This window comes from Lampetra planeri, chromosome 5 (genome assembly GCF_965212315.1).
Source record: "Lampetra planeri chromosome 5, kcLamPlan1.2.h2, whole genome shotgun sequence".
Lineage (NCBI taxonomy): Eukaryota > Metazoa > Chordata > Hyperoartia > Petromyzontiformes > Petromyzontidae > Lampetra > Lampetra planeri.
The window spans coordinates 13,249,194-13,320,595 of NC_136111.1; the positions used below are offsets into that span (position 1 = coordinate 13,249,194).

At 47.5% G+C, this 71,402-nt stretch overlaps 3 protein-coding genes and 1 long non-coding RNA gene across 17 annotated transcripts in view; 2 read left to right on the forward strand and 2 right to left on the reverse strand.

Annotated features, from left to right (window-relative positions):
* Positions 1–1,889: 1,889 nt before the first annotated feature.
* On the reverse strand, positions 1,890–37,103 carry LOC144718908 (uncharacterized). 12 transcript variants are annotated; one of them, XM_078594506.1, is made up of 27 exons: positions 36,980–37,101; positions 35,586–35,666; positions 34,759–34,976; positions 32,848–32,967; positions 32,587–32,709; positions 31,897–32,016; positions 31,113–31,208; positions 30,484–30,585; positions 30,120–30,233; positions 29,268–29,511; positions 28,609–28,724; positions 27,497–27,590; positions 26,010–26,101; positions 24,800–24,872; positions 23,598–23,749; positions 22,848–22,953; positions 20,980–21,051; positions 19,925–20,055; positions 12,696–12,805; positions 12,183–12,351; positions 11,557–11,661; positions 10,838–10,960; positions 10,311–10,580; positions 7,477–8,715; positions 6,198–6,301; positions 4,557–4,725; positions 1,890–4,284 (listed from the first exon to the last, which is right to left on the reverse strand). In XM_078594506.1, exons 3-27 carry the CDS (start codon positions 34,921–34,923, stop codon positions 4,138–4,140), a joined length of 4,356 nt encoding a protein of 1,451 aa, XP_078450632.1. In that variant the 5' UTR covers positions 34,924–34,976; positions 35,586–35,666; positions 36,980–37,101; the 3' UTR covers positions 1,890–4,137. The 12 variants fall into 12 exon arrangements, 11 of the variants coding, with proteins under 11 accessions (XP_078450632.1, XP_078450629.1, XP_078450635.1 ...); XM_078594503.1 differs by having other exon boundaries at positions 34,759–34,943; positions 36,589–37,101; XM_078594509.1 differs by having other exon boundaries at positions 32,848–32,964; positions 36,589–37,101.
* A 224-nt stretch (positions 37,104–37,327) lies between these two features.
* MRPS22 (mitochondrial ribosomal protein S22) lies at positions 37,328–47,893 on the forward strand. 3 transcript variants are annotated; one of them, XM_078594516.1, is made up of 8 exons: positions 37,328–37,585; positions 39,891–40,039; positions 41,020–41,184; positions 42,500–42,643; positions 43,962–44,045; positions 45,633–45,778; positions 46,346–46,454; positions 47,497–47,893. In XM_078594516.1, the coding sequence occupies exons 2-8, from the start codon at positions 39,944–39,946 to the stop codon at positions 47,593–47,595; spliced, it is 843 nt and encodes a 280-aa protein (XP_078450642.1). In that variant the 5' UTR covers positions 37,328–37,585; positions 39,891–39,943; the 3' UTR covers positions 47,596–47,893. The 3 variants fall into 3 exon arrangements, with proteins under 3 accessions (XP_078450642.1, XP_078450640.1, XP_078450641.1); XM_078594514.1 differs by lacking the exon at positions 37,328–37,585 and adding an exon at positions 39,062–39,215; XM_078594515.1 differs by lacking the exon at positions 37,328–37,585 and adding an exon at positions 39,409–39,439.
* Positions 47,894–51,250: 3,357 nt separating this feature from the next.
* Positions 51,251–55,680, forward strand: LOC144718912 (uncharacterized). The gene is made up of 3 exons (XR_013585494.1): positions 51,251–51,517; positions 52,365–52,497; positions 55,303–55,680. It is a non-coding gene; the product is annotated as an uncharacterized LOC144718912 (long non-coding RNA).
* Positions 55,681–61,744: 6,064 nt separating this feature from the next.
* LOC144718913 (ATP-sensitive inward rectifier potassium channel 10-like) overlaps positions 61,745–71,402 on the reverse strand; it is a 9,983-nt gene continuing 325 nt past the window's right edge. Inside the window, exons 1-5 of the mRNA XM_078594517.1 lie at positions 70,989–71,402; positions 68,996–69,685; positions 67,441–67,959; positions 65,682–65,792; positions 61,745–64,038 (exon numbers count right to left, since the gene is read on the reverse strand). The exon at positions 70,989–71,402 is cut by the window's right edge and continues 325 nt beyond it. Of these exons, the coding sequence (XP_078450643.1) occupies positions 63,835–64,038; positions 65,682–65,792; positions 67,441–67,959; positions 68,996–69,685; positions 70,989–71,027 (1,563 nt within the window). The 5' untranslated portion in view covers positions 71,028–71,402 and the 3' untranslated portion in view covers positions 61,745–63,834. The remainder of the gene's footprint in view (positions 64,039–65,681; positions 65,793–67,440; positions 67,960–68,995; positions 69,686–70,988) is intronic.

Below are 71,402 nucleotides of genomic sequence, written 5' to 3' on the forward strand. Positions count from 1 at the left end.
CCTAACCGACCTTAATAGGTGCTTAATTGTCAAATGCCAATGAGCTGTGCGCAGCTCGGTAGAGTGTAATGAATTCTTGACCCGCGGGTGACTGCCGAGTCCGCACGCAAGACCGCGATTACGTCCCGATGTGTCCACGTAATTGCCCCGTGTAATTAGGGGAAATGGCCTTCAAATCGAATCAAAATAAAATCAGTCGATAAAACAGACCACAGAGTCGTCAACAAGGAAACCAGACGCACAATGGAACAGGACAACATTTGGACCACGTGGGGGTTTTTTTTCCCTCTAATACTTTCACCCACCTCATCCTCACACAAGCGCAATCTCGCATCCTCTTCTCTCCATCTACGTCACCTCCTCACGCATCTTACGAGGGCTCCAAGTCACGGCCCGTGAATTAATTAACTCGGTAACCACGATCCACGCGGTTTCGCTGTTATCAGCATCATGGAGGAAACGCGACAACGGGCGTGCTGTACTGCCAGGGTAAATATTCATATAATCAGATTAAATATCCCTTGCTGTACACGGCACAGACTGGACAACATTGCTTATACTCTCAGTAGCTGTTCACAAATTATTGAGGTTATATTTCCATCGCTGGAGACTCCGACGAAATCCTTCCAAAATCACAAGTGCTTCCCACTTGCACATTAATTTAGCAGATGCCACCCTTGCTGTTTTCATTTTATGGCAGCCCAGCGCACTCTGACCCCACTCCACGATATCTAGAGGTTGTCATGGACAGAAGTCTGACCTTCCAGCCCCACGTAAAACATATTTGTGAAAAGACCAAATCAAGAATCGCCCCGCTACCGAAACTTCTAGGAACGAACTGGGGCGACTCAGCCGATGTGTTGTGAACTGCCACCCTCTCGCTGATCTACTTGAGGGCCAGTCGCTGCACTCCAGCCTGGTCCGGGAGTTCGTACACAACATTTTTTGATTCACAATTATGTAACGTAATGCGCATCAATCAGAGCACTGAAACCGACACCAACTCCCTTGGCTCCATCTTCTGGCGAACATTCTGCCACCAAATATCCACAGACATTCACATTATACCTCGCTGCTGACTCAAGTCCCGATCCCTCTTCTGGGATCGTGTTGGCACCATTCTAGAATCTCACCCAAATCTGGAAGAATGCTGGCAAACAGTGAAACATCGAGGATGTCCAGAATAAACAACTCGAGTGAGACCAAATGATCAACCTTCCGCGCTTTGACATTCTCCGAAGACACTGGCATTATCATCAACCGCATCAGAACATTAACAGGCCCGATGCAGGCACTTCCTTCACAAATGGAAAATTAAAGACAAGTCACAGTGTGACCGTGGCCATGCAACCCAAATTATGGACCGTATCGTAAAACCAGTCGTCTGCACTCATCCAATGGTGGAATAGCGAAACGACACAAACTCTTATGAATCCCTTTCCTGGCTAGCAGACCTCGACATGAGCATTTAGCTTCCGAACATATTGCTTGCATACACTGTAAAATAGGGCGAAGGAAAGAAGACACCAGAGGACGTCCATCACGGGGACCTGGCGTGAAATTAAATCATGCTTGAGACCCGTGCAGGATGGCGATGGCTTGGGGAGGTCTTCATCCAGGAGTGGTGAGTTTACCATGGCAGATGATGATCACCAAGCGGCTTTTTCTTTTAGGGAAAACCCTCCCCCTGCACAACTTCAGAGGTGTGCCATTACTGCTGGTCCTCGCTCCTCTTTCAGGAAATACATTTTCTTTATGTAATATTCACTTTGTTGAAAGACACTTATGTTAATCTCCTACCAATGTAATCGTCAGCACAATGTGAATGCACTTGTGTTTGGTTGGCGCACATGTCGTTCATGTCATCAGAGACACACGTCAAAACCTGCTTCATCGCAGCTGGATCATTTAATTGCACTTGATTACACACACATCTCCATGTAAAATAAAGTGAAAAACAATTTCAATGTATATCTAAAATAAATATTTCAGTATGAGCATTAACAAAAACAATTGTCTAAAAAATATTCAAGTAGTCATTTGCAGTTGCATACTTTTATGGTGGTTGTGAACACTTTGAGCGCAAGGGATTTGGTATTTTATGAAATATTACAACACCATTTTTTAAATGTTCTCCACCCTCGCCACTCTCCCAAATGTGCAGTGTCTTACAGCAGGGCCAGCTGTAATTGTCATGCACGGTAAATTGTGGCATTAGCAGGGGGTGGGGGGGGGTAACGATTCACCTCCCTCGCGATTCAGTAATTGTGGCACGATTTGGGTTTACAATGAAATTCAATAAAAAAAAATATATAAAATACATCGCTGTGAATTAACTGGCCACTGGTGGACGCATGGGTCACAAGCACATTACAAACACCACACCTACAAAAAACATCTGATTTTTACACACGTGGGTTTGATGCATGCACCATCGGCTTAACACAAATATCAATATTCACCAACGAATTGACACATCGTCACACCCCTACTGCCAATCCCGTGCTACACACGCCACTGCTACACTACACATGGCTGTGGCCCTTATAAAATCAAGGTTAAATTATTCACACCGTTTAAATATTACTTTGTTACACACACACAGAGCTTGCTTAATGCCCTGTGCTTAAATTACACAGAATGGTTTTATATCAACAGAGATCATTTAATGTGCCTCAAGTCCTGAGTCATTTGCATAATTGTTGCGTACAATTTTGAAGTCAGTTTTTTTTTGGAAATTTTCTTCGTCCATTCTTCTGTCCGAGTTGCGCCACCGCAGTTTTTATGCAAGAGAATTGTCATGAAAAACGCAACGGTTAAATTGAAAATAGGCCCATGGCTAATTACACCAGCGCTACTCTATAACATATAAATAATCATTTAAGAACACTTGTCACACAAGCAGCACACGGGCCATGTACAGTAAATACAAGTTAGTGGGATTCCACACTCCATAATAAAACTACTGCCCTGCTCACTCTTATTTATTCGACGAGCCAAACTTTCTTAAATTTGGCTTCATCGTCAATGACTATCAGTATTAAGATATAATTTAACGCGAAGGCTGGCTTAATATCCAGTGTACTGTAGCGTTAGAGTGCAGGCATGTCAGTGGAAATATCCACATTTCAAGCTCATTTGGCCAGCTTTGTTAATACCCTTAAATAAAGAGCAAGATAGTCTTTGACTGTAACCATTAGAGGCCAGTTAATTCTCACTCGTTTGGGTGAAGTTGCCTCCTGCTACAAAAACGAGTAAACTTTGCGCACAGTAGAACTTGCGGTCATACTGCTGACAGAGATGCCAATGGGGGGTCTAGATTGATAAAATATCTGCTGGCAGTTTGATCGTCCTAAAGTCTGAAACGTCTCTTAATATTTTTCAGAATTGTCAATAATTTTCAACGTGAATTTTTGGTGCCATTTCTCAACAATGAGTGTTTGTTATCTCACTTGTTCAAACAGCTGTATTATTATACTCCCCCAAAACATTTATATTCAAGAAATCCACAACTCAGCATGTAATGCATACGATTTATAAAAACTCACATCCTATGTACATCATCTTCTAAAGCCCCTGAAGAAAAATGTTATACCCTAACCCTAACTTTAGACTTTAGTGCATCGTTGGGGTATAAGTATCCTCCTGACCACAACAGCTGGTTTGTTAACCATTAAAATCGCTATGAATGACGAGATGCGATCTCCCTAGTATGCAGGAGGTCGTGGGTTTGATCCTCACCCTGACACCTGTATATATGGAGTTTGCATGTTCTCCCCGTGGTTGTGTGGATTTTTCTCTGGGTCTTCCAGTTTTTTCCTCCACATTTAGAAACATGCCTTTTGATTATTTGCCTGATATAAATTTCCACATGATAAGCCACTTTGTTGAGCTATCATTTGTGGTCTGGCTGCTTCTGAAAAAGGGCTTAATAGCTCAGTAGGCCTTTTCTGGTAAATAAAATAGTTTAATGTGACATTAACCTTCGCTTGAAAGGCATTGCCCCTTTTCCGTAGAGAACTCGGTCCGTCGCTCTGCCGTTTTCTTCCTGTAACGAATGGGCTTCACACTGCCTGTGCACTGCAAAGTCAATTTCCGCGAATCTTTCTGAGGGCGGCGGCGGCGGCAGTGAGAGCATCACCAAACAAGGAGGTAGACGAGCAGGAGGTGCATGGTGAGGAGGTAGAGAGCGGCGACAAAGCTCTTGCGGGAGTGAGTGTGGGCTGCGCAGTAGCGAGCTCTTCCGCGTAGCCAGTGCCGCACACAGAACCCCACTCGCCGGACCTGAGGGATTCAAGCACGGAGAGAGCGCGTGTTGGCACCTTCCAGTAGGATACATCACGAGATGGGATGATAGTCGAGGAACACGATGGAATGGCCACCAATGGACAGGATGTGCTAAGGTTACAACCGCGATGATGGAGCAGTGAGATCAAGTGGATGAGTAAGATGGATTGTGACATCACAGGCCGCGAGGGATGGCAATGACATCGGTAGGCCTTCATCCAGCAGTGGAAAGATAGTGGCTGATGCTGATGGTGACAATGATGCCCTACCTGCCGGGTCAGTAGGTGGTGCCGTGGGTCATAAACCAGCGATTCTGCCTCATCTCCCCATTGCCCGCGCTCTCCAATGCAGCCATCACCATCGTCTGCATCACCTCCTTCCCAGTCAACTACCACAGTGTGCTGGTCTGCGGAGGAAAGTCCAAACACCCCTGCACTCCTGAAGAAGAAAAAAAAGAGAAAGTGATGAAAATATGGAACAGTTGTCGTATTAAGAGACTGATCTTAGGACTGTGGAGTTTCCCCAATAGTTTAAGGTCTCAAATTAAATGGAGCACTGCCTTACACCCACTTGAGCAGGGAGATTCTGTAAGTGATCCAAGAAATATGCCGTGAGTCAATATTCATTCATGAAGGATGTAATAATTTCAACTTGTAACGCACACAGTATTTGCTCGCTCTTGGGAGATAATTACTCGGAGTCACGAGGAACCACAGACATGCAGAACAGGCAAGTTTGCAGTGAGCCGGCACCAATTTCCCCCAAAGCTCTGCGGTCCTCTATATATGAAGGTGTTCTCAGTCAACTAACGAGTATTTACATGTGGGAGGAAACCGGAGCACCTTGAGCAAACTCACATGTGTGAGGAGGGTAACACTCAAAATGCCATACAGAAGGAACAAATGGAGTCCACATTTGTTGTACCACCTTATCCTGGCGAGCCAACGTATGGCACCTCGATAACCATGGGAAAGGATATTCGCAACATTTGAACAATCCACCAACCCTCGCCTCCAGTGCTGACTTACAGGTGTACACCACCAACGCCTGGTGGATGCTTAGCTAATGCATTTAAGGGTTTTTTTTGCACCAAGCAAACCAGAAAACCTATGCGTTTAAGAACGTCACTCTAAGACCCAGAAAGACGGGATTACAAACCTACGTGCGAGCATGCCATCTCCTGGTAACCTCGCAGCCCAGCTGGATTGGAAACGTTTCCAGTCTACATGATCTAGCAACCAAATTGCTGACTTGTTAACTTCGTCTCACAATGTCATGACAGCACTCTTTACTGACCACACTCATTTAGTCGCATACTTTCTAAGACACTCTGCTGTCCAACACGATCAAAACATCACTCTCAATCATTCCTGACTTGAACGCAATTTTTTTTAGGCCAACAGAAACATCTGTCGTTTTTTACTCGGGGGGGGGGGGGGGGGGGAAACCTCTCCAATGAATGCTTTAACCATGTAACTGGGCCATTACACAGTCTTTACTTTTTTCCCCTGCACTGGCCATACAGAGGCTGGTGTTACATCTGTTTTTCAGCTCCTTTATTTTAATTCAGCTTTGCCCTTCAAGGGCAGATGGCCCAACAGGACAGCAGGCATTCTTTGGACTCACTCACACTGTACCTTTTCCAATGTTCCCATAATTTACCTCGATTCAAGAAACACTTTCATCTTTGTCTACTCTCCGTTGATAGCTGCTTTGCATTTTAGGCCTTTGGGCTTATGCCCAGCAACCGCGATACAAAATTCATCACCACTCCAGTTAACACTTAGCAATTAATAATTTCATCCCCTAGTTAGAACAATGGAGATGATAACAATGGTGAGGTGCTTACGGTCTATTCTTATTGATACTACCTGTGCTTTACAAAGGTGTGTACGTGTAAAGAAACTTACCTGGCTTCTCCAAGGCGATGGAGGCCAGGCGAAGGCTCGGATGGCAGAGAAGGCTTGTGGCGAGGAGCTCCAGGAGGGCCGACATCTTCATATTGACCTTCCCCCTGACACAAAGGCACGAGACAAAATGCTGCATTAAGTTGTACAGACTAAAGGGGCAAGTGCTGTTAGTGAGCACCTATTAAGGCTATATGACTTCACAACCTTGGAAGGTTTTGGCAGTTCCACATCTTTGTCTCCCCAGCGTTGATTTTTACATACTGCATCACATACTCAATTGAGGCTGAGTCGACCCAGAGATCAGATTAGGTTCAAACACAAACTTACCACTTCAATTGGGCATAACTAGGAATAGAACCAAAGTCACCAGATGTAATGGTCGACACACATACCGACACACACATACTTTTATCAGACAATATCAAGCATTGCCAGATGATGCAGATATCAACAAATCACACATATATAAAGAAAGCTATAAACATGCACACATATATAATAAAATATATTCACACATCCAGCTATAACCAGCTACATACATAAACACACACACATATACGCAGCCCTTTTTCAATCCACTGCAGATTGAGGGCCTCACTATGCCTGTGGGTCACAGGAGTTGTTTTGATCATACTTCACCATGCTGGTCAGTGTGGGTTGGTGAAGAGGGGCCCAGGATTGCTTCAGATATCACTCCCCACTAATGTTACCTGTAGTTAGGAATCAAATTAGATCATCAGGTTGATAGTGCAGTGCACAAACCACTGCACAACCGCTCAATCCAAACACAAACATATTTTAGAATACATAGACACAACCAGGTACGCACATACATTTGTCAAGCATACTTTCCTACACATACAGTTTGAATCATGTACACAAATAAACACAAAAGGACATTTGTTCACATGCATACATACGCATCATGGATGATTTTTGGATAAAATATATAGATCTTCGAATATTGACCGAAAATGTTTGCATCTTTTTTGGATTTACATTGTGTTATTTATTTATGTATGTTTGAGCTGAAGACAGTGACATCCTTTGATACCATGTGACATTGTTTTGGCTGCAAAATGGCACTCGTGAAGACATGTTCATGATGTCACTTCTTTTTCCAAAATAAACCGGAATAAACATTATTTTGGATCGTCCAAAATTCCATATCTAGGCCTGATTTTTTTTACGTCTCAGATTCATCCCAAAAGCGAGAGTTCATCCCGAACACAGACGAAAATATGTACACTAAAACAGACATTTGTACAGACATGCAAACCTGGGAGCACGGCCGATTGGCAAGCAGCGCAAGCTGCTGCTGCAGGGCCAGCGCGTGCACTCTCAGCTGCTCGTAACGGCCTTGTGCCTCCTGCAGGTTGTGTTGCAGACCTTGCACCTGAGCCCCCAGGGCCGCGCGTTCTCCATCGCCATCCTCCGCCTGCCGCGCCAGCGCCGCACGCAACACGGCCCTCTCCGCCTCCTCCCTGCGTCTCTCAGCGGTCGTCAGCGAACTCGACACCTGTGCCTCTTGATCTCTGATCATGCTCTCCTTGGCTGCCAAGCGAGACTGGAGCTGGGATGCTCTTGCAAGTGCCGCTTTGCGCTGCAAGGATGCGGTGTCGGTAAGCTCCCTCAGCTCGGTGTCTTTCTGCGCAAGGGCTGCTGCACTGATCTCAGCATTCAGCAGAAGTGTAGATATTTTGCGGTCCTTTTCTTGATGCAGTGCATGCAGGGTCGCTATCTCTCGATCCCGGTCTTGACATTTCACATTCAGCATCTTGATTTCTTGTTCTTTGTGCCTCCATTCCAAATGCAACTTTGCAATGTCTTTCTCCTTGTCTTGACGCTGCGTATTCAGTATCGCGATTTCTCGCGCCTTGTCCTGGTGCCGAGTGCTTAATGTCACCATCTCTTGCTTCAGTGATGTCATCTCTCGTTCCGTGTCCTGAAGTTGCACATTTAGTGTTGCGATCTCTCGTTTCTGGTCCTCACCTTTTGCTTTTAGTCCCGCAATCTTTAGTTCCGTATTCTGGCCTTCCGCATTTATCATGGCAATCACTCGCTCACTGTCTTTGTGTTTTGTGTGCATTGCCACAATCTCACGCTCTTTGTCTTCACGTTCTGCTTTTAGCATCACGAGTTCTTGCTCCTTGGTCCTGTGTTCCGTTTTTAGCTTCACGATTTCTCGCTCCATATCTAGCTGCTCTACATCTCGCGATGCAATCATTCGCTCGTTTTCCTCCCATTTCAATCTTAACGTCATGATCTCTTGCTCCATGTCCTGGTGCTTCATGTGCATCATCACAATCTCTTCCTCTTTGTCCTGGTGCTTGGCTTGGAGTATCCCGATATCTTGCTCCTTGAATGCACACTCCGTTTTTAACATCGAAATCTCTCGCTCTTTTGCCAGGTATTCTGTTTGCATCGTCACCATCTCCCGTTCCTTTTCCTGGAGAGTGGCCGATGTCTTTTGCAGCTGATCGTAGGTCTTTCTGCCCCTTTCCACCTCCACCGCCACCTGCAATTGTTGTGTCGTCATCATTCACAGCTTTTGTTCAGTTTGTATTCGATTTCATGACATACTATTGTACATTATAATTGTACGATTAACTAAGTGCTTACCATCTACTCCTATCACCAATGCATAATCCAACTTCTATCTTACCGATAACACCACCTTTAATTCTCATCCTAGATCTAACTCTACCTCTCACCGAATCCCTACCCAATTGTTGTGTTCCAATGAACAATTACATTTGGGCTGACCCAGCCAAGCAAAGTGTAGAGCCAACTTTGCCTGGGCTGTGGAGCTCGCTTTTCCAACGGGGCCACCCAATCTTAGCCGAGACACTGTCAGAAACAATCAGAATATCCCAGGGTAAACAGGAAAGGGACCCACATATCAGTGACGTAGGTCAGCATCAATGCTGGTAGCTTGAGACAGTGTATGCTAACCTAAGCACACATTTAACCATGTTTAAAAATCAATTATCTTTGGTCGTGGATGAGAGAGAAAGGGGTTTGGGGAGATGAAGAGGGGGTACAAGGTCATGCAGCCACATATCACAGCTGATACGGATTGCTCATTTTACCCATAGCCCTAACTATGGTCCAAACTCCACCCCTGAATCAATCATCACTCCTAAATGTGTCTTTAACCTTAACTATACCCCCCTTAACCTACTGCCGTCCCTAACAATACCAATAACCCTATAACCTACCTCTTATCCTTGCTGCTACCACAAGATTTCCCATAATTCTGAACCTAGTCTTACCCCTTACAATATCTCAACCCCTAAACTTACTCCTAACACTTATCGCTGTAGCCTTATCCCTAACATTACCCCAAAAGTCAGTGAGCTTGTATTTATAAGAGCAGAACTTAGAGGTCGGGCTTCAACACTGCAACAATGACATCATCTCTCAGAGGTACATATGTTGAACTTCTTTGACACTGCACATAGCCAACCGTGCTAATCGGACGTGCAAAGTTATGCCAAAAGTACAGTCGCTTGGACGGCACTGGCCATGGTGAGCGTTTGATATGAACTTTATCTTATCTTAATGGAACTTATATGGCGTTTTAACCAAGGCGCTTTACAAATAATTAACGGTACACATATGAATGTAATGGTGGAGATGAGGTGATTGAAATAGATGAGAGAAAGCAATGGGGAAATCTGTGATGCGTTAATTAGGCGAAAGTGAAATCGATGACAGTAGGTGATGATGCATGGATTAAACGAATAGGGAATGAATAATAGTCGTATAATGAGACTACTGTATTAAGAAGGAACAGTAACGGAGGTGGTTATGAGTGGGAGATTAAGGGGTCATGGGGTGAGCAAGGGGAAATAAGTGAGTTTTGAGTGATGAGCGGAAACTAGTGAGCAAAGGCGAGTGTTTAATGCGGAGCGGAAGTTTGTTTCAGTGAAGGGGGGCAAAAAGAGAAAAAAGCGAAAGTGTGATTGAGCACAAGGAGAAACACACAAACAGCAAAGATTGAGACCGCAGAGGGCGAGAAGGCACGTAGAAATATACAAGAGTGGCAAGATACAGTGGGGCAACACCATGAATGGATTTGTAGACCCAATCATTTGCCATGTCGCTCACCTTTCCCTCTAGACGTATGCCCTCTGCCTTGGCCTTGCTTGCCTCCTCCACGGCTGCTGCCAGCATCTCCCTGGTTTCTCCCAGTTGGCGCTCAAGGCCAGCGCTCGTCGCATCCCAGAGGAGCCGTTTGGCCTGGGAGTGGCGGGTGTGGGCGAGTGGGCGGGATTCTGGGAATCGATCGATTCGCTCCGATGGCTCCGTCACATCGCCCTGGCAAGTGAACGCCTCTGCCTCGGCCTCTTGCAGGCGGTCGGCCTCACGCTCACGCTCCTAAACAGTGGAGTGGAAATGATGTCAGCAGCAACAACAGCAACCACCACCGCATAAGAAGCTACAATTACAGCAACAAAAGCAGCAACATCTGCAGCATGACGGTGTAGTGTGGTGTAGTGTGGTGCAGCGTGGTTCATGATGGTGTCGTGTGGCTAATGATTGGTACAAGGTGGTGTGTGGTCTGGTTAATCATGGTTAATCATGGTTCAGCATGGCTCATGATGGTGCAAGGTGATGCAGGGTGATGCATGTGCCTGTAGCGTGGCAATGAGATGGGCTCGCTCCTCCATGAATGAGAGGTTGAGTCGCTCCAGTTCCTCAGCCAGATGCTCCGATTCTGCACGCGCACTGTTCTCCTGCTCCTCGAGTAGCTGAAGCTGCAGAACAAACATGATCATCAACGTTGCTATCATCATCAGCAGCAGCAACAATACCACCACCATCAGTGGTAGTAACAGCAGCACCAGCATTAGCTAAAACATCATCATTCTCATGATCATCTTCAACAGCCTCAGCATTAATACAAGCATTATGACACTCGCGCGCTGCATCCATTCATCACCATCATTCGTATCACATTCATCATGTTCAACGCTCTTATCATTATCATTATGACTCGTAGCAACAGCAGCATCAGCACTGGCATCATAATCATTAGTAGGATCACTGTCAGCACCAACCACAGTCGTCTTCATCATTATATGTATGAAAAGTTCCTCCACCATCCCATGCAGTATGACACTGCCACCACTATGATGACCAGCAGCACCAATGGTGCATCGTGGTTGGCATAGGCCCTGGTGCCACAAAATAAATTGGACCACCTGTCGAGATTCCCCTGTCTTGGTAGCCCAGTGCCGAGGCACCTCCAAGCCCGTGGGCCTTGGTGCAGTTACACTGCCTGCACGCTTGATGGCTAGGCCACAGAGCTGCACTGGCAGCGCCACTTCCACCATCAGGCTCTGTCGGGCACCTTAGTTGTTTTCAACGCCAGCTGCTTGTTGCAGTCGTCCACAGCCACCCGCAGCTCGGAGCACTCTGCCTCGCTGGCGCTCCTCTTCACCGCCGCTTCCTGCAGCTGCACACGGTGACAGCAACAACATCGATCGCATCATCAGCACCACCAGCTACAGCTTCACCAGTAGCAATATAAGCAGCCGCAGTACCATCAACAGCATCAATCATATCAATGCCACAAACATCACTGGTAGTAATATCACCAAAACCATGAACGCCAGTGTAACAATCAACAGCAGGACCATCACTCGCTCCGAGTTCCAAATGAATATTTATTCATCTCGTGAGGTGATGCCAACATCATAAATGGAATGTAATTGTGCATAAAAACAAGCACCTCATCCTTCACACAGGGAAGCACACAAACTCATTCTCAAAACAACTTTCCAACTAAAACCAGCAAAAAATAAGGAGCCAGCCTGCGTGATTCTAAAGTGTCACGAAGCAAAGTTTATGCAGGGGTAATGAATGCAGCTCACGTGCAGTAGTGAGATGGTTTGTTGCTTTGCGAGACGGTTAGACGGTGACGGCCAATGATGATGATAGGGATGTCATTTTTGAAACCGCTGATCTCACTATTACCTGTGTCTGGGCTGTACTCAACTTGGCGGAGAGCGTGGAGAGGGTGGCGACTGCCTCGGCGAGCGAAGCCTCCGTGGCCTGAAACCGAGCCGCATGGGCAGACTCAGAGTTCAGGGCACGCTCCTTCTCCTGCAGGGCCCCCTCAAGGCGAGCGTTCTCCTCCACCAGTCTGGGGTGTGCAAAATGCCAGCGAGGAATGGGCAAGTGAGCGACAGTATTGGGGGCAAGTACTGTTATATAGCACCTATTAAGGCAGGTACAGCCCACAAGGGGATGGTGAGACCAGCTCCAAATGTGATGCAGTGTGCTATTCACTACCCAGAAACTTCCCCACGCAGAAACTTCCCCGAGCAGACTCACAAACACACACTCGCACTGAGTAGCAAGCACTCATGTACACATACACACAAAGACAAAGCGAATGCAGTTAACAAGTACCTATTAAGGCAGACTGTGACCACACTGGCTACACACACAGAAAAGGATCACGTGCGGGGGAGCATGTGTGCGTACACTGAGATGCGGTCGCACAGGTTGCTCATGGCGGAATGGTGGCTCTCTTCGTCTTGGCTCTTCTCGTTCTGCAGCTGGCTCAGCTGGCTCTTCAAAAGCTCGACCTCCGCCTGGGCCGAAAAACCGTCGTGATACGGCACAGCACATCAAGGCAAAGTAAGACACAGACATGACTGCAATTAGTAACTGATCGATCATGCACTTAGCCACCGATGGCTTGGTGTTGTTTGTTGATGACTTTGTGATGTCAGCTGATGGCTGTGATATTTGTTGATGGCTGTGTGATATTTTTTGTATGACTGCTGGTCCACTGTGTGATGTCTGCTGGTGGCTGTGTGACGTCCGCTGGTGACTGTGTGATGTTAGCCGATGGCTGCATGTGAAGTACCGGTGAAGACGCTGGACACCCAGGTTGAGGCACACGTATATTTATTTCAGCTTATCGGTACAGGACAACACTAGAGGGGGTAGCGGCCCCCTCACCCGGATAACTGGGGATACCCCCTAGCTAATCTCACCTATCCCCAAGTCCTCCTCTAACGAGCTAGGGGAGGCTAACTGGCCCGACACTGGTGAGTCGGGCTACGGTCTCCGGAGTCCCAGGGTCTAACCCTGGTTCACGGAACCACGCCTCTGGCTCGCTCCCCTGCAGCCCTGACAAGGGCGGCGTCGAGGGGAGTCCAGGGCTCTAGCTAGAGGATCTTCACTCTTCCTCCTTCGTTCCCAGACTGAGCCCCGAGCTCTCTTTGTCCTCCCCCTTTATACCCCCCAACAGGATCACAACCCCCCAGGCTGCCTGATGCGGACGTCGCTGCGGGCACCCCCCCCGTGTACTCCCGTAACTCCGCCCACTGTGTTTGTTACCCATTGGATCGTATGCACTTACAGCCCTCCCGTAACAGCCCTACATCACCCCCCCCATTACAGCTCGCAGCCGTCCCGGCTGCAACAATTCCAAATAAAGGAACAATTACCCCTCGACCCCGTGTGTGCCTCATTTTTTCAACAAAATGCAAATAGAAGAACAACAACAAGAACAACAACCATACCCCCGAAGGGAATGTCCGACGCACCCCCCCCCCGCATAAATACGAAATCCGTAAGCACGTATGTACAACTAGCCAGGAACTCCCCCATCACACACAGCACACCCACGACACACAACGCACCCACAACACACACACCGCGCCCACACAACACAACACACTCAGTGTGCAAGGAGCACACCACCGACGCAGCATACAGTAACCATGACACGTGAAGGAAAATAAATTTTTTTTTCTTTTTCTTCCTGCTGTATATTATAAGAGTCTGCGCATTTTAGCGCGCGTCCTTGCCGCAGGCCCGTCACACGGGGCAACCCCGGACGGCGGACCATCCGGTGGCGGCTGTCCCATGCGAGGTGAGGTCGCGATTGAAGTCGCGCGACTGTCGGCATCACCTGTGGGGGTTCCAGGGCGTGAGCCCGTCATTCCCGGTGCACCTGTGGGTGGGACAGCCGGCAACACATCAGGCGAGAGCAGCGACGGACCCTCCGAGTCGGTCGACCCCCCACATGCTTGGCCTCGCGTGCGTGGCGTGGACCCCCGCACCGCAACAAACGGCTTCAGCCTAGAGGGGTGTACAAACCACCGGCGCCTCCCCCATTGGATTCGAACGCACTGAGGCCTCAAAACCTCAATAACCTCGACGGGGCCCCGCCACGGGCGTACGAGTTTAGAGGAGGTCGCGAGTGGTACCTGGGGACAGTGCAGCCATGCCCTGTCCCCCGGCTTCCACTGCAGCACGTGCGCGCGAGCCAGTCTGAGGCGCTCGTTCGCCTTCTGACGCCTGTCAGAATTTAGCCTCGCCGCATCCCGCGCCTCAGTCAGTTTGTCAAGGTTAAATTTAACGTGATCGTCCAATTTAGATTTGCCCAGCGGCACGGGGATCTGCAACTGTGCCCGAACAGGTGGGTCGGGTTCGCGGCCATACATAAGAAAGAAAGGTGAAAACCCCGTCGCAGCATGGGGAGCCAATCTGTACGCCGCTAGAACCCCTTGAATTTGTAAGTCCCAATCAGCCTGTGAGTCCGAAACTTGCTGCGACAACATAGACGTGATGGTGCGATGCAGACGCTCGACCATCCCGTCCGTTTGCGGGTGATAGGGGGAGGTTCGAATTTTTTTCGTTCCCAGGAGATCACAGACTTGTTTTAGGAGTTTCCCCGAAAAATTTCTACCCTGGTCGGTCAACAACCGCTCCGGGGCACCTTTGTCCATGACATAACCTTGGACAAAGGCGTCGACGATGGCTGCTGCCGACTGATTCGCCAGGGGCCAGGCCATAGGCCAGCGCGTAAAATATTCGACCCCAGTAAGCAAATATTTATTTCCCCTGGAGGTGGCGGGGAATGGCCCCAGAATATCCAGTGCGACCAGTTCATTTATTCTGGAGACCTGGATGGATTGTAAGGGCGGGTTCGACTCCCGTGCCGGTGGTTTGCGCTGCGCACACTGAGGGCATGCCGCCAACAGATCAGCGACATCCCTTGTCATACCCGGCCAAAAAAAATTCAGCTGAAGCAAGGCGAGTGTTTTCTGGGTACCTAGGTGGAGGAGGCGCTCATGAGCAGCCCACACCACCTTACCTCGTAGGCCAGAAGGGACCACCAGCCGGTGACGCTGGGATTTCCCGTCCCAATGCATAAGCAAGCCCGCATGGGTTTCCCATGCGTCGGCATGACCCGTCACACGCCCCCTCTCCCCGGCGCGACGACGCAACGCGAGGAGGGAGGCATCCTCCAACTGGAGGCGCCCCCATTCATCAACGGGCAATCCAAGCAGGGAATCTCTCCCCTGTTCGGCGATATCAATGGGGACTACCGTTTCATCGTCGGCGGCCGCCGCCAGGACCGGAACCATCACGTCCCCCACTGGCTTGCAACGCCCCGACCCCAGGAGACATGCGCATTCGGAGGCGGTTGGCATCCGTGACAGAGCGTCAGCGTTGGTGTGGCGAACGCCCTTACGATAAGTGGTTTCAAAACTGAAATCCTGGAGGACCTCCAGCCATCGGGACAATTGTCCCGATGGCTGTTGAACCTTCAGGGCGTACTGCAGTGCCGCATGATCTGTGCGGACGGTGAAATGCCGACCGTACAGATATGGGCGATACTGTTGGATGAAATAGACAATTGCCAACAGTTCCCTACGGGTGACACAATATCTTTGCTCCGTTGGAGACAACACCCGACTGCCGTACGCGACCACCCGTTCCACGCCGTCAACCACCTGGGAAAGCACGCCTCCAATACCCGTGTTGCTCGCGTCGGTGTCGAGCAAAAACGGCCTCGAAAAATCTGGGTAAATCAAGGGAGGAGCCTTCACCAGCGCGTCCCGAAGGGAGCAGAAAGCAGCTTCCTCATCCTGACCCCAGTGGAACCGAACCCCTTTAGATGTTAACGCGTGTAGGGGTTTGGCAATTGTTGCAAAATTAGCGACGAAGCGTCGGTAATATGATGCGAAGCCAATAAAACTCCTGACCTCTCCCACCGAGGTGGGAGTCGGCCAGGAGCTGACACACTGCGTTTTGGCGGGATCGGTAGCAATACCCGAGCGCCCTACGATGTGCCCTAAATAACGCACCGACTCGCGTAACAAATGGCATTTTTGGGGCTTAAATTTCAAATTAGCAGCCCGCATCTTTAGGAAAACCGCCCGCAACCTCTGGAGATGTTCATCAAAAGTTTTACCAAAGACAATAACGTCATCCAAATAAATCAGGCACGATTCCCATTGCAATCCAGCCAAAACCAATTCCATCAATCGCTGGAAAGTTGCCGGCGCTGAGTGTAAGCCCATCGGCAACCGGTTGAATTGGAACAGGCCGTGCGGTGTACGGAAAGCAGTTTTAGGTTTAGAATCATCGTCCAGAGGAAGCTGCCAGAATCCCGAAAGTAAATCTAGTGTGGAGAAGAATCGCGCTCCCGCCAAAGCGTCCAGCGATTCGTCCATCCGTGGGAGCGGGTATGCGTCGGCAACCGAAATTTTATTAAGGCGCCGAAAATCCACGCAAAACCGCAACGAGCCGTCCTGCTTTTTAACCAGGACGATCGGCGCTCCCCACGGGCTGGTGGAGGGAGAAATGATGTCGGCGGCTAACATGTCATCAACAGCCGATTTGACATGGTCCTTTTCGGCGGGACTTAACCGAAACGGATTTTGGCGAATTGGCGCGCTGTCACCCGTGTCAATATGGTGACGCAGCAGGTGAGTGCAACCCAAATCATATTTATCACGACTGAAAACGTCGGAAAATTCCCTCAGTAGCGTTCTAAGCTGTTGGCGCTCTGAATTTGTCAGGTCCGTCGATCCCGCACAAAGCGCGTCGATCCACCCTTCATCGCTGTCCGAATGTGGGAGCATCCGGGAAGCAGTGCCAACGTGGTTCGCGACAGGTTCCTCGCAGGGCACTGGCGTCGCGTGAGCGAGCACCGTCCCTTGAGGAACCACCACCGTCTGCGATCCCACATTTAGGACCGCGATGAAAGGGTCCCCGTCCCCTCTTACGACGGTCTGGGCCGGAATCAAATGAGGCCCATTAACCCCGGCCCTAGACGGTCCCAGCAAAACACCCTGATCCCCTATGCCCTTAGCGAAGGGCTTACGAAGTTTCAGAGGCACTAGCATTTGAGCTCCCGGCGGCACACGAACAGTTTCAACGACGAACGCCGGTACCGTCGCGAACGCCGACCGAGCCGCCGCAGGGGATGGCAGGAACGCCATGCGCCGCCCCGATGGAAGCTCAATGCATCCTTGGTCGATCAAAATACGAATGGGCATTTTACCTAAGAAATCCGTCCCCAGCAGGCACGGAACCGCCAGCGAGGAGGAAACGAAAATCGGCCCCGACAATTTGATGTCCCCAATAGAAATTTGCGCTCGAATCTGTCCCATGATGCCGAGAGAGCCCCCGTTAGCGGCATAGAATGGGACGTTAACCGGCAGTAAAGGCCGGCTTTGTACGGGCAGAATATTGTAAATTAATTCCGAAATGATTGTCGCCGATGCCCCCGTATCGACCAAGATGCGTACTTCTACCCCGTCAATGTGTCCGACTACGGCCGACGACCCTGACGACGCGGCTACCACGCGATGGGCCAACACGGACCACTGTTTGGGCTCGATTTGAGTCCCCGCAGTGATCCGCGTTGGCCCCACGCAACGCGACATCGGCCCCCCGTTTGTTGTGGTGCGAGAGCGTGCAACGGGTAGGTGCTTTGGCCAAACATGTGTGGTGCCGCGACTCGCCGGGTCATGTTGCTGGAGCTTGGGAGGAGGAGGCCCGGCGTCCCGTCGAGCCGTCGTCCCGCGCTGTCGAGGAGAGCGGCACCCCGAGGCGACGTGGCCCCGGACGCCGCAGTTGAAACACCGCGGGAGCCCCGGTGGAGACGACGGGCGGTTGAAACGGCTTGACCCGTCCCGGGCCGACCGTACTTCTTGCGCCTGTTGCCGTCGATGGTCGACGGCGAAGAGCTCCTCCGTCGGAAGGGTGGCTGCAGCCACCGCACGCCCTGCCGATGCCCTGCTGGCTTTCCGCCGCAGGGACAGAAGGTTGGCGTGAAGGAGGCGCGCCGCCTGAAGAGAGGTCATCTCGGCGTCCTCCTGTGCGACGACAGCGATGTCCAGGTCGTCTGCCAGGAGGAGTATTTTCTCCGTGACCATCGCGTCCACGCCATCGTCGTCCATACGGGGAAAAGCCGTCTTAGCCAGCGCTAGGAGGCTCGTCCTGTATGCCAGGGGCGACTCCTTCTCACCCCGCTTGCGCTCGTAGAACCGCTCTCTGCATTCCGCTGAAGGTCCATAGACCCCGGCCAGCAGCTGTAGTGCCTTCGGCAGAGTAGACCGCTTCTCTTTCGGCGCCGATGTGAGGGCGGCGAGCGCGTCTGCGTCGAGGAGCGCCGGCAGCGCGCAGAGGGCTTCATCGTCGGACCACCTTGCCATTTCTTGGTGGGCGATGAAGCGTCGCTGGAAGCCGCCCCAGTCGCCCTCTGCACCAACAAATTCTTTCAGCGGAGGCAGCCGTTGTTGTAGCGCAGCGTTCGCCTTGGACGTCTGTAGGCTGCTATCCCCGGGACTCGGCTGTGCGTCGGCGCGAATGGCAGATGGAATCGCCTGTCGCGGATGTGATGACGCTCCCTCCGCTGGAGATGACGCAGCTGTCCCAGCGAGAGCGGTGTCGGACCCAAGGTTGAGCCCGGCCACGCCCTCCGCAGCTGCCGTGACGATGGCGGGAAATTCAAAGTTTGAGTTTTCAGAAATGGCGGGAAGGCGCTCAGGTTGACGACTCCCCTCGCCCCGTGGTGGACCACCAGCCCCCAGCCGCGTGATGTTTTCCAGCGTGGCGGCAGCGGCGTACAGTAGCTCCGCCAGTCTCTCGTGAGCCAGCCGTAGCGCGTCTGGCTGCGGCCCCTCTTCATGCCGATGCCCCGGTAGGAAGGCGTCGGCCCCCGGCTGCGCCATGTCTTGGTGAGCCGCCTCGGGCTCAACGACTTCAGCAGTGTCCTCCTCCGGTACTCTGGCTCGAGCTGTCTGACGTGTTTCCATGTCCGTAGTACTTCTGACACCAGATGAAGTACCGGTGAAGACGCTGGACACCCAGGTTGAGGCACACGTATATTTATTTCAGCTTATCGGTACAGGACAACACTAGAGGGGGTAGCGGCCCCCTCACCCGGATAACTGGGGATACCCCCTAGCTAATCTCACCTATCCCCAAGTCCTCCTCTAACGAGCTAGGGGAGGCTAACTGGCCCGACACTGGTGAGTCGGGCTACGGTCTCCGGAGTCCCAGGGTCTAACCCTGGTTCACGGAACCACGCCTCTGGCTCGCTCCCCTGCAGCCCTGACAAGGGCGGCGTCGAGGGGAGTCCAGGGCTCTAGCTAGAGGATCTTCACTCTTCCTCCTTCGTTCCCAGACTGAGCCCCGAGCTCTCTTTGTCCTCCCCCTTTATACCCCCCAACAGGATCACAACCCCCCAGGCTGCCTGATGCGGACGTCGCTGCGGGCACCCCCCCCGTGTACTCCCGTAACTCCGCCCACTGTGTTTGTTACCCATTGGATCGTATGCACTTACAGCCCTCCCGTAACAGCCCTACACATGTTTATTGATGGCTGTTCTTTGCGCAGACACTGGTGGATGAACGGGGCGTGTGGTCGAATGGAGGGGCGGAGGCGGAGTCGAGCACCTGCAGTCCGTTGGTACGGACTTGTAGGCTTTGCCGTGTGTCCATCTCCTCAAGCTGCTCCTCCAGCTCCTGGATCTGCTGCTGTAGTTGGTTTCTCTCCAGCTCAAGGTCTCCTACCACGGAGCGAAGACCTGGGGAGTGGTGCCACTCGGCATTAATGTTGCAACATGCTGTGAGCCAGCACCAATTACATCCACTGTGAAGTACGCGTGATTGCGGGTTCTGGTGGGTTATTAAGCAGGTCATACCGGGCATTGTTTTTAAGCAAAGACAGGGGAGGCAGCAAACACAAGCATTAATCACGGATTTGTTCAAATCGGCATAAAGGCATTTTAAAGAGAACCACACAATTCCAAGTTAATCTGATTTATGGCAACTTGTGGTTTTTGTCTTGCATCACTTTGAATTTTCAAATTGTGTCTTATTCCATCAATGTGAAGTTTGAGGAGAGAGATGTTTTTTTCACTCAACGAAATCCGTTCAGTAACTCCCTTCCTGAACAACGTTGTTTTTGGCTTTTAAGAATTTCAGGATTATATGTCAGTCTTGTGATAAAGATCTTGGCCTATAGAAAGTGACTCAGATATGAGGCATCAAATGCTATATACACAAGATCAGCAAAGGCCAAAGACTTTAATCTCAATAGCAAACATTTCATGAAGCTAATAATATGGTGATTTCACCCAACAATAAAATATACTACCTGTCAAAGTCATTAAGCCACACGGCATCATGAGATAATACACACAATGCTGTGTAGCCTAAACCTTTTTTTTTCTTTAATGGCCAATCCATACCTTGCAAGGACAACACATTGGTCAACAGTCCACTCACTGTGTCCACTGATATGTGGTGTGTTTTGGCCTTGCAAACTATTATGTATTTTATTTTTTCCCGTGGCTGGTGCGGATCTTGGTTTTGATTCAGATTTTTTTTTCAGGTTTCAACCAATGATCTGACACCACAATGGTAAACGTATGTAATAATAAAACCAACTGATGGGATATAAATGAAAGCACTTCTAAAATATCACAAGTAAATGAAGCCACACATACCTCGAACAGCGGAGGTGTCACACATCAAGGGGTATTCAGGACTGGGCACATGCCCCTGGGAGGGAATGGACACTGGAAATGTATGCAAAACAAACTTCAACATGAGGGCAAGGCACAGGCAAGACAAGACACAAGGCACAGGAAGAGCAAAGCAGGGCAAGGCTGGGACAGGGCAAGGAAAAGTTGGACAATGCAGGGTAGGCAGGAGGTGATACAATGAGCATGGTTGTAGCGATCGTCTATGCTTGGCCACATACACAGTCGTGACCGAGCGACAGAAATACTAATAATCTTCTAGAGGAGCTAAAAAGCCGCTAACTTGGCATGAATGCAGAATCTCCCCAAAAATGTATTTTTTAAAATCGGAGTGCAGAGATTAAGCTCATGTAATTGAACCAAAGCTTATCAAAGATTGTATCTGCATCTTGTCAAGGATGCAGAATCGAAACGTAAAATCAGACTTTTAAAGACTTACTTTTTTAATTTCAGTGATGAGTACGAAAGCTAAAGTTGACAAAAAGCAGACAAAAACTGCTGCTGGTTTTGAGCATTAAATGAGGCATTTTTTTACATAGCATAAATCTTAAAGGTAACAATTTCCAAACTTCAGCCATTGTACCCTACTATGACATAGCTTACTATATTTACCAATTGCCACATGCATGCAATGTGCAATAACTTATTGGAAGATGCAACTCAAAATAACAAACAGCTCTTATCTTGGATCTAGGCTTTGATTTTGCAGTTGACCGACATGAGTTTTAAGCTTTATGAGAAAGACTGTCAATTCACAGTTATGCACTCCCTCGTACCATTGCAGATACGTCACTGTACTGTCTTATAAAAGCAGATACGAATAATATGAGTCACATCACAGGAGTTCAATAAAGATGTCCCAGACCATCATTTGTCAGACAGCCTAGGAAACATGGCATAGGATGTATCTACAATGCATCCTCCTTCGATACAAATGCATGTGAATAGTATAGATGGGCAAAACATAGGGTAGAGCCATGATGAGGTGCAATGGCTGAAGTATTGGAATCCCCGTGCTAATGCAGTTGAATTCCATTCACTCAGCATGGTATAATGGGAAAAACTTACAATGCCATGCAAGTCCAAATATGCGGCATGTGAGTGCGCATTTGTGTTTGTGTGTGCACATGCGAGTGTGCACATGTGTGTGTGAAGGTGAGTAATTAAGACACCTGTTAAACCGTGGAAACATTTAGTAAAATATAGTGCAGCATTCTATGGAACTCCTGGAACAATGTTTTCGCGGAGCATTTCTTTAAACAAGAAATCTTGCACTGTTGTTGACTTCTGCCGAGTGTGGGCCATTAACGAATGGGTTTCCTGGTGTTAACGGAAAAAGCCCTCTACAACACCGTGGAGCATGTTCAGCGCAGAACAGTACACATTTTGTACAATATTCCACTGGTTACTATACACACGTAAGGACCTTTTCTCAATCCACTCCTGCATGAAGACCTACCCCACACAGTGCAGGTAATGGGGGCTATTTGACCATGCTTTACGACATTCGTCAGTGTGGGTTAGCAAAGACATGGTATCATCGCAATAGAATGGATTTTACTGCCCTGCCCTCTGCCGCCGAACACATTCCCTGCAGCTATGATATTTTGGCATAAGTGTCATCTATCCAAGATATATCCAGGTTTAACCGTGGTGAGCTTCAGAGATTTTACAAGACTGGGTACATTAAATGTGATTTGGTCATTGGCCCATTGAAGTCAGTTTGGTATACATTTTGTACAATGGTATGATGGTGGCTTTACACATCCTATTAAAATTCAAAGGCATCACAAGTTTAATGTGAAGGAAGCACTGTCCCAAACAGATGTTACCTGCATGATCCACACTGTAATCATCCCACAGGTCAGCCAAACTCTCGCCCTCTCCCAGAGGAGACACTTTCTTGGACTGCAAACTTCTTGCTTCACGTGTTGCAGCCTGGAATTACAGCAGTGGAATTATGGAAATTGAGAAATGTGGGAAGTGTTTGAAAATGGAAATTCTAAGATTTAAAAAATATGTATTTTGAACGTCTTTCGCACCGTACGTAGCCAACCGTGCTAATTAGAGGTTCAGGGTGGGAAGGCCAACAAAAGATTAAAACAATGGTATTAATTTAATGATGATGAAACTGACAATGCGCATGCTGATTGTGGTAAATGTTGAGCAATATGATTATGGTGATCATGATGGCAATGTCGATGATGGCGACTGCTGGTATTGATGCTGCTGATCATGACGGTGATAACAAAAATGAAAAAGCTTATTATGGTGGCTACGCTGATTCTTGTTCTGATAGTTATACGAATGCTTTACCTGCTACAGCTACTGATAATCTAGACAATGATGCGTGATAGTGATTAAGGCAGATACTACTGATATACTTATGAATACGATGGCAGGATCGGTGATGCTTTATAACAGTGATTGTGATGATGGAGTGGAAGATATTGCCAATGTTGACACTGCGCTCTTGTTGCTGCAAATTATGCTGCTGATGAGAATGACGAAAACTTCGACGACTATCATGATGACGATGTAGAAGATAATAAGAACCCAACCTCGTCATCGGTGTCACTCACAAGTCTGCCATCATTGGCTAGCTGCCCTCCAGGCTCATCTTCTGCCCTCAGGAGGCTGCGAGGGGCTTGTCCTTTGCCCGCCCCAGATGCTCCCCCAACAAAGGATGGATGCTCAGAGTACCCCGGAAACAGCCAGTCATCTTCAATCAGTCCTGTGTGGCGGGTGAATAGCAAAGCTCATCATCACCATTAAAAGGCCCCAACTGTTGTCAAATGTGAACCGCCAAAAGTAAGTGCAAGAGGAAGTGTGGGGGGGGGGGGGGGGGGGAGCCAGGTTGCCCCTCAATCGCAGACTCCATTCATCTGCTCGTAGGGTGCCATGCCCTTCAACGAGACACACAACCATCCATCCTTATTCTCACAATAAACGTGTTGCATCACTTGCGTGAGAATCAATTAAATTAAAACCCCTCAAATCAAAATTAACTGGAGGGAGAGCTTTGCCGGTTAAAGGGGAAAAATATCCGGCCTACACCAAAAAAAGATTACGCATAATTATTAACCATAAATGATATTCATATGTAATCAACACCTAACACATTTAATTAAAATACTATTATTAATCACAGAAAACTTAATATATTTACTCTTCAATTACACTTCAAAAATCACGATGTGGACTGTAGTCTAATCAATCACTTACGATCATAATCCACCACGACCCACAAGGCTGATCGTTAAACATAAACACATCTACACCGATTCTCAATGGCTTGAAGGGTTTGTTTTGGTAATATTTGCATGTGATTTGCATGAATTATAAATACTCACAAAGTAAATTTTATGCACTTAACATCACTAAATATTATTTATATAACTGCAAATAGAATTAATTCCTCCACCCACACCTTTAAAAAAAAATACATGACAAAATGGCCGTGATGACAAGTAATTGTTTCTTTGAACGTCGAGATAATGAACAACAAACTAATGTTGCCACCACACAGGACTAATGTTATGCCAATTCGATTAAAAAACACTTCAAAATGTATCTAGAGCCTCATTTTACACAAGTTGAAGGTGCCATACCTGTTTGGACGACCAACAAATCATGACTTGTGGTAGTCCAGATTAGAAAAGACGGTGCAATAAGTTGTGTAATAGGGCTGATGTAAGGAAATCAAACCATCACATGACTAATCTTGACCTTGGCCAAGAGATACCATTGTGTTAGCAAGCCTCGCAGGCAGATGGAAGCGTACCCTCTCTCTCTTCCATGGTCACACTGACCACCGAGTCCTGCGAGATGACACGATGGACATCCTTCTCGCCATCCTGGTGCCACCACAGGAAACCAAAATGTTTAAATTAGTAGGCTGGCTCAGGGAGATTATAACACGTCAAAGATACTGAGCTGGTACCAATGATATACTGGATTCAAATTCCGGTTTCAGCCACCTATGATAAAAACCAGACTCTTCAGTGTAGTGATTCGATGGGTTCATCCTGGTCGTGATATGCCACTCATTACTCCGTACAACCTATCTTGGGTATTACAATCAACGGATTACCATCTCATGGTTGTCCTGCCAACCCGTCTGGTTGGCACGAGGGATAGAACTATTGTCAATTTAGATTACAGGACCATCTTCCATGAGAACTTCGGTCATGCCGTTCTTGTCTCGTGTTATGTCAGACATAAAAATTCGTGCCACGGTGGCGAGATCTTATCTCCCTCGCCTGGTATGCGCATAGAGTCATGGGTTCGATCACGACCCCAATGCCTGTATATTTGGACTTTGTATATTCTTCTCCTCATCTGGATCCTCTGGCTTTCCCCTCCAAATGTAGAAACGTGCGTTTTGATTAGTTGGCTGCGATAAATGTTCACATGATAAGCCACTTTGTTGAGCTATCATTTGTGGTCAAGTCGTTTCTGAAAAAGAGCTCATAGCTCAGTGGGCTTTACCTGGTAGATAAAATAGTTTAAAATATGGTTATTTCGTAGAAGTTCTAATATAAGCATGGGTAATGAGTGGTTAGTGGTTGGATGCTGCAGGATTGTCGAATGTGGTGAGATGATGAATAACAAGTATATTTTAAAGCTGCTTTGGGGTGGTTCTTTGATTAAAGGAGTGAAATAAACTGGCATGATAATATTTTTTAGAAAATAACATTTCTTGAGAAAATAATACATTTCTTCTTTTTTGCCGAATTCAGCATCTTATTGCTTTAAAAATTAGATTTTTGACCCTTACAATACATGGTGAGCTCATAAGGATCATGACAGTCATGCAAAAAATTACAGTACAAATGAGACAGAAAAAGATAAATACTGTAAAACTGAGACCCAAGAAACGACATTCTTGAATCAAGTCACGACCCCGAATCAGGATTGGAGGCTAAATCGTTAAAATAGGTGATTAAGACAATGGCCGTGATGACCAATTGACCTTGGATAGAAAGTCGCACCTTCGCCGAGTTGTGCAGCACCGCTTGCTCCAGGTCTAACTGCATCACGCGCTCCAGCTGCTCAAACACGTGCAGCCGTGATGCAAGCTCCTCTGTGGAAAAAGCACATTGCTGTCAGAGATCGCGCTAAACAGCACAATGGTTACAAGCAAGTCAAGGTTTACAGGCCTGCCAAAGTGGCGGACAGTTGCCTGGCTGTATTCTACTGCTGTGCTGAACAGCACAGATATTATCGGCAGTTCGGCTGGGTGGTTCAGCAGTGCTGCTCTGGTGTATTTCTGCTGAATCTATTGCGGTGCAACGATGCTTACCCATGTTGTACTGATATGTAATGTTGCACTGCTGTGCCATACATTATAATCTGTGTTCTGGGGTGGGGTGGAATAGTGGGAAAGTACATATCTTCTCTCTCCATGTCTGTGCGTGCCTGTTTGTGTCTTACTCTGTCATTCTCCCCGTCTGTGTGTCCTTCCTCTCTCCATATCTCTGTTTGGGTCATTGTGTATTTGTCTCTGTATTAAATATACACACATGCCCTTTGTGGTCCCTTTTTGTGTCTGTTTATTTGTGTCTTTTGTCGTTGTATCTGTTTATGTCTCTGAGTCTTTTCCTCTATAGGGTAGCGTGAAGGAAAGGGAGAGCAGGTCTGTTCTCTTTCTATAGACCTCTCCATCACTGTCTCTCACTAATTCTATACTGCGTGTGGCCCTGGGGCTATACTTACCAACCCCCCCTCCCACTGGGCCGTCTCTGTCTCTTGCAGTGTCTTCTGGTCTCTGTCTCCTCTGTGTCTCTGTGTGTCTCCATGTCCCCATGCCTCTCTCCATGTCTGTCTTCATTCAAGTTTTTATGCCTCTGTGTGTATGTCTACTCAATTCCCACGTGGGCTCAGAGCTCCACTTACATTTGAGGCCGCTGCGAGGCCAGAAGACACATAGAACTTCTCAGGGATGCATGAGCCCCACAGGCCACAATCGAACACCCTGGCAGGTGTGTGCATATGCAGGCCACATACATGTGTGTATGTGACGTTCAGGTCGACTCAGCCTCAAATTAGTACCTTGTGCGGTGTGTAAACATCGCCACTTGAGAGACAAAGGCGGCCGGGCATGGTGCTGGCCACCCACCCCCTCGTGTGCCGTGCGGCCTTCGTAGGTGATCGCTAACAGCACTTGCCCCAACAGTCTGCTAAGGCTATACGGGGGATCTTTGTCTTTTGTGGCTTTCATAGGTACTAACAGCACTTGCTACAACAGTGTTATGGCTGTAGGGGGGGGATCTGTGTTTTTGTCTCGCTACGTGTGCATATGTGTGCGTATGCGTGTGTGCATATGCGTGTGTGCATGTGCGTGTGTGCATGTGCGTGTGTGCACATGCATGTGTGCGTATGCGTGTGTGCGTATGCGTGTGTGCATGTGCGTGTGTGCATGTGCGTGTGTGCATGTGCGTGTGTGCATGTGCGTGTGTGCATGTGCGTGCATGGATACCATTGTGGGCGTGGACGTGGGTGTAGCGGGACAGCTCCTCCTCCAGCTCAGAGACCCGGGACCTCAGAGACGGCAGCTCCACAGCCGAGCCACTCTGCATGGGAGTGTGGGTGTGAGTGTCTAGATGTGAACAAGTGTCCATATGCGAGTTTGTCCAGATTTGAGTTCGTCCGTGAACCTGTGAACCTCCACAGTGGACGTTAAACATCCCATAACGTCCTCCTTGAAAGTAGGCCATTGTTTTGCCGGCTTCACGGTCCGAATATGAAACATTATCCACAAATTACTCAATTTAAATCTGCATAGCAATCATAATCCCCTTAACTATAAAAACTTTTAAAAGCCCTCCTGAAAAAGAGTATTGAGACTGAGCGAGCTTTTCCGTGGTGAACAAGCGTAATAATATAATAAACTAGCAACCTGCACGTTCTTTGCATGTGACGATCCATCCTTTGCACGTGACCATCCAGATTTTACTTGCCTTCTCTGTATTGTATATTCCAATTCATCTCGATTTCTCAATGTTTCTGTTTCTCTATTGCTCTGTCCTCTCTCCCACCCCTCCCTCCCTATATATTCCTTTCCTCCCTATTTCTCTCTCACCTATCACCCTCCCTCTCCTTATTCTCACCTCTCTCTTTCCTGTCTCAATCTCTCAGGCCTCTCCCCAACTCTCGCTCCCAGTCCTTGTCGCTTTTGCTCGATCTCTTTCCATTTTTCTCTCGCTTTCCTCGCCAATTCACGCCCTTTCACTCTCTCCACTCTCGTTCTCCTCTCTGTTTATTCCTCCTGGATCTCCCCCCTCACCTCCCTCCTCTATATCTCTCCGCTATGACATTTGTGCCAGATACACGGCCGGATTGGAGGTGAAGAGAGACGTCAGCACGACGCACGACGCACGAACCCGGATCAATGCTGCGGAATGCAAGTGACCGATGTGCGTGGTGACGTCAATACCGCGCACGCGCACTTGCGTGCCAATCAGGCAGGAATCTAGACAATAAATCATTAAAAATATTTATGATACTATATATTATAAATATAAATATATATTCCAAATATAATACAGTATTATAAATATAATATACAGTATTATAAATATGCACAAATACCCTGAGGCTGCGTAGCTCATCCTCCAGCTGCCGAATGCGAGTTTTGGACCATGCCTTGGTCTGCAGGAACCGCGCCTCAGACTTGGCAGCCTCCTCCTCCCGTTCCCGCAGCCCAACTGCGGTCCACAAACCAGACACAAGCGCAGCCTTTTAGACTTTCAGCATTCACCAATCCAACTATCCCTACCATTTATCTCAGGCATGTCCAAAGTCCGGCCCGCGGGGCAATCACGGCCCGTGGGCAGATTTCATACGGCCCGCAGCTTCGATCTTATAATGTGTTGTTTATGGCTCACCAGCTCTGTCAGAATAAATACATCATAAAACTCATGGAAATTTAAGGTATTCTATACAGTTTGTTCAATGTTATCTGACTGAATGAAAGGCAGAATTGTGTTTTTAGAGTTTTTCCCATCTGCCTGAGTGGCTTATATTTGGTTACATTGTCAATTGAAAAATAAAGGTAATTGTGACAATGAAAATTGTTTTATAACAGTGTGTATTTCCACGTAACTTTTGTGGTTAAAACAATGTCAAAAGGAACTATTGGCCCCCGGGCATCCTCACCTTATCAAATGTGGCCCTCTTTGCAAAAAGTTTGGACACCCCTGATCTATCTAATCATCTAACCATTCAACCGTCACTTGAGTAAGTATTACCTTGCAACTCCTGAATCCTCTCCAACAACGCCTCTTGTTCGAGTGATGGTGGGCACGGCTGTAGCAGCTCGGTGTCTACAACACCTTCGCCTGATGCAGGGTGGCGATCGCAAGGATCATTCGGCTGAACTTGCTGGTCAATGGAGTTTTGGAGGCAGGCAGTGAGCATGAGCTTCTCGGCTTCCTGGTGGGACAGCGAGAGGCGTTGCTGCTCAAGGGCACGACGTCCACTCTCCTGCAGGTCCTGCAGGGACACAGTCATGAGCATCACCACCACCGTCACACTGTGCGGCACTCTGACAGTTCTTCCAAAAATTTGTGGATACTCATGTACAGGAGTAGCTTTGGTGGTGCCTTTATCGTGGTGTTGCAGCCATACCCACAGTTGTCATGTGTTATGCCGCAATGGATGAATGGCGTGCAATCTGCGCTCTGTTTGCTGTGTTGAAACATACACCATCACGGGCTCTCTGACGTTAACTTACTGTTACTAGTGATGTAAAGATGGCAGTGAAAACATTTTACTGAGCTGTTCATTCTGTCCATTAAACATGTTTGCCCGCTTTTTAGATTAAATAAAATAAACATGCATTTTGGCTAAGGGGATATATTTACTTTTGCAAATCGTTGGTTGCACTCGTCCTTGTCCTACTTTCGCTTTTCAAATGATAAGGGCAATAATGGACATACACTTTTAATACAATATACAGCAGTATGACGAAGACTGTGGATGCTCAACCAAGGCATGTAAAGGACTATAGGTGCTATTACGTGGCAGTATGTGCTCATGCATGGCACTGTGGGTACTCGCGCAAGGAATGGGAGCTTAGAGACAGAACTTGGGGCACTAACCACGATGGTCGCGTCTCGTTGATCCAACTCGGCCTGCAGGATCTCTACCACGTGTGTGCGCGCCGCCAGCACCTCCTCCTTCTCGTGCAGGTTCTGCTTCAGAGACTTGAGCAGCTGCGCACCGACACAATCACCATCATCATTAACATCATTACCAACACAATCATTACCAACACAATCATTGCCAACACCACCATCATTACCAACACCACCATCCTTACCAACATCATCACTATCATTACCATGATTACCAACACCATGATGAACATAATTAGCATCACCATAATTAATATGATCACTAACACCACATCATTAACTTCACTACCACCACTGCTGCCATCATTAGTTTGGTCCAGCGACATGCCTGCTGGAAGTCTTCGGCAGCGTCGTTCCGTGCCGTTAGGGTGAACACCTCCTGCCGGTGCCTCTCCTCTCGGTGCTGCAGCGCAGTCTCCAATGCCAGCACCTGCACATATCACATTGTGGTGGTGGTCGTGGTGGTGGGAGGGGAAGCCAAGACAGGCAGCTCGGTACAATGGCATCACTTGGCAGAGCACGCTCTGCACAGCGTGCACAGGGCAGCACTTTAACGTTGTGTAAATGACAAGAAACTCATCAGGCAGAAAAGTGGATATGGGCTGGAAACAAGCAAAAGGGTAATAACACATGCCCAAGGTGATGTATAGACCTAGATGCAATTATGACCATTGCACAGCACTTGCTGCACAGAAAGCAGAGCGCTTAGTGCTGTGCTGACACGAGATGAAGGCATTCCCATGCTTCACTTTCACAGTGAGCAGTGCATCACCTTGTGTCAGAGCATGACCCCAGAAGCAGACATCACAAAACTACAGACAGTCCCCGGATAACGAAGGGTTAGGTTCCCAAGAACGATCCGTAACCCGAATTTCCCATACCTCGAAAACTGAAAAATGTCCCCTCACGGTGGGACCTAGCACAATCCAGTCTCAGTGGGCCCTGAGAGTTCCTCACCTTCTGCCGGAGCTGATTGTTGCTCTGTCGGAGGCCGAGTGGGTCCCCCTCGCTCCCCACGGCAGCAGACATCTCACCCAGCTGATCCTGCAAGAGCTGAACACGCAGGAGCTAATGTGAGTGTGTGTGTCCGCCTGTGTATGATGTGTTGTGAAAGGATGAGAATGTGTCTACATGTGCTCCAGTGTGTATGCATGTAGATGTGTGTGCATTTGAGTACACGTGTGTATGTGTGTGCATTGTGTGTGTATGTAGTGGGGACCGGTAGTGCAATGGTTAGCGCGCTGCTCTACTAACCCGACAACCCTAATTTGATTTCCGCTCACGGCTAAAACCAGTGACGATTATCTGAACCAGTTATGGGCCTCCCCAAGGTCGACTCAGTCTCAAATGAGTACCTGGTGCAGTGTGTAAATATCACCACTAGGGAGACAAAGGTGGCTGATCATGGTGCTGAACGCCTCATCCCTTGTTGCTGTGCTGGCCTACATGGGTGCTTGCTAACAGCACTTGCTCCAACAGTCTGTTGAAGGCTAGAAGGGGAAGTTTTGTCTTCATGTGTATATGCATATGACCCGAGTTTGATCCCAGAACTAGCTAGAATCAGTGGCGAGTAATAGGTAAACTCATCTTGGGCATCTCTTAGGTTGATTCCATCTTAAATCTGTACCTGGTGTAGTTTGTAAAAAATGCTCAGGGTTGTGACCTCCGAGCCACCAAAGCCACCTTTGCCGTTGTTTATGTTGCTGAGCTTGTGCCTGTGTCCTGTGAGCATCTCACTCACCTCAATGACGCACATGCGGCCCTGGATGAGCTCATCCTTTTCACAGAGGGCCTCCTGCAGGGCTTGCACCTGGTGCTGCAGCTCCTGCACTGCACCACTCGCCTTGCTGCTCTGCTCATCCTGACAGTCACCCGGACACGAAGCAGCAGTGATTATTTTCACTTAATGGTCGGCACAAAGAAACTGATTACCCCACTTGCTGTACTACCATCTCCTGGCCACCTCAGAACGACAAGCTTGAGTGTTTAGCTCATTTGTATGGTCCATTAATCCTTGCCTCAAAAAAAAAATCCTCATTATTGATGATGTATTCAAATGTATGCGAGTGATGTTGTAGTCATGTCACTATAATATATCACCATAACTTTTAAGTCTCTCTTCTCTCTCACAAAATATTCTAATTGTCGTCGAGATAGCTCAGGAAATACAGCCCAGATAGATCTCTATAAAATAAAAGCTCTTCAGTTTTGGATTGCATCTTTAAAGCAGTCTATCCTTGTGCTAATTACACTATTGCGTTACGTCACAAGAAGTCACACCACTCCACCATTGCTCAGGGCTTCTATAACATTGTCAAGATGTATTGCGCGACAATCATCATGAAACAGGCAGCAAGGAAGCAGAGCAATAAGCAGAGCAATAAGGCAGCAATGAAGCAGAAAATGGGGAAGCATAGTAGCAAGGGTGCACCTGCTGCTGTTGTTGTTTCTGTTGCTCCTTGGTCAACGCTGCCTCGAGCTCAGCAACACGATGTCGCAGCACTAGCAACTTCCCCCGTTTCACGCTCCCCTGATCGCTCAGCCGGCACTCAGCCTGGCACAGCATAGCACACAACAACAGGGCAGGGTAAACAATGGTCCGGTCAGCGTAGCTGGTGAAGAGAAAAACCGATGGATCGGCGGACACCAAAAGTTAAAAGTGAACAAGAAAGTAGCTGACAATAACAGTTACCTCATCTGAGGAATCGCTGCTTTTCAAGCGTCTCGAGTTCTCCATGCGGGCAGACAGCTTGGCTCTTGCCTGCAGCTTCACCTTGGACATCTTAGCTTCGTGGGTCTTTGCCTCCTCCTGCTGGAAAGCGAACACATGTCATGAGGAAATGGAGACATCAGTTTAAAGACCAGCTCAAAAAACAAACAGCTCTTATCTTGTAAACACATACCTAGGCTGTGTGTCCCAGACCAACACAAGTTTGAGGCTTCGTTAATAAGAAACAATTTAGAATCATAGTTACTCTGTTAGAGCAATCTAGTTGTGTGACTAAATTCTCACTGGAATGTTGTTAAATCAGCAAAGCCTCACTGCATCTCAAGGCTATTTTCACTAGAGTGCTATAATGAAGAAGCAACATACTTTGACTCTATTTTTTTTCTTCATAGAAAGATGTCACGCCAGTGTTGGACAGCTAGGGACACATAACCTTGGTACACCTCTACAAGATAAGAGGAACTTGGTTTTAAGATAGAGTAGTGTCTTCTTTAACCTGAGGCTTCCCATACTCCAGCTCTCGTGATTCAACACGGTCCTTTCCACATTATGACTCTTCTCTAATCACATTAAAATTACACCGGGATATGCTGCATATGCCTCAGGATTGGTAAACATATCTCATATTAATTTAACACTTAAGCTTATGAATATCTCATATGGTGAATGTACAAAGTACCAGCTCAAATTAAGATCTCTAAATGGCAAGTGCAGCATGTACCAAATTAAGATCCCCCATCTTAATGTTAATTAAGGTTGTTACATCATTATTGATAAATGGATAATTGATTTTAGACTTGAATACAGTGCAATGTTAGTAACAAATGCAGAGATTGGAAAGCGAGATCGTTCAAACCAAATGGTGCGTTTGTATGCGATTGATCAGTGGCCAGTCACCGTGTGGTAGACTCAGAAATAAAAGACAAAGACACTGAGTATTTTTAATATTATGTTTCTATCCTTATTATAACCCATAATCAATCCATAGCTGATTGAAAGCCTCCCCAAGCGGTCACATATATATCATGGTCCTGTGATGGTACAATCCATCTTGAACCTGCACATGGGATTATATTATTTATTTCTATGGACATCATCTTAGAATGCGATCCATTCCTTCGTCACTCCATCATAATTCTCCACCACTGGCCATCATCCCCTCTTCTAGTCACATGTCCCGTGCCCAAGCCCACTTTATTCAAGTCATTATGTCTTTAAACCTGCATATTTCTCTAACCCATTTTTATTTCTCTCAGTGTAATCACAAGGATACCATCTCTCCATGCTTCTTCATGCACTTATTAGCTTAGTTCCATTTCTTTACGTAAAGTTAACGTGTTTGTTTCTGATCAAAATGTCATAACGGATAGTACATATTAAAAGTTTCTTCTTGAGAAACAATGGATTGCCGTTTTTGTTTATGAAGTTAGAATTTCCAAAACCGTTCACACCTGCTCTCATCTACTTCTATATGTCATCATCTTGATTCCAGTACACTTTCATTCAATAGCTGTCCCAGATATACAAATTGGGTCGCTCCAACAAAAGTAGCCAGTTTTTGCAAACTGAAATAAATCCGGCAAACCAATATTTTTTTACAAGCTATTGACACTACCAAATTCATATTCACGATCCTAATTTGAATTCGTTTTAGCTACACAACATGGGACACATACATACACATATAAGTACAAGGTATTTATCTAAATTTAAATCAGCTTTCTCTATGTCAAGTGGAATGTGCATTTCACAAATGCATTCTCACAAAAATTGGTTTGCAAGGTGGACCTTGGTGGGTCACAAGCACTGTCGTTTGTAAAACCCTGTTTAACGGGTCAGGACTGGGAGTCTACCATAATCGAGAGGCAGGCGTACCTGCAACTGTGTCTCTTTCTGCTGCAGAAGAGAATCCCTCTCCTGCACTGCAGCCCTGAGCTGAGAAACCAGCAGCTCGCTTTGCAGAAGACGATCAGCGAATAGATCCCCGTTGACCCTCTCAATAGGTTCCATCTCGGCATGGTTCACCAATACAACCTCCATAGTGCTGGGTGACAGGTGTCCTGCCAGATAGAGAACACCAACCTTGTCTGGTTCTGGGTGAGAAAGTTTAGAATAATTATGTCAATGTCCATAGAAAAAAAAGTTGTGCGCTCCAGTGATAAATGAATATTTACATTCAAACACATGTAGATTATTGTTATTGAGTGACTGCATATTTTCAGATTAACATACAGTACTCCATTAGAATTTATATTATTACATTAACCCCCTCTGATCTTCGCACATGATAGACACACAGTGATGGCATCATCTTAGTTTATTCAAGACCGGAAAAAGGATGACTTCTTAACAATTCTGGCAAATCGCCTGATGAAGCTGGTGGTAATTACCAGTGAAACGTCGGATTCAAATTGTACATGTCGTGGGTATACTCTCCAACACAGCGGTGCACTAAAGTCGTAACTAATTGGCACGTTTTATGATAAACCTTTCTAATTGGCTGTCGGGTGATGGTGGGTTAACGACACATTCATATTTACGTTATCTAACCCAAAAACCTTTATTATGAATTACTGATGTAAGTTGTTATGTTCTAAAATGGCTAATAAGTGTGGCACTAATGTTGTCGAGTGTATGTTTAGAATAAGACGGTTTGGATTCATTGTCTATGTGCAAAAGCCCACAACTGTATTCACACATACTTGAGCTACTTCCAGTTACTGCTCAGGTGCCAGGGTAGAGAGCACTGCCATCAGCCAGCTCGCCACTGAGCCCAATCATTTCTGCGGCGCATTAACAAAGTGTAGGGTTCAAGCCAAAGACAGATATTTTATACAATTGCCTTCATCACTAGGTAAGAATCCAATCAGATCAATGGATTTATTTTTGAAAGAGAAATTTGGGTTTAAAGAATAACTACAAAACAGCTGATGCCATTGCATTAACAAAACAATGCAGAAAACGAAATTTGAAAATGTGCAAACCATTAATTCAGAAATAATATGGCTTAGAGTAGTGGTACCAACATTTTGTTTACCAATGCAGACACCACATATTTAACAAGTGGTTTGAACATAAAAAATTGTTTAATACTACAACAAAGAAAAGCCATGCGTACACTACACAGTCAACTCACACAGGCAGGTCAAAAACCTCCTTTCTGTACCACCATCTCCTGGCCACCTTGTAGCCTAGGAGGTTGTGGGAGTCTACATCAAATGTAGATCGATGCAAGCCTCGAAAATATCAACACATAAGGGCATCATGATAGGGAAACATATTCACTTTGTAGAAACTTCTTAAAAGGTATTATTCATAAACTAGAATGCGTTAACAATCATGCGATCAAAACATAGTTTTCTATTTAACTAAGTGCAGGACAGTTATAAGCCTCTTTTCCAAAGGGGACATGTAGCAGATTTGTAAAAAGCATAACATACGAGAAGATATCGATTATTTTAAGCATAGAGCGGTGGGAGTCTTGAAAAGGCTGCCCACACATGTCGTGGAAGCAGATGTACAGGGACTCGCCAATACTCGCATCGATCTGCTACTAACAATCGAACGAGATCGATAGACCAAAAAGCCGTCGTTTGTATTGTTCCGTCCTTAAATGACACACACAGCAATGCAACGTCTTAGGACCATAATAGTAATTGAAATGCGATTTTTTTTCACATCCCAAAGAGAATGTAAGGTACTCACATTTGTACAGCCCTGAGCCAAAGGTGACCATTCCACATTCCCGTTACAGGGCAAGTACAGCCACTCCTTCGCGCGATCATTATCAACATTCAACGAATTTCAAACGTAACGTTATTAACCCAGAATGAAAACGCATTATGACAACCCAACTGGACGTTTATGAGTAGAACGGTACTTTTAAATGTTTTAATCAATCGATTAAATGTCGATGCAGACTTCAACACAGTACGAAATCCACACCGGGTCGCCTAGATTACGTAGCCGAAGCCTACGCGAAGGCCGCCCGCAACGGTCGCGAACCCAAGCGGGGTGCGGGCGAGGGGCGCTAAGTTCTATAATCCGAATGTTGCAATTTGCAAAGACGACAACAACAAGCAGCGGCGTTGGCAACCTTCATTTATCCATCCGTTCTAAAGCGACGCAACATGTTTAGCGTCCGCATTTGACACGCGAATCCGGAGCGCGAAAACCGAGGCCGCTTTCAACTGCGGCGGCCAGCCGGTTGCATTTGATAATCACAAACGCCCGCGGGGCAGTTGCGGGTTCATAATCCACGAAATAGGGGTGGGGATCCGTGCCCACAGGGCGTTTGTTGCACGTAAAGGTGAGCGCACATCCACACAGACACACCCACACAGGGGGGTAACGCCCACACCTCTCACCTGTGCCCCCCCCCCACCACAGGTAACAACGACGAAGATCCACCCCACCCACCCCCTCACCTCCCCGTGTAGTCTGAACAGACTGCTGGGGCAAGTGCTGTTAGCGAGCACCTGAGAAGGCAGGCACGGCACACGAGGGCGTGGGGGGCCAACACCACGCCCGGCCACCTTTGTCTCCCCACCCCCACCTCCCTCCCCCGGTGGCGATGTTTCCACTTCGTACCGGGTATTCATTTGAGGCTGAGTCGACCTAGGGGAGGCACAGGGACCGGTTCAGATAATCGTCACCACCAGTGTTGGTGGGCCATGAGCGGGTTTCGAACCCGGGTCGCCAGGTTCGTAGCGCTAACCGCTACACTACCGCTCCCCCACGTACACGTGAGCGCACACACACAGTCACACACTGTGCACACACACACACAGCGGGGTAACCCCCCACCTGTGCCCACAGGTAACTCTCACGTGTCCAACACACAATGCCGTGGCCTTAAAAAGGAGAACGTCATTGGCGACGTTTCGGGCAACGGTCCTTCTCCGTAGCGCATGCAATTCTAAAGGGCATTGCCTGCAAAAACAAGATTTACCTTAATGTGTGCGTTGTGAAGGACTCTTTCCAGAAACGTCGCCATTTACGAATATATCTGGTTGACATTTTTAAGGCCACTGTGGTTATTATTCGCGAAATTTTCCACGCGTTAAAAAACGTTCAACGATTGTTACACATACTGATTAGAGTTGTGCATACCTTTAAACCCCTTATCAGTGCCTACCTTATTACAGACCAATTCAGACCTTATCGGTCCTTATACAACTCAACTTTCATCTTACAAAGTCCCATCACAAGGGAGAACACACAAACAAACATAGACATGTTTTACTTTTTTTATCCGTATTAAAACGGCTGTACGCCGTATGCATAACTTGCCAACTTTCAGCATCGTCAAAACAACAAACCAATGCAAAATGCCAGGACACAAAAATGGGCTTTCTCTGTCGTCTCTTGTTCTCGTGTATTTTAACATTTGCGAAGTAATTTTTTGTATGGGAATGTTTTAGCTTACGGCCGTTAAAGACCTCGTTAGTTGTGCAATTATTCACGTGTTGGTTACTGTTGTACTCACGCACCACTCGATCTCGCTTGTAAAATAGCCGTGAAACTGGCTAAACGGGATTTGTGTGCCAAATAAATGAAACTGATGACGCGTTAGATCGAGTTTAGTTGCGTTTAGTTTATTAATGTGTCATCGGCTAATTAATGAGAGTTAAGAAGTGGGAGGAAACCGTGGCACCCTCAGATATCTAAGATGCAGTGTTTAAGCAACCAATACAGTCCCAATTAAACCACGCCGGGACCCTTAGAAACCAATACAGAGAAACAAGAAACAAATACAAAAAACTCAATCCATGAGCCAAATATAACACGAAACAGAACCCTATAAAAATATAATAACGCTAAGATACCATGACAGAAGCCCACAACATTGCATAACATATAAGAAACATGTACGATACATATAAGGCACATTAATACCCATCAAATAAACTAAGACTGAATCCCAACAAATTATGAGATCGCCCCCTCCCCCCACACTACCCCCCTCCCCCCCCACACTACCCCCCCCCCCACACTACCCCCCCCCCCCCCACACTAACCCCCCCACACACTACCTCCCCACACACTACCTCCCCACACTACCCCCCCACACTACCCACTTCCCCCCACACTAACCCCTCCCCCCCACACTACCACCCCCCCCCCCTCACTACCCCCCCCCCACACTACTCCCCCCTGTCGAGTTTCCGTTTCCGGGGTCGTGTCTCCTGTGACCTCGGCAATGGCGGCGCGCAGCGTGGGTCTCGTGTCTCGCCTCCCGGCTCCGTTGCCGGCGCTGCTGCAGCAGCAGCTGCTGCTGCGGCGCCACCGCCCGGGCCCCGCACCCCGGCGGGGGATGAGCGGGGACCCCGGTGAGTGGAGTCGGGACGCGACGTTTCGGGGGCACGGGGACCAGACGGGTGACGGCGCGGCGGCGCGACCGGCGTTTGTTTACGCGGGTAGCGCCCTCCAACCTTCGCGTGCTCGCGACATTGAAAGCGACTGAAGGCGGCGCGCCGCCCTCTCTGTCCGGGGCCGTTTCGTCTTGATGGGGCGACAGAGGAACGCTGCAATTTGGTTATGCCGGAGAGCCTTGGTGAGGCCTTCATCCAGCTGTGGGGTGAAAGTCGTGCCTTCTGGGGATGGCTGATGAGGAATGCCCGAGTTTCGAGAGACGTTTTTAAGGAGGGTTCATGGGCAAATTTAGTGCGTACTGTGTACACATGTACACAACATTCAGCGCCACCAGGCTGATGTGAGTGCAGGTGGTGTATATGCAAATACAGTAATTTCAGTCTAACCAATATCGCTTTGTGGCTTTTTTTACGTGACCTGTCAGCGAGCCTGCGACACCTCATTCGACCTCACTAGTTGACACCACCACTAAGTAGCGATTGCCGGTAGTTGTATGCGTACCCCCCACGTGTTTGTGCATCGTTGCATATGTGCGCTTGCGTGCGTGTCTACACGTGCGTGCATGCTTGCATTGATGTACCCGTGTATTTATTTGGGGCTGTGTGTGCCCATCGGTGCACATTCGTGTACAGGCGCAGCATCCTTGCAGTTTGCCGACGAGCGCGTGCAGTCTCTGCTGCGTCGGATGACCGGCCTCGACCTCAAGAAGGTGTTCCGCCCGCGACGGCAAGCGCTCAAGCCGCCCAAATACAAGCTCATGACCGACGCACAGCTCCAGGAGGTGTGTGAATGCGTAGAAATGAGTCTCGTTGCGTAGGTGCACTTCTATGTGGATGCGTGGGATTGAGTCATTCAACCCTGGATCTGTCTCCTCATCAGCCTTCACTATGATACGTGATCTCAAAGTGCTCCTAGCCTGGTACATGTGCTGTATCAATGCCACTCACATGGTAGAAAATTATTTGAGTTTATGGAATGCACTTGTGATGGCATACCTCAGCGTGTTTACTGTTTGTGTTTGAGGTGGATATATCTTTTTGAATAGGCATATAATCGATTCCTCAAATCACTCTCAGTATTCACAATATCGACTCGTGCATATAATAATAAAATAAAAAGTGCAAAAAAACTAATAAATTGTCTTGTTTGTCCATGCAAGACATTTATTTGATTTGCTCGTTTGGGTGGTGGTGGGTATAGCTGAAAATTGCCATTTTTATACATAACCGAACCCAAAAGTAACTAATCATGAATCATAATATTAGTCGTGAAAACCTATGTTTAAAATTAAGAATATATTGTTTATGCCATTGATAGTGAGGGGAACAGTTGTGCGTTGAGTAGCGTACTGCACTATGAACACATTCACCTCAAGTAAATTCACAGCCACTGCTAAAATGAAGTGTGGGTGATATCTCAACCAGGCTTGGGACCCCTTCCCCAACTGGTGCTCACTAGCATGAAGTATGGTCAAAAACTTCCATAACTGACATGGTGTGAGGAGGTCTTCATCCAGTAAATGATCGGCAAAGTACTCTATATTTGTATTACGCGCAATTTCGGTGGAGTTAATATAACTGTACAAATTATATAGTTCTTTATAATGTCCCATGTGTTCCAAATCCCATATCTTCTTTGCCTACCTTGTTCGCATTATCTCCCTATCGTGTTACCTCGTGAGTTTCCATGTCCTCGAGTTTCTGTGTCTCATTGTTTTTGTATCCCTTGTGTACTCGCCCTGGCCCCCATGTTCCCATTCAGGTGATGCGCAACGCCTACTCTGAGGCCGAACGTGCCCTGACGCCCTCCCCCATGCTGCCTGAGAGAACCCCGATCAATGACGTCCTCTCTCGGGACACCATGCTCGATGGACTTGAGGAAACGCCCATCGTCTTTACCGACATCTCGTACAGCGTGCCCCACAGGGTGTGTGCTGCGTGGGGTGTGTGCATCCCTGTTTGAGTGCCCGTATGTGCGCCTAGCATGGCATAAGCGACGTGGTGACGTCACCGCTACTTAATGGCGAACGGCGGTTGCTGTTGTTGAATGTGATCGTGTGTTTATTTGCTTTATTAAAACAATATCTACCTCAGGGTGCCAGACAATAACACTAGTGCGTTGTGAGCTCTATAATTTGGGGAAAGTCTGATGTTAATTGGCTGACTACCCTCATGGTGCACTCACATCTGATATGAGGGAGTGGTAACCACTGCACCATCAATTACTTACCAAAAAACTATGTGAAAATCATTTTAATAGGCATGTGCCAGAGGCCCTGAGTGGACAGGTATCAGAGGTCGCAAACGGGTTTTGATTCCTTACCCGTACCTGGCCGCACCAGGGTCACAAACGGGTACCCATACCCGGCCGGGTACGGGTAGCCGGGTAGGGTACGGGTATCGAGTACCCGATTGCGACCTCTGACAGGTATAGATGACAGTCTCTGACTAAACCCCGAAGACTACCATCGGGGATCCTGCATAAATAACAGACAGTTACTATGGCGGATCACATAGAATGCCCAAACATTTATTGGAGGCTGTAATTTTTTTATCGGGAGCTGGATCTCTGTGAAATACAGGATGTATGGTGCATATTTTCCACATCCTGTCACCATGAGCAGTGTACTGTACTCTACTTTGGGCAGGATAAAATTTCAATGCAAGAAAGTAGTTGTGAATAAAACATTTAGGTGGCTTGGGAGCCGAATGGTGAGGTGCCCTGAGATGCAGGTTAACTTAATTCCCCATGAATAAGTGGCAAAAATGGTCGTGGCAGTTGCCTATACTCTCCTCTGAAGATTAACATCTATGGAGAGAGATACAAGCTAGGCTGATGAGTCATATATCTTCCATCACCACCTCTTGTACTCAGTTTTGTAAGTGCTTGTTTAAGGGAGAGTAATTGCATGAGTGAGAGTGATGGTAATGATTGTGTTGAGGGTGACGAAACTTATGATGATGTTGATGTGGGATAGACTTCTGGTTGCTATTTTAATAAAGGCAGTATTGGTGATCATTCATCTTCACTATGGCAATCATTTTTAAATCCTGGATTTAAATTTGGGTCTTTATTAAATGATGCATATGTTGCAAAGCTGTCCATAGTGAAAGTAAGAGACGTTTTTATTGATGTTGGCAGTGTTGATTTCAGTGATAGTAGTGATATTCGTGATGTCCACAGTGATGTCTGCAGTGGTGATGATACCCCTGTGTTGATAGTGTTAACGTTCATGTCACAGGAAAGGTTCATTGTTGTGCGGGAGCCTGATGGGACGCTTCGCAAAGCATCATGGGAGGAGCGGGACCGCATGCTCCAGGTGTATTTTCCCAGACCTGGGCGCCGAATCATACCGCCCGCCGTCTTCTCTGGAGAAAACCTCATGGTAAGCTCCTTCAGTACAGTAAACTCCCTCACCATGGTGAAAACCTAATGGTAATCGCCCCAAGCACAGTGACATTAAATTATCAAATAAAATCAGAGTGGAGTTTTAACGGATGTTACTTTGCCATGTAAATAAAGGGGTCCAATGTATTTACTGAAGCATATTTTGTGTTACAAGTTGTGGGTGCTCTCTATATGTGCTTTGTGTGTACATGCGTGTCTCGCTAAACGAGTGATATATGTTCTGCGAAAATTGCTCTGTTCGCGGACACTTGTTAAACGATCATCGTTTTCCCATTGACTCTCATGTTAAAAGTTAAGATATGTTTCTGCCCCGAACTTTTCTGTCAACTTTTGAACATTTTTTTACATGAGAAATACAAATTACTGTATAATTTTAAAATAAAGTAATAAAATATAAAATGTAACACTTGCCACACATGAATAACCACAGTGCAAGATCCCCTGTATAGCTTATGATATCACCTCCTTACAGCCTCATATTTGAAATCATCACTCTCACACACTCTCTGCACTCAGTCACACGGGACTTTCACTCTCTTACTCTCTCCACGTCTCTATATACATGCACACCCCCCGCCTCCCAAGCCAAAGATCCCCCATATAGCCTTAACAGACTGTTGGGCCAAGTGATGTTAGCGAGCACCTATGAAGGCTAGTACAGCACACAAGGGGTGGTTGGCCAGCACCTCGCCTGGCCACCTTTGTCTCACTAGTGGCGATGTTTACACACCACACCAGGTACTCATTTGAGTCCGAGTCCTAGGAGAGGCCCATGACCGGTTCAGATAATCGTCACTGGTGTTGGCCGTGAGAGGGAATCGAACTCGGGTCGCCGGGTTTGTAGCGCCACGCCACTGCTCCTCACATCCATCCCTCCTGCCACCCACCCATATGCTACAGTGCCACCAAGAGGCCCCCACCTGCCACCCACTCCTCCCCCATACCCACCCAAAACGCAGTTCACACAGCACAACACAGCTGCGAAGAAAATAGCTGCGGGCCGTGGTGCGCCCCCTGCCGCCACGGGACGCATTTGTGTGTGATGTTCTTGATCCATCCTTGAGACAACCATTTTTGCGAAAGATTTAAACAGTGGTAATCCAAAGAACTTACTACGTGTGATCAGTGTGCATTTGTGACGGACTGGACTCTAAAGAGCACGTGATAACAAGGGTTCGGACTTACTGTATGCACGTGTTAGGGGTGCATGTGTGTTGTGTTCTTTGCTTATGCGGTATATATGCATACGTGTGATAAATGTGTGTGTTTGTGTGGGCACGTATGTGCATGCCTAGGCTTTGCTGTCGGCACAACGACATGAGTATATCCTCAACTGGTGCATCCTCCAATTCGAACCTGACTCCCACGACTACATCCGGGTACGCCACCAAAATGATCCTCCTGAGACGAGAACCCCTGAGCAATTAACCCCCTGAGCGAAGGACCACTGGGAGCGGGATCACCTAAGAGAAGGGGATTTCCCCCCCTGAGAGCAGGACCCCCTTAGCAAGGGACCCCTGAGAGTGGAAACCGCTGAGAGAGGGATACCCAGTCCTGAGGAGTGAACTCTCCCAAGATATTGGATTAGTCACTACGGCATGTCCTCTTGTTCTTTCGGTAAAGACACATAGAAGGGAAATAATAAAATTATAAAAATAAAACATAATAAAATACAATTCTCACGACGTTTCGGCCACAACGCAAGCAGCCGTCCTCATGTGAAGAACAGGTCTGTCGGAAAGACAGCGTCTGAAGTTTATATTATTTTATTATTTCCCTTCTACGTGACTTTACCGAAAGAACCAAGAAGATGAATCCCTGTAGTCACGAAAGCTTTAAATCGAAATACGGCATGTCCATTTTGAGCTGTCTGAGAAAGCGTGAGGAGCTCTCAGCCACAGCGCGTGAACACAGTATCTCACAGGCTCTAGCTCCGTGCATAAGACCTTGCCGCTGTGAGTACCTAAGGATCCAAATTAAAACGTCTGAACAGTTCATTTATAGCTCCAATAAGAGGAAACAAATGCCTGGGCTTGAACCCATTCTCTGATGTCTTTCAGTGTTGAGACAGCTGTTAAAATAAAAAAACATAGCAAAGTATGTATACATAGAGCTATTATTGAAAGCAGATTGGTATAAAATTATTAAATAAACTGGTGAGCCAGAGCAGGTTTGCGTGATTTTGGAAAACTAAACTTGGTCATGAAAAGCAACATGGCAATGTCTAAATATTAGTGTTTTCCATCAGTGAGTTTTAACTACTCCAGCCCAGATTGGAAACATTGACACTGTCAAGGGGAATTGAGCTACAGCCAACATGCATGCAAAGAAGCATGGAGAGGTGTATGTTTGATGTCACTGAAAGCAAGACGAATGCAAAGATCAGGAAAAACAAAATAGCAACATCATATGGACTGTTAAAGAACATAAGTGGGCTTCACCAGGACATATGGTTAGTCGGGATGATGGATGCTTAATTAATGAGAATGGTGATGGAATTGCAGCCAAAGGTGGGAACACACCTAAGGGGAAAGACACTGAAGGGATGAAGCAATGAGATGACCTAATCCACCAAATAGCGATGACTTGTGGCATTGTGGGGTAATAATGACGGATGGCAACAATGTGGGGAGGCCTTTATCCAGCAGCTGACAGATCATGGTTGATGATACAAACATCCAGTCCTAAGGGCCAGAATACAAAATATTATTTTACGATTTGTTGTCAGTTAGATCCTAAATGTGAGAAAAAATGGATTGTAAGTCAAAACAATTAGGGATGTTGTAGTGAGTTCGTAACTTGCACTCACGTGTGCTCTTGCCGGAGAAAACATCATCGCTCCCACCTATACCAGCCAATCAAATTTCGGGAAGGCAAGCATCCATCCGACATTTCCGTTATAATGTCATCACTTGTGTGCGCAGGACATTGGAGGTTTTTGTGTTGGTGCCTGCCTGTCGTGATAGGTGCACGAATGCGTGTACGAGGACCTGTACAAGCGCGTTGCGACGCACACCCTGCACAGCACGCGCCACTACCCTGGTCTCGTGTGGTTCCTACTGAAGACGCGGCGCATCGACAGCCTACTCATCGACCTCATACAGAGAGACCGGTGCGTGCAACATACACATGCAATCTATACACACACACATACAAATACAATGGTCCCCTTCATAGCCTGTGTCGGTTCTTGGTGCAGGTGCTTTTCGTGAGCACCTATGAAGGCCTGCAAGCATGAGGGGGCAGAATGGCGAGCACCAATACCTAACTTCCTTTGTGTACCAAATTATGTTTACACCTACGACAGGTACTCATTTAAGGCTGAGTTGATGTTTGAGAGGACCAGAACTCGTTCCGATATCACTCGCCATTGATATTAGCTGTAGTTGGGAATCCAACTTGGATTAGACACATACACAAGTTTATACACACATATTTGGATGCACATACTTATACGTACATCCATCCTATGTATGGACACACAAAGCTATGTATTTACACTTCATGCCGAAGAGGCTGATTTACAACTTTCCGTTCACATGCATAATGGTTGTGTTGATAATACATTTTGGTGATGGTGATTGTGTTGATATAAGCAGTGATGTTGGTAATGATGTTGGTTGTGTCTGTGTTTGTGATGTTGATTGTGTCGGTGTTTATGGTGGTGATTTTATGGCAGGCTGGAGGATGCAGTAGACCTGGTCTCCATATTCCACCTCCTCCACCCAGAGTCACCCTTCAGCAAAGAGGCAACACTGAGCCGCCCCGAAGGGATTGACCTCATACAGGTGGCACAATCAATACCAATACCACCATGACATCAGTACCACCACAATCACCAACAACAACATTGGTGTACCATCAACATCGGTACCATCAACATCGGTATCATCCCCATCAGTACCGTGATCACCACCATCATCAAAATCAGCATCAAAATCACCACAATCACCACCACGATCACCACCACACCTTCACCATCAATATTACCAACTGTAGTGGTGGTCTATGGCTCGGTATGCGGTGTGGCATATGGGGTGTTGTGTTGTGACTTGGTACAGTGTGTGGCATGCTACAGTATTTGTAATTATGCATCCATTCATCCGTTCAAATTGATTCTTAGTCTCACTTTACATGCTGTGAGTCATATATCTCAAATACACTTGACTATTTCTGCACATTATATGATAATGATAGTAGCGCAGTCTTTGGTGCACTGTGCTGTAAATCCGCTGACCTGAACGCGATTCTTATCAGTAATTGATGTGAGTGGCAAATTTTATCTGAACCAGTCGTGGTCCCCCACTTCATCAACCTGTGTTGACCAGTGTGTATGGCCAAACAAAACCCTGTGACGAGAACGTCATGGTGGAGGCCTATGCTTAGCAGTCGATTGTCAAAAGGCTGTATAATATGATTATATGCTAATGTTTAACTTAGGCTAATAGAACGGGAAATTTAGCAAACAATTTGAATTAAACAAAATAATTGATTATTCAATGAAATCAAAACTTTTAATTGGGACAATTTATCGAATTGCTGGATGGGAGAATCCATGTCTAACATGTGGTGGTTTGGTGTTATCAGTTTGGCTTGGTATGTTGTGTGGTTCTGTGTTGTATTTTGTGCGACGTGTGTTGTGTGGTTTGTCGTGTGGATAATTGTCGTGTGGTGTTATTTTACTTGGTATGTGGTATGGTTTGTGTTGTGTTGTGGCTCTTTGTATGTATGGCATGACGTGTGTTGTGTGTGGTATGGTATGATAAAGTGGTATGGTACATGGTCTGATGTGGTTCGACCTGGTATGTGGTGTGTGGCACGTGTGCACAGATGTTTGCACGTTTGGACGTGGAGAATGGAGCTCGGATCCAGCTCGCTCTGCAGACCCACCAGGAGGTGCCTCAAGGAACTGCGAACAAGGCCACCTAGTGTGCCCCAGGCACCACCTCGCCTAGTGCACACGCTGTGCCACACTCCTCGGCACTTCCTTGCAAACAGTGCATCACACATCACGCAATACGCACCGTGCAAAACTTGTGCACGCAGTGGTATACCATGCATGGATAAAAATCGTTCCACAATAACTGTAAAAGTATCAATAAAATTGTGTATAAAACATAAATCTTGAATGAAGTACACTTAAGCCTGGAATACTCATTGCAAATACATCAGTTAAGATTGGGCAAGCTGCGAAGTTTTCAGAATATAAATAAAAGTACTCATTTAAGTGGTCTGTTATCTACACTTTTCAACATCATAAAATCACAAACTGCCAATTTTTTTAAGGTGGCCTGGAAGAGACTATTTGAAGTTAGTGGTAGATCCCACAAAACTACTGTCTCGGCTAGTACTGGGTGCTGGAGATTTTACCCAAAGTTTGTCTTTTCCGACATGGCACACTGTGATTGTCACTACCTAAGTGACGTTGTACAATTGTGAACCTGTATTGGTACCACACTCGCTGGACCCCAAGCTTTGCTCGGATGATCTAGTTCGCGAGGATTGTGTACCCTGCTCCCAGTGACCAGCTGATTCGGACCGGAGGGCGTTGCCCTTGGGGCTCTCTCAGTCTGTCGCAAGGGCATCCACTCCCCACACCAACGCTCCTTTGCGTACCTCTAGTATCCTGGGAATTACCATTGAACTCTATTTCCCTCCAGCCTGCTTTCTTTCATCCTCGTTGCCAATAATTAATTTAACTGAGTCACTGCACATTCGACTGTTAATGAGCGACTCATTCAAAGACAGTGGCCAACCACACTAATATAACCTATTCATATCTTACACTTCAAATTACCAGATAACTTAAAACAGTAGACCAGCTCCCTCATACTCCGTAACTATCGTTCTTAATAATTTTTATATTGGCTGGAACCTCTTACAACAAAGTTCTTATCCTCAGCCTTCACAGCCAAATAAGTATCGTCATTCTTACAGCAGTGATAATGAAGCTGATGTCCTTTAGAAAACACCGTCACAGGCCCTCAATGCTGTTATCATAACCCAGCACGCTTGTTTAACCAAAGCCGTATGAAGCAATAAAGCTATCTGTACTCTGAACTACCACAGGCACTAAACACATGCCCTCGGCCTTGCACACAGCAATTATACAATTGCATTAACAGCATTTTAAATGGACTGATTCTGGCAACAGCCCAACAGAGAAACACAATTATCCCCTCCCTGAGGCTGTATTGTATAGGGGCCGTCCATAAATTACGTCACACACTAGGGGGGGGGGAGGGGGGTCAGACATTTGTGACGATGTGTGACGGGGGGGGTTAAGAAATGTGACGTCACATCAAAATGCGCAACTTTAAATAAATATAAACAATATAATTGTTATAACAACACTAATTTAGATTAATATTCATTAACTATTTGATTATTTAAATTTATTAAGATCAACTTTTATTTATTCCATGAAGGAGCATTTTGCTTCTCCATGGGAGAATGGAGAAGCATACATTTTGTAATTTTTTGAATGATTGTTATTAAACATTTTGATTTTAATGATTCTACCAGGGCTTTTCATTCTGTGGAATGAATGTGATTGTTATAATTGTACTCCATTTTGATCTTGATTTGAAGCTTTCGTGACTGCAGGAATCCATACTCTTTGGTTTATTTCGGTAAAGTCACGTAGGTAGAAAATAAAATAAATCACGACGTTTCGGGCGCAACACAAGCGTCCGTCATCAGGTGGGAAAAGCCTCTCCATTTTGCTTCGTTCTACTACAAAGTACTCTGGTTCTTTCGGTAAAGTCACGTAGAGAGAAAATAAATTAAATAATAGAGTACGACGTTTCAATTGCAACACAAGCAACCGTCATCAGGTAGAACTAAATTTGAGAGAGACAAGACAGACAACCCCAATGCTTCTGTGTCGAGGCCTTAAATAGAGAGGGGGGGGGGGGGCAGAGAGAGAGAGGTGGGTCTGCAACTACAAAGTTTCAAGTATTTTTTTTATAGTTATATATTTTATGATAAGAGAAGTTCAATATAATATTTTGAACATCTGCAGTTTTAGTTAGACGTTGAATATTTTCAAGTGAATTTTATGCTAAATTCAGCTTTTCAACGCCTTTTTAATACGTGTTTTTCCTACAACATCAGAGTGCAGCGCCACATTAAATACGCACTACAATTGCAATAGTTTAAAGCGATTTGTAGCATGTTTTATTTTCAAAATGGAAATATGGTTTGGGGGGGGGGGCAGAGTTTTGTGACGTCATATTTTAGGGGGGTCTGACTTTTTGTAACGCCGTGTGACGAGGGGGGGTCAAAAATCGGCCAAAATCGCGTGACGTCATTTATGGACGGCCCTATATACAAAATAACGGACTGCACGGACATGTGTTGGCTACAAGGGTTTTTTTTACACTTTTGTTTTATTATAAATCTTCAATAAACATGCACAAATTCACCTTCTCACGGTGTTACTCTCATAAAGCTGTTGGATTCTTAGGAAGATTGCGACCCCACGTCATACCGATGCGGTGCAAACATCTAGCAGCAAGAGGAGGGAGAATGGCCTGCAGGGACCCCAGAGTCGTGGAGTGAGAAAGAAATTCTACTTCCTGTCCAACACTTCCCTTGTCTTGGTCATTAGTGCCCTCCAAAGCTCTTTCCTCGATATTGCCTCTCCCCACTGCATTTCTCTGGCATAGGGTCACTGGGCAATAGAAGCCTAGAATTCTCAATTGAGAATTGCTTCTGTGAAATGTGTACCGGAAATAATGGAATACTGGTACTTTAACTTAATGTGAGAAAGGTCCTTTTTGCTATTCTCTGGAAGCCTTGGGGTGAGGACCTATTATCACAATCCAAGCCCTCCCTACACCAGACGCCAATGCCACTGCCAATGGTCCCGCTTCTCAGGTATCCGATTCTCCAATGTACTAAGAACTAACAGCCAGGTCATCCCGACAAAAACGTTTGGGGCGGGGGGGGGGGGTGAAACTCGGCATAATATGATAAAATAAAGGTTGATACACCGATTTTCCATTAAATGTGCTTTAAAAAAAGGTTTTCTGCATTCGTGTGATTGTATTGTGTATTGGGGCTGAAGCTTATTTTCCGTAGGAACGAATCTCCTGTTGATTGGAAATATTACGTAGTAGACCTCGCTTAGCGCTCAAGTTGCGTTCCTGGACAAGTGAGCGCTGATCGAATCCATGCTAAAAGGAGTCATACCATTGTGTACATGAGCATGCGTTCCCGACAGCGTTATATCTTATGTCTGAGCAATATACGAGGGAATCATTGGGGTATCGGTAATAATGCTAATAATACAGACGGTAACCCTTATTGTTACAATACACTTCACTACTACACTTTACACTACGACACTATACACAGACTCAAGCTCTCCCTGGGGAATTCCCAGGCCAGCCGAGCGATGTAGTCCCACCAGAGCGTCCTGTGGGCTGGCCCCGGGGTCTTTCGCCCAGCGGGATGTGTCCGGTAGATTAATATATATTTGTAAATGCAATTAGTGGCCGCGAATCGTCAATGGAATGGCCGTGGGTGGGGTGCTGGTTGTCTCCGAGTCTAACGTCGCCTTTCATTGGCTGAGCGAATGTAAAACAAAGACGACGGCGGTTGCGTTCCCTCACTAAGTGGGGTTTTTTTTTAGGTAAAAATTTTTTCTTCACAATAAAAATTCTCCAAGACAAAGAGGTACATAGGCCTGTATGTGTATAAAAATATCTACTGTACAGTATAGATTATAGTCGAGGACTTAAAAACAATTGAACTTTTAATTCGGCAACGTCGTTCACATTTCACGATTGAAGGCGTACACGGATTGTCCAGTCGTGTCACCTGGCGCAGGTGAGGTTCAACGCAGGTGAGGTTCAGCGCGCGTTCAACGCTGACTATAGCGCAGTGCCGCGTTCGGTTCGTCACACTCGGCGCAGTTGGAGGTCGCCGAACGCGCCTGCCTTGTTGTCTGCTCTCGATCAAGAGCCGTTGTCCGAAACGTTATTCTGCTAAATATTGTGAAAGTTACGACGGTGGCGATGACAATGGCGGCGAGGCTTCAGTCTTTCGGTTCCTTATTTACCACTGCCCTTTGCGGTCCGCACATTTCAAAAGGATAGACATGGTTATGTATTATTAACATGTTTTATTAACATAACATGCGGGAAATCGAAAACGAATTTTTTTTTCATTTGGTTACCGTTAATGCAAAAAAAACCTATTTTAACAAACTGACCACAGTTTTGCATTACGTATGTTGTTGAACTGCTTTCGCGCCAGACGTAAGCCAAGCGTGCTCCTCGCAGGTGCGGGAGAAACGCAGCAAACTAAACACAAAAAAGCAGTTCTTAAGAAATGAGTTTTCAATCTCGATTATTTACAAGTGCACAGCTCCAGTGGCGTCCTAATATCGGAAGGAAGAGCGTTCCAGACGGCGGCAAAAGCGCATCTGAAAGCGCGCGATGCAGTTGACCGTCTTTGTTCGATGCGTAGCCATAAGTTGCTGCGACGATGACCGGAGTCTTCTTGTTTTGGACCGCATTCTCTGCATCGCTTGCTGTATTTCCCTCTACGCATGCCAAGTTAACACTGTGCTGCGCGTAACTCGACGTATAGTTGTTGAACAAGTTACATTTTAATCGCCAAGCCTCGTTTCGTTGAGCTCACATCAAGCCAAAGCTGTTGTCCATCTGCGTCACCTCGACTGTTACCAGCTGCTCTAAGGCATCATTACAGCCCCGAGGGAGGGAAGGAGGAGGCTGCTGCGAGTGACCGTGGGACGATCTTCTCGTCCCTTCGCTCGAACCCCGACAGCGATAGGAGGCGAACACAATCGGCGCAGCCCAGGTGAGCCCCCCCCCCCCCATTTCACAGCACGAACGCAAGTTTCAGTGTCGCCGGAGCATTCCTCTTTGCCATGCAAACTGGCTTAGATTCATTTTCTCTTCATTTTACAGATGTGAGAACTGCCTCGTTTTGCGTGGCATTGCTTAATACACGGGGGGCTACAAAAGCCCCAAGGGAAAGGGGGGGACACAAACAGTGTAAGAATAAACTTCAACGTTTGTTAGTACGGTGAACAAATATTAAAATCGATTCTAGATTTGAAGCTTTCGTGACTGCAATGATTCATACTCTTAGGTTTTTTCGGTACAGTCACGTAAGTAAAAAATAAATAATAATAAAAAATAATAGAAAAAATAGTAGAAATAAAACAATAAATCACGACGTTTCGGAGGCAACATAAGCTTCCGTCTTCAGGTGGAACCGTCACAGCACAATTGCTATAGCAATGATCGGCAACGGCGGAAGACTCAATTTTGCCGTGTTTCAGATCTGACTTGTGCTCGCCGATCATTGCTACAACGCTGTGGGTTCTCATGAGATTGTCTTTTCCGAGACCAAGGTAATCTGCAAACCTTCTGGCTACCATCAAAGGTTTGTACACGAAGCCATCCAGATATAGAAACACAAACATAACTTCAACCGTGATGATGGGTACAAACTGAGTAATCATTGGAAAGATGTTATTAACCATGAAAAAAAGATTTAGCTCCACATATTTGGACCATCTTATCTGACAGGTACTATTCTTTAGTTACCGTACAGTTGACTGATAGACAGCCAGTTTTGTTTTACCATGTTAAGCTTCTTCTTTCACACGCTGGTGGCCTGCTTTGAGTTTTTTACCCACCCAGCAGCATAGCAAGGGGCTGCTTGGTCCTGGCTTGCTTATCTGCCTCTGCCATCTACATTACAAAGGCTCAGTCCCAGCAGCCTTTCTAACCATCGCACAACAACTCCTCTCCCGCGGCCCATCCTGGCTCCTCCCCCCTTAACCAGTATATAAGGTTGGGTTTCTTGGGACTTTTCTCTACTTGATACGGCAATTGTGCTGTGATGATTCCACCTGAAGACGGAAGCTTATGTTGCCTCCGAAACGTAGTGATTTATTATTTTATTTCTATTATTTTTTCTATTTTTATAATATTTTTTTATTATTATTATTTTTACCTACGTGACTTTACCGAAAAACCTAACAGTATTAAAATCGAGACAATAGGTAATACAATTATCTCATTTCGTCTGCCATGCATTCTGCTCGACTCCGTCACCCCTGATGTACATCACGGGGTGGGTCCAGATGTATTGTGACCCCATTAAATTCTCTAAAACTTAACATTTTTAAAATTAAGGTTTATTTAAAACTAATTCATATGTAAAGGGAAAACATGTTTAGGGGTCAATGAATTGGGCCGTCACAAGACATCTGGACCACTCTCTACATGAGGAATAGCAGCGACGCCGTGACGATGAGGACTTGAAAGAGGGGCAGGGCCTTTAACTGGGGGGGAGGGGGGCTCAGACCCTCCAGCCCCCCATTCCCGACTGGGCCGATTAAGGAATTTGAGCCTAGATAGTGCTTGTGTAGTGACATAGGACGTTGGCCCGTACGAGGGCTGGGGGCCCCAATGGGGTGCCTGGGGGGTCACGTGGTGGAGGGACCCAGACCTCCCGTGAGGTGGGGGAAGGGAGGCGTGGCCTGGGCGGAGCCGGCCACGCCAGAGCGGATATAAGCGGGTTGTGGATGCAGAGCGGGGCTGTTGAAATCCGAAGTGAAGACGACATCATCGGTCCTCAAGTCCCGGGTTGTCGTCCTGGACCAGGCAGCCCGTCGCCTGCCTGGTCCACTCTGTGTCGTGTCCCAGAGTGTTAGTGAGTTGAGGAAGGTGGTCACCACCTCATGTACAGTGTTATATTACTTACCGTTTAATAAATAGTGTTGCCTCCAAGCTGTGTGTGTGTGTGCACCTAATTCGAACCCACTACATTTGGATGGGCGGCCACCATGCAAGGGGTTACCACATCGCTGCGTGGCTACGTGTTGGGCAGCAGAGGGCAGTGCAGCTCCATGTGTGTGTATTGAACTTGGACTTCTTTCGCACCATACGAAGCCAACCGCGCGAATTGGAAGTGCGGGGGAAGGACAACAAACTAAACACCAAAATCAGTGGCACAGAAATTAGTTTTCAAACTAGACTAAAAAGTGCATAGTTCCAGTGGCTTCCTAATATCGGATGGAAGAGCGTTCCAGACGGCCGCAGAAGCGCATTCGAAAGCGCACGTTGCAGTGACCGTCTTTGTTCGATGACCAGCCAAAAGCCGCTGCTGCGAAGATGACCGGAGTTCCCATGATGGTTTATGCTCCTTGAAGAGACCAGCAAGGTATTGTGGTTAATTTGTGGCAAGCACTTTGTAGTACTGTACAGTACGTCTATGCTCCAAGATACTGCATATACCCCACCTTTAACCCTTGGTGACCAGCTGACCAGCCTCAGAATTATGGTCCAATAATCGCCACATCCCTCATGAAGCAGTGGCTTGACAAAGGGGCTATACATGTACATGATGGCATCGTGGCCCAGACGTGGGAACCCATCACATGCGCGTACGTGCTCGTCCGCATCATTTTCCTGTCATCCCATGGACAATGGTTGCTCTACTTTTCTTTTTCATAGTATAGAAATCAACGATACTCCATCCGCGATAGCCAAGCTCTAGTCTATTACCAAATTGCTTTGCACCTCCGGGCTGCGCATTCCATCGTTAAATATGCGATGCGGTCTCATCTATGTGCGTGTGTGCGTGCAGGATTTATTGATGGACAAAAGGCACTAACGGTTTATTGGAACTATTCGGCAGCAGCACAAGGCGACCTCATCTTAAACCCTTCCACTTCAAACGCACACTCGCTGGCATTACGCAGGTGGAGCAATCATGTTCTCCTGGTTCTCTTCGTTCCTGCGCCCCCTTGTTGTCTACTCAATGAGGTTCTCCCCAATGCTGCTGGGGAACACCATCCCTATTTATGTCACTCGGGTTGCTGCCGGGTTACTCGGGTTGGTCGGTGTTGGGTTAATAGTAGATGATGATAATTATTACGTAGGAAGACCTGAAGGGGGTAGAGAATGGGAAGGAGGAAGAGTGGGAGGTGAAGGAGAAGGTCGAGACTGGGGAGGAGGAGGGAGAGTGGGAGATGAAGGAGGAGGTAGAGACTGGGGAGGAGGAAGAGTGGGAGGTGAAGGAGGGCGTAGAGACTGGGGAGGAGGAAGAGTTGGAGGTGAAGGAAGGGGTAGAGACTGGGGAGGAGGAAGAGTGGGAGATGAAGGAGGAGGTAGAGACTGGGGAGGAGGAAGAGTGGGAGGTGAAGGAGGGCGTAGAGACTGGGGAGGAGGAAGAGTGGGAGGTAAAGGAAGGGGTAGAGACTGGGGAGGAGGAAGAGTGGGAGGTGGAGGAGGGGGTAGAGACTGGGGAGGAGGAAGAGTGGGAGGTGGAGGAGGGGGTAGAGACTGGGGAGGAGGAAGAGTGGGAGGTGAAGGAGGGGGTAGAGAATGGGGAGGAGGAGGGAGAGTGGGAGGTGAAGGAGGGCGTAGAGACTGGGGAGGAGGAAGAGTGGGAGGTGAAGGAGGAGGTAGAGACTGGGGAGGAGGAAGAGTGGGAGGTGAAGGAGGGCGTAGAGACTGGGGAGGAGGAAGAGTGGGAGGTGAAGGAGGGCGTAGAGACTGGGGAGGAGGAAGAGTGGGAGGTGGAGGAGGGGGTAGAGACTGGGGAGGAGGAAGAGTGGGAGGTGAAGGAGGGGGTAGAGACTGGGGAGGAGGAAGAGTGGGAGGTGAAGGAAGGGGTAGAGACTGGGGAGGAGGAAGAGTGGGAGGTGAAGGAGGGCGTAGAGACTGGGGAGGAGGAAGAGTGGGAGGTGGAGGAGGGGGTAGAGACTGGGGAGGAGGAAGAGTGGGAGGTGAAGGAGGGCGTAGAGACTGGGGAGGAGGAAGAGTGGGAGGTGGAGGAGGGGGTAGAGACTGGGGAGGAGGAAGAGTGGGAGGTGAAGGAGGGCGTAGAGACTGGGGAGGAGGAAGAGTGGGAGGTGAAGGAAGGGGTAGAGACTGGGGAGGAGGAAGAGTGGGAGGTGAAAGACAAGGTAGAGAATCGGGGGTAGAAAGAGGTGGAGATACAAGAGGAGCTGAAGACTCGGTAGGAGGAAGTGGTAGGGGTGAAATAAATAGAGGTCAAGGTGGCAGCAGATGGAGAAGATCAGTATCTTTGATTAGACATGTCACTGGACGCAGTGCTCAAACTGTTAGGTCTGCAGCTACTCGTCTGGCTTCGGGTGTACGATTAATTTCTCGCCACTTTGAAGATTCTCTAACAGCATTACTTGAAAGTGCAGCTTTCCATTCATATGCAGGTGCAGATTACTACTTTACATTAATTGCATGTACAGCAGTAGTCGGGGGAGTTCTGGGTATAATTCTCGATATAGGATTCGGCGAACTGATGCGACAATGTTGTGGTACACATGGCCCAGACTCTCCGGGTGGAAATTCTGAAATGATATGTTTAAACATGTGTGAACATTACTTAATGATGAGAAAATATGAAACACTGACAAGAGAATTATTGTTTCAAGTCATGAAAAGTGTAGCACCAAGGCAATCGAGCTCTTTCTCACCGAATGAAAATGTGCCACCAGTTAATAGAAATGTACCCTCTCCCGTTGGAAATGACCAACTATTAAGTGAAAGATCGGAAGAGGTAGGCCTCACCACTGGACTCTCAATGAGTAATTATGAAACACCAACAAGAGAACCATTTGTTCCAGTCACAAATAGTGTAGCGCCAAGGCAATCGAGCTCTTTCTCACCGAATGAAAATGTGCCACCAGTTAATAGAAATGTACCCTCTCCCGTTGGGAATGACCAACTATTAAGTGAAAGCTCAGAAGAGGTAGGCCTCACCACTGGACTCTTAAATGCCATTTGTTCCAATTTTATGGCAATTGGTGATCAAAACAATACGACACACGTGAGTGATGTCGTCAGAGGGATTGAAAATTTATCTGAGGGGTTTGCGATGTTGAGAAGAGGTGAATTGTGGGCATATTGCGTCTCAGAAATCACATCGGGACTTTGTTCTGTGTGGGAAAGCCTTGATACCTTATATAACCGAATCAATGCAATGATGAGAAGCTATAATGGTAGCCAGGCTAGAGTATTACAACAGTTGCTATTGAGCGCACAGCAGCACATCGATGGGTTGTTAACGTTTCTTACACTGGACACAAATGAAATGTGTTCTATGTCTGGTCGAGTCAATGTTTTACGTTCTATTTGTAGTCATGCTTCTTTAGCCATATCTTCGCTGAATAATATTAGAAAAATACTAAGAGCAAACGGGATTTTTTTATGAGTTGCTATGTCTAACAGACCATAAACGGTTCGTTATATGGTGTAATGTGTGTTGTTAAAGGGTTGTCGATCTTTCAGATAATGTCTAATGCTACATGTCCATGAACAATAGTAACAATGTTTCGCCTTGGGTCTAATTGTCGACGCTCAACTGACGTTGGCTGTAAATCACCACGGCCCCTTACGTTATGGCAAGCTTCGGGGCCACTTCCTGGAGTCGTGGAGTTCTGCCATTACTCGTACGGTACATTTAATTCAAGCGTGTTTTTAAAAAAAGTATTTTTAAATATTACTTATTATGGAATATTTGTTGCTATGTTTAATTCTATGTTAAAAAAAAAATCGACATTTAATGAACTTATTTAAAACATCCTCAGTTATCGAAAAAAATGAAAAAACGTAATATCCTTAATTATTGATAACATTACGTGATTTCCAAATTTGAGAAATATAACGTTTGTTGCGGTCGGGCAAGTTGGCTCTGGTGCTCGCAGCCGGGTGCAGTTGGTCATGCACGGGTGGACAAAGCCTGTGGTCGTAACGCTGGGTGTTCGTCAGAAGGCGTGCGGAGGAGTTCAGTAACCCAATCGTCACTGCGACTGGTGATGCACGTGTAATGAGAGTGCGCCACCTACAGGACGACCGGGTGGTTATTACAGATACGTGTTACGTTATATTCTTAGTTTTTTTCGGTAAAGTCACGTAGGTAAAAATTTAAAATTAATAAAAGTAAAATAAAAAATAAAATAAAAATCAAGACGTTTCGGAGGCAACACAAGCTTCCGTCTTCAGGTGGAACCGTCACAGCACGATAGCTGTATCAAGTGAGAGAAATTCCAAGAAACGGTATTTGTATATATACTGGTTGAGGGTGGGAGGAGCCACGTGTTACGTTGTCTCACGTCCAATCAGTAAGAGGGATTCCATCTGGGTGAAAAGCAAATGGGCAGAGCTAGCGGGAAGCCTGGAAAGCCCTCTGGAAGGTTCCGAGAGGGGCGTGGCTAGAGGCGGGGCTTAGCCCGCCGAGAGGGATATAAGCCGGAGATCGCAAACGGGTTTTGATTCCTTACCCGTACCCGGCCGCACCAGGGTCGAAAACGGGTACCCGTACCCTACCCGATACCCGGCTACCCGTACCCGGCCGGGTATTTGGTAGGGTACGGGTATCGGGTACCCGATTGCGACCTCTGGGATGAAGCCATGTTGCAGGCGCGGGTGGGTTGATTCTAGGAACTTGAATTGTGAGAAGAGACAAGACGTTGGGAAATGAGTGACAAACAGTTACTCACCGGTGACTCACGGCCTACCCGTACCCGGCCGCACCAGGGTCGCAAACGGGTACCCGTACCCGGCTGGGTACGGGTATCGGGTAGGGTAAGGGTATCGGGTACTCGGTTGCGACCTCTGATATAAACCGGAGCAGCAGAGGACTCGAGGTCGTCGTTGTGAAGAGCCTGGGTCTGAACGTCGTCACAGCTTGCGCTCCCACCATCAGCCACGTGGCGGGCTCCACCAGCAGAGCCTCTCCTCCAGAGGTCGCAAACGGGTTTTGATTCTTTACCCGTACCCGGCCGCACCAGGGTCGCAAATGGGTACCCGTACCCGGCCGGGTCCGGGTACCCTACCCGTACCCTACCCGAAATGAGTGCCAAACGGTTACTCACCAGTGACTCACGGCCTATCCGTACCCGACCGTACCAGGGTCGCAAACGGGTACCTGGCTGGGTACGGGTAGCCGGGTATCGGGTAGGGTACGGGTATCGGGTACCCGGTTGCGACCTCTGGGGAGGAGAGCGAAGCAGGCCGCGATAGGGAGAGAGGGAGAGACGCGTGCTGTACTGCAACTTAAGAATAAATACAACTGAAGTTAACCCGTGTCGGAGACGCTTATTACACGCGCATTGACTGGCGTGGCGGCCGTGTTGATTTGAACGGCGGATGCCGTTGCAGCAGATGCAGTTGGGGTACAACGCATGCGCGTCTGACTGCGGAGACGTCGGGTGAGGCGGGGATCTGGGAGAAGGTGATGTGAACACTGATGGTTGAATGCTGACCGAGCTCAACTTTGGGACGACTGTTGAGCGGCAGATTGATTTGAGAGTTTCGTATCGAGCCGGATTACTTTTGTGTTTTTCCGGATTGATTTTGAGCCGGTTTGCAGACATCCGCCGGCTGATGTTGTGAACACGTGGCTCCAGACCGGTCTAGACGCTGCGTTGGTAGCTGTCCTGGCACGGAGTCCGTCCTGCAATGCACGTGCAGCCGTGCGTCGTCTGAGAAGCTTTCTTTTGATATAAACCTGACGTGTGGATGAAGACCCTAGGGATACCACTGTGTATGTTGATGAGCCCCGACAGAATATATATAAGGGTCTCGCTGCACGAGAAACTAAAAATTATGCCCCATGCAGGATGGGTTTGTACCGGCTTGTCAAAAAAGAAACATGTAATTACATACACAGTATATTCATGCGCGATGACGAAAGTTATGAATTACTTCACTTACGGGCGCTTATAGTTTGGCTACGAAGACAGAAATTGCCAGAATAAGAACCAATGCCACCCATTCCATCCACTCGCCTGCTCTTTGGGGCCGTCCATAAATGACGTCACGCGATTTTAGACGATTTTTGCCCCCCCCCCCCATCGTCACATGGCGTCACAAAAAGTCAGACCCCCCTCAAAAATGACGTCACAAAGCTCTGCCCCCCCCAAAATAAAACATGCTTCAAATCGCTTTAAACTATTGTTATTGTAGTGCGTATTTAATGTGGCGCTGCACTCTGATGTTGTAGGAGAAAACATTTATTAAAAAGTATATTTAATTAAGTAGAACGTGTTGTCTCTATTTAAAGTTGCGCATTTTGATGTGACGTCATATTTCTCAACCCCCACCCCCTCGTCACACATTGTCACAAATGTCTGACCCCCCCCCCCCCTCGGTGCGTGACGTAATTTATGGACGGCTCCTTTGTTGATAAATGGGTGACCACAATCGAGGGGGTGGCATAGGGGCGAGAGAAAGGGGGAGCGAGTGGGACCGGAAAGAATGGATGGGCAAGGGAGAATGGGCACTTGAGTAGAGGTGAGCTGTCACAGAGGAACGGAAGGAGGTCAAGGAGGGAGAACTGCTTAATGTACAGGGGGAGTTTATTCCAGTGGGGGGGGGGGGGGGGGCAAGGAGGGAGGACGGGAAACAGCCGAATGATTCTCCATTCCACACCGCATCTATTTGCTTCTATGAGATGATCGTGCCGAACGTGTATGTACGTTTGCTGGACATGTATCACACAGGGCCACTGTGTTTGCAAATACCTTGTCTTCTTAAATGAGTTCTGCCTATTCCAGTGGAAAATGGCTTGGCAAACTAGTAATAGAAACACATACATTAAGCCTAGTTCCTTTGACAAATGTATCCCACGACCTTGCCATGTTATAAAGTCTTTCATTGTTGTACTCATTGAGGACGCAGTTTATGAGGAAGGTTTTATTTATACATGTACAATATCCCACGACCTTGCCGTATTATCAAGTCTCTCATTATTGTTATACTCATTGAGGACGCAGTTTATGAGGAAGGTTTTATTTATACATGTACAATATCCCACGACCTTGCCGTATTATCAAGTCTCTCATTATTGTTATACTCATTGAGGACGCAGTTTATGAGGAAGGTTTTATTTATACATGTACAATATCCCACGACCTTGCCGTATTATCAAGTCTCTCATTATTGTTATACTCATTGAGGACGCAGTTTATGAGGAAGGTTTTATTTATACATGTACAATATCCCACGACCTTGCCGTATTATCAAGTCTCTCATTATTGTTATACTCATTGAGGACGCAGTTTATGAGGAAGGTTTTATTTATACATGTACAATTGAACCATTTCCCCTTCTTGGAACCGAAAGTGCAGTGACTGTCAATAGCAGGAAACTCCACATGAACCCAGAGAGGTCGTAAAGACTCAACACGACAGACAATCCCACAACCTTACAAAGTCTTTAGACGGCATTATGGTGGACAACCTCTACAGCTTCAAACACAGTGGGATGGAGGAGGGGGGGTTAAAATGATCGCAATGACGAAACTAAAACTGCATCCTACAGTTGTCCACTTCCAAGACAATGCGTTTATGTCGTCCAAAGCGGGAATTAAATAAACAAGTTAATATTCGGCAGAAACGCGAATATTTGGTATCCCGTTAATCCAAATTCTATTTTGTCTGGCGCACGTTTTTTTTATTGCAGTTGAATCAGATTCTATTTGTGTATTTTACAACTTTCCTCCAAAATGGACCGTTGCCCAAAACGTGAATCCACTATACGTTGATTTTTTTTTCTTCCAGTCACAATCAGGGCTACGATATTAGGGCGGTTTTATATCAGTAAAAAGTTGGGATTTATTTAAAGATAACATGAAAAACACATCCTTTCAGTGCTGTTTATACGCGCGTAACATTGGGTGCCTTGTGGCCAGTTTTGTCTTGTGCAATGTTGTGCGTTTTCCCATGAAAAATAAACACGGCCGCAATTGGCATCCTGCAATTACGCATTTACTTTGCCTCAGGCTTTCTGCCTCAGCGAGGTACCTGGACGTAGTGAATACCGAGCCACCCTTCATATCCTTTCAGTCATTCAAACAATCCCCTTGTTTGCTCGCTTACAATATTTTATTTTCTGATTTTCCTATGAAGCAGCAAAAATTTGTGTTGAGCTCTTGCACGCGTATATGCTTTGTATGTAGGCATGTCGAGTATGTTTTTGCATGCTTAAATTAAGTACATCTCATTGATATTAACACCCGTATGTGATCTACAGTACAGCCAAGGAAAGCATCAAGTCCATGCGTGACTTGACATTCTGTGTCGAGATATTTAGAAAAGATAAAAATCTTTCCCCGGGCAAACCGCAGATTCTTCAAGGCTCTAATGGTCAGAAGTTAGTCTGGGATGTTTGGACAATTTGTTGTATTTTCGTGCATGTACACGCGTATTAGGCAAAGTATAAAGTGCTAGTATACCGTTAATCTGCTGCTACTGCAACCTACAGTTACAACCTCGTTGGCTCTGAAACCTACTTTCTGTACTGCGCCCCCCCACCAGCTCATCCAGTCACAGCGACGCCGGGATCAAAACTTGGCGGCTGCTGCACCAGGGAGGCAAACGCATCGCAGATTGCTGCCAGCAGCAGTTTTGGCGCCATTACAAACCGGCAGCGGTGGCAGACGGTGGTTGCCCAATTACAAACAAACTGGCGGCCAGTGGCAGGCAGCCCCGTAGCTTCCACGAGAAGTCAGCAGAGATCAGGGGACAGGCGGCAGCAACAACCAAAAGATGTTGTCCAATAATGGCACCGGGAAAGAGAGCTGACATCGGGAAATGTACGTGACAGCAATTAGTGTCACCAGAGGTGGTGCTGGTGGCAAGTTGCATCACCAGGGCTGGCGCTGGTGGCAAATCCGTACTGCGGACACCAAAACTGGAAAGTGAATAAAAACTCTAAATAGAGCCTGGCAAAGCACTGGAGGCGGGGCTAGGTTTGAGTCAGTGGCATGGGTGTTACTGGTTGGTTATTAGACGTAAGATTGGCGTTTGACTTGTGTGCACCATCTTCAAAACTGTTCAGCACTGGTTCCCATCTATATTAGCACGTGACCTTTTCAGTTTTCGGCTCATTTTTGTTTCTGGTGTTTACAGCATCACATTTAAATAATCGGCACATTTTATTGTTCAAGATAACGCCACACCATGTCAGTTTGTCATAAACACTTGAGCAATCATTAACCGCAACTGTTGAAAGTTGTATCGATCAGTGCCCTTTAACCAAAATACCCCGTATTTCCCTCTGACAGTGGCGGCTCTGTTACGAAATCTGGTGGCAGGAAGCTGGGGTATAATCAACGATGTTACCACTTGTGCTCAGGGGTGGAGTACTTTCATACGTTGCTGACGCGCACTACTTCACAGTCCATACCGCCCTCCCTGGGGCCCAGGGCCACCCCGTTGGTTCTGAGGCCACCTTCCTGGGGGAACGGTGGAGGGAACGGCGGGAGGGGCCGCGACGGCGGTGACGGCAACGACGAGGGCTGCGGCGCCGCGTGTCGCTCACCTACACAGCACGGCATCGGCACGTGGACCACCTGGGGGCAGACACGGACGCGACAGGGAGACGCCACTCCTGCTAGTGGTCACAACTACAACTGAATCTGCAGCATCTGGTCTGTCACTCGACGAGTATGTGGTACTTTGCATACTGCCAGTATTACAGATGGCAGCAAACGTACCGGCAGTATTTTAGTACCAAATTCAGTTTCTTATTATAATTGTGGTCAATCTTCTTCCCAATTTTATTCCAACAGATTTTCTTGGCAACATGGAATGAATTATTTGTTTTTACACGAGATCAACTCCAAATGTGTGACGTGTAACCACTCGTGCCACTTGCATCAAATGTTTGCATGACAATTCATGTAAATCTAACTATTCTGTTAATGTATTCGCTCAATTTTAACCCATGATTATACATACTACTAAGTTTTTAATATATATAACTTAAATATCAGAGTTGGAATTAGCCAAATTAAGTGACAAACAAAATTGTGTTTTTCTTATGCAGTCAATGGTTAGCGAACCGAAACATTTAACACACTACAGTATATTTAACACCCCAATTTAATCATGGATGGACATCCAGATTCTTACCCACGATCCCAGCATCTGACTCAGTGCTCTTATACCTAAGCCAATCGGCCACCCCCTCCACCACGAAAGGTTTTAAATTAATATTTATATTAATATTTCGTACAAAGTACATCAAAAAAACACCGTGAAAGTAGCCGGTGTTCAGGAACATGCGGTCATGTGCCGTGCTCACCATCACACAGCGCCCGGAGTTGTGTGTGTGCTAAACTTTGAGCACCACAATTAAATATATAATTTGAAAAGTAATCATTAGCTTCACGTTGGGCATGTTTAATAACTGTTCTCCCCCTCGCCCCGCCAGTTGCAGAGGCCAAAGACAATATTTAGGTTCTGAAGATTCATGTAACACACTGATTTAAAGAGCCAAACTAAGGCACCCGTGCAAGAATTACAATACTATAACCAAATAACCCAGAATGTGTACGACTTCATCAGATCTCTGTGGCTAAGTGGGGTTGAACCTGGATAGTACTTACTTGGGCGAACACCATGAAGAATCCATGACATATGCTGCAGGGTCATGTTGTGGGCAGTAGGAGGCAGTGCAACCAATTCCATTGACATACTGCTCTTCTATGCCAGTGTTTCTACAATTTTTTTGCCCGCGAACAGCTCAACCGATGCAAACATTACACGGACTACACAGCCCCCCACCCCTCATGACATTTAGATCGGAGGGTTATGGGAGTTTAATCAGGGTAGTTTACCTAACTTCATAAAAAAAAATAAGTTAAATGTTAATTAATGTCCAAAACAAAAGGTATAAACATTGTCATTATTTCCCTGTCAACCTGCATTTGCATCAACCCACGGACCGCGTGGAGGACCGTCACGGATCACTGGTGACCCAGATACCACACTTTGAGAACCACTCTTCTATGCGAACATGTCTTTGCATCCTGCCTTCACCAACCCACATGGACCAGCATGATCCAATATAGCCAAATAACCCCCACAACCCGCGAGGGATGCAGAGGCCCTCACCCAGTAGTGGATTGGCAGACGAGTTGTCCACGAGTGCATCTACATGGAGGGCTAGGGTAGAAACATCAGAATGGCTTTAATGTGGTGGAAACTATACCTCATCAAACCGGGAGAGGTCGGCCGTGTACTTCCCGCTGGGGGAGAGGGAGATGATGGGAGCGAAGTCGTAGCCCCAGAGCACCTCCTCGGGCAGGTACGAGGTTCTCACCTGCACGTCGTCACCACCAACATCATCGGCACCATTGTCAGCGTCATGAGCAAACATAATCATTATTCTTCTTGGTTCTTTCGGTAAAGTCACGTATAAGGGAAATAATAAGATAATATTAGGTGTTAATTTTATTATTTCCCTTCTACGTGACTTTACCGAAAGAACCAAGAAGATGAATCCCTGCAGTCACGAAAGCTTTAAATCGAAATATAATCATTGTTATTATCATCGGCACCACATTATTTTATCATCAAGATCAGCAGCAGCATGGTGATCATCACCGTCATTGTGGCCATCAACATTATCACGTCATCAGCTTAGGTGAATGTAACGGCAGTCGCAGACACTGCCGATAAATCAAGCAGAAATTATAATGTGGCACTTATTCCAGAGGTTAACCAACCTTGTGTATACAAGTTGGATTTTTCGAGCATCTAAATGCATCTGCATCTCGAAACGCTGAATTACGGGGAACTGCCAACGGGGAGGTGCATTGTTTAAGTGATCGAGTGAATAAATAAGCTGCATAGGTACAAGAGAGTCATGAGCATGGGAGGAAGGTCTTCACCTTCTATTTAGACGGGAGCAATGAGTCTACAGCATGGATTTGGATATTAAAGACCATCGGGCGGCAGCAGCAGCAGACAAGGAGCAACCACCACCTGAGTGGAATTTGATGGAGGGTTTTGAGAAAAAGCCTTTCATGCCCAAGTGGAGATTATCTGGTGGTGAGTGGAGTGATTATGAAAGTAGGAGAGGTAGGAAGTGGTGAGTTCATGGAGAATCATGGTGGTGGTTTTGCAGTTCACTCACTCTTTGCATGGAATTGTAGGATAAGCAATTTGAGAGGTAAGACTGTAACCAGGAGAGAAGTGTCCCGGAGATACCGATATAGTTACGGATATATTCATGACAGATAAACGATCAACAATCTAGTTTTTACTTCAGACAGTGAAAATGAAAAACATACAAGTCCAAAACAAAACACACCTCTGAGATGGTTTTGAAAAGTCACTGGGATGTGCATTCACATGGGGGTTAAAACGACAAGGCCATGGCCATGGGCCACAGTAATAGCCCAACATCACTGTGAATTTAACGTGCTGAAGATAGTTTACATTACTGTGAGCATGTCCACAACTCCCAAGGTGACGATCAAGCTACCCACAGCCACTGTGTTTGTTGTCCTTCCCGCGCACCTCTGATTAGCTTGGTTAGCTACATACAAGAAGTTCAACAAAGATACAGTGATGATGACGACTATGATGCACCGATGAATTGACAGTAGTGGTAGTGTATGGCAGTAGTGATACCGGCCCATTGCGGACCCTGAACAGAAATTATTCTTGTACTGAGATGAGATGACAGAAGAGATGTAGACAACAGATGTAGCTTTTAGTGAGATAAGAAAAATATAAGACACAAATATAGATGTAGTGAGATGAGAGGAGAGATGCAGATAAAATAAAAGGCAAGATAGATGAACTGGTGTTTACATTAATGATCCTGCTATGCGTAATTGAGCCAATTATTTGATGCAACCCTCTTTCGTGAATCTGGGGCCTATTGAGCTGGCCGGCACCCGAGAGCCTTTGCTTCATTTGCCCGCCCATGCAGAGTACCGCCACTGGCACCGTGCGGGAACCTGGCAGGTGGCGCTCGTCGCCTCCACGGTGGCGCTGAGCAACACCACGAGCTCAAAGTCCCCGAGCGGCCCTCGCCCGTGGCCGTGCCCCACCAGCCCGCGCTCGCTCCCGAATGGCCGCTCACGCGGGCCGCGCTGCGTCCCCTCCTCCTCCAGCAGCCAGCCCAGGGGGCTCCGAGGAGTGTCCAGAAAGTGCCGGAACGTGATGGGCAGTGCCAGGAAGGGGCTATCGTCGACGCCGGTGGCGTCGGCCCGGAAGTCGACGCTGGCCTGCTCGAGGGCGATGGGTTCGCCCTCGGCCGTGACGCGCGAGTGCAGCAGTTTTCCGGTAGCGCGGCACGCGAGCAAGAGCCCGCGGCGCCGTATGTCGGCCACGCGCACCGACAGGCACGGGCGGCCCTGGCCAGCGCTGCCGCCGCTGCCGTACCACGACACAACGGCGCGCCGACTGAAGCGGACGTTCTCGGCGCGGCTCTTTGGACGTGCAACCTTGGCGAGAAGAGCGCCGGTCACGAACACCTACGCAGGGAGGGCGAGGCATTGACACAGTAGAGGACGTTGCCATTGACAGTGCTGCCGTGGACGACCATGCGATCACAGACATCACCACCCTGGCTGACAGTGACGCGTATGTTAAGACTCGTAGCGCTGGCTTTAAGAGCCACAACGTTGATGAAGGTGGCCGACTGGCTCAGGGTGAAGAGCATCCAGCTGGCTCCATGGAGTTGTCGGGTTCGAATCTGGGTCACCACCCCAGATCTGGGTCCTCAAGTGTCGAGAGGTCATGCTCTTAGTTTGCTCACCAAGTGACTGTAAAAACAAATATTACGTTAAGTTTTCATTTTCACATAATTGCCTCGATTTCCAGCTTTGTGAATTATAAACACATGGGGTTGACTGCCATGTGATGAACATTTATGTGTTGTAAGGTGTGGGAAAGTGTGTCTCCTAGTGTGAATGAGGTCCGTTAGAGGAATTTCAGAGCAATGTTTCATCACCTTCTGCTGACTGTTCTCTAATATACGGGGTGATGCACAAGCTTTGCGAGAACTACGATTTGACCCTTCATCTCAAAACATGCTGCCGAAAGCACAGCGAGAATAAAAACTATAAAATGAAACTGTTTGATGTCAGAGACGGAGCCTTGACTCTTAGGTTCTCAGCATTGCACATCCCTGTTATCCAGTGTTCTAGCGGTATGGGTTTGTAAATAAAAAAATATTTGAAATTTACAAACCCGCTGGGCTGCAAGGTGGCCATAACATGACAGAATTGCAAGTGGATGCATGCACCCATCTGTGTGGACTTTCGAGTGTTGTTATCCTTTCACAAGCATGATGGGATTATCCCGGTTACTCCAACTTTCTTTCATGCAAATCAAAACGCACATTCGTGGAAAACAGAATTGGCACAAACATCCCAATGCAGGATACCTCCAGAACAAAAATTGGTCCTGATACTCAGTGAGGCTTTCCCCAATAAACACATGACATGGCATGGAAGCGCAGTAGCAGTCGGGGCGAGCAGCAGCAGCAGCAGCGCACGGGTCCTGCACCTCGAGGATGGTGGTGAGCACGAGCTGCACGATGAGCAGCGCCGTGGCGGCCGGGCACTCCTCCGTGATGCAGCGGAAGCCGTAGCCAATGGTCGTCTGGGACTCGAGCGAGAAGAGAAACGCGCCCGTGAGCGTCGCCACGTTGGACACGCACGGCGTGTGGTTCGAGGCTTCTCCGGGCACCGGCGGTGTCTCCGCTTCTGCGTTCCCCCCAAGCTCCGACGTTGGCGGCAGGGGCGTCGGCGTAGGTGACGCGGCGACGCCGCCGATGTCGCCGTGCCAAAGCGCGAGCAGGTACCACAGCAGACCGAAGACAAACCACGTGCCGGTGAACGCGGCGCTGAAGAGCACGAGCTTGTAGCGCCAGCGCATGTCGACGAACGTCGTCCACAGGTCGCTGAGGTAGAGCGAGCGTCGGCCCTGCACGTTCCCAAAGCGCACGTTGCTGCGGCCGTCCTTGGTGATGACTCGGCGACGCGGGGTGGACGGGTTCAAGTCCAGGGCGGCGTCGGTCTGTGTTGTCCGGCTCAGGAAGGCCTTGGCTCGGACGTCGACTGCCGGAGGCAGGAGACTTCTCCTGCTGCCGCTGCAGCTGGCGGCACCACCGCCAATGTCGCTGCTGCCGCTGCTGCTTCCGCTGCCTCGCCTGCTGCGGGCAGTTGCCATCTTGCGGCAGAGGTGTGCGTAGAGCTGCGATTGTATTGGTCGTGGTGGTGGTGGCGGCGGTTGTTGTTGTTGGGTGTTGTTTGTGTGTGTGTTTTGTGTTCAAGCAGTGTTAGTGTTGAGGACACGAGATGCATTATTAAAGCATGCACACACACACGCGCGTTACACATGTAGAGCACACACCACCCTCACTACTACTGCCAACACTGCGGTCACCAAAGTCGTTTCCACCATCACAATCACCTGCACCTAAGCCTTCCCCCTGCCACCATCCTCTGTTCTTGCAAGAACATTCAGCTCCAACAACCCCATCAGAATTAGAAAAGCCATCATTGTAAGCGCCATCATCATCAATACCAGGACCTTAATCACGGTCATTGGCACAATACCCTTCATCATCACCATGTACAATATACGGTCTGCTGGTCAAGAGCAAATACTGTACGGGACCTCCTCTATCAGCATTAGAATCATGATCGTCACAGATCTCACAAACGCCACCACAATTATGAAACGAACACTACTACCACCACGTTTCCACAGGACCCATCCCTACGATCACCACTGCCATCACAACTTTTGCCGAAATCACGAGAGCGCCGTCAGCATTGTCATCGCAATGCTCACCAATACAAGCCATATCAACACCGACTTCAGCACAATCGATACCACCAAAACGCAGTCACCACTACTCCAATCACTTCAGCCAGTGGATTCGCTATCGAGTGTGTAGGCAGTGCAACTGCGCGTGGGTCCCACGGGCCAGAGGGGCCAAGGCGCCGGGCTAAAATGAGGGGGGAAAGGAAGTTGGGCAGGGAAGGGCTCCTGAATCTCATTCCTCCACACCAGGGCCCATGCCAACCACGCTACGCCACTACACGTCCTCAACTGCATACTGTCATCGTTGCTGGCAACATTATCGCACGGACACAACAATAATGACCACGGTCACCACACCATTGGTGCCCGTCTGTGAGCACTTTGACTCCACGCTGCATGGCGATATTAAAGACCACGTGCGTCGCCTCCACCACTGTCATTGTGCGCGTGTGCGTGCTGGGGTAGCGGTTGTCTCTCTTGCGCTACGAACCCGGCGACCCGAGTTCGATTCCCGCTCACGCCCAACACCGGTGACCACTACTTGAACCGGTTCTGGGCCTCCCTTAGGGCGACTCAGCCTCAAATAAGGACTGCGCCTGGTGCGGTGTGTAAACATCACCACTTGGGGAGAGAAAGGCGGCCGGGAGTGGCCCTCGCTCACAGTAAATGCCCCCAAGTGTGCCGAGGCCATACGGGGATCTTTGTGTGTGCGCGGCGCGCCTCGTACCTTTACCAAGTGCTGCTTGAAGAGTGGCAAGGGCCACATGGCTTATTGTTGCAACCGTCGCCACCACCACCGCAACGACCGTGCACCACCACGACAGCCACCACGACACGGTTCAATTGTCTTCACCGTAGATCGCTTCTCTCTTAGCGCGGCTTCCCACTCTCTCCGCGTAGAGATCTCTTCACGTGGCTACTCTCTCTCTTCACGTAGGTATCTCTTGTCTCTCTCTTCACGTAGGTATCTCTTCTCTCTCTCTCCGCGTAACTCTCTCCGCGCGGCTCCTCTAGACGTACTTTGCTCTCTCGTCTCCGCGTCGCTCCCTTTCCCCACGTGGCGCTCTGTCTCTCCGTGGCTCTCTGTGTGTGTCTCTCTCCGTGGCTCTCTGTCTCTCTCCGTGGCTCTCTCTCTCTGTCT

Coding starts and splice junctions, on each gene's coding strand:
- LOC144718908 (XM_078594508.1), bottom strand. CDS start 34,923: ATGGAGGTTGTATTGGTGAACCATGCCGAGATGGAACCTATTGAGAGG. Junction 24,873..26,009: donor TGCTGCACAACTCGGCGAAG/GTGCGACTTTCT, acceptor TGGTGGCACCAG/GATGGCGAGAAGGATGTCCA. Junction 21,052..22,847: donor TTACAGTGTGGATCATGCAG/GTAACATCTGTT, acceptor ATACATTTCCAG/TGTCCATTCCCTCCCAGGGG.
- MRPS22 (XM_078594514.1), top strand. CDS start 39,086: ATGGCGGCGCGCAGCGTGGGTCTCGTGTCTCGCCTCCCGGCTCCGTTG. Junction 39,216..39,890: donor GGGGATGAGCGGGGACCCCG/GTGAGTGGAGTC, acceptor ATTCGTGTACAG/GCGCAGCATCCTTGCAGTTT. Junction 46,455..47,496: donor AAGGGATTGACCTCATACAG/GTGGCACAATCA, acceptor ACGTGTGCACAG/ATGTTTGCACGTTTGGACGT.